This window comes from Ammospiza caudacuta, chromosome 29 (assembly GCF_027887145.1).
Source record: "Ammospiza caudacuta isolate bAmmCau1 chromosome 29, bAmmCau1.pri, whole genome shotgun sequence".
Lineage (NCBI taxonomy): Eukaryota > Metazoa > Chordata > Aves > Passeriformes > Passerellidae > Ammospiza > Ammospiza caudacuta.
In genome coordinates, this window is record NC_080621.1 from 2,031,104 (window position 1) to 2,082,191 (window position 51,088).

Below are 51,088 nucleotides of genomic sequence, written 5' to 3' on the forward strand. Positions count from 1 at the left end.
GAAAAAAGAGGAAAAAAGAAGAAAAAGGGGAAGGAGAAAAAGGAAAAGGGGAAAAAGGGAAAACCAGGAGCAAGGGGGAGAGAAAGGGGAAGGAAAATGAGAAAGGGAAAAAGGGGAAATGGAAACCGAAAGAAAAAGGGAAGGAGGACGAGGAGGAGAAGGGAGAAAAAAGGGAAAGGAAGAAAAGGGGGAAAATAAGAAAAAGAGAAAAGGAGAAAAGAGAAAAAAAGAGAAAAAAAGAAAAACGGGAGGAAAAGAGATGGAAAACGGGACGGGAAGGGAAAAAGAACGGGGGAAAGGGGAAAACAACGGGGGGAAAGGGAGCGGGGTCGGTAACGGGAAAAGCTCCGGTTCCACCCCCGGGACCGCCGGGGCCGCCTCAGAAACCGGCCCCGCTCCCTCCCGAACCCTTCGGGACCCCAAAATCCCCCCGGGACCCCAAATCCCCCCCGCGACCCCAAAATCCCGTCCGGGACCCCAAATCCCCCCCGGTACCCCAAAATCCCCCCGGGACCCCAAATCCTCCCCGCGACCCCAAAATCCCGTCCGGGACCCCAAATCCCCCCCGCGACCCCAAAATCCCGTCCGGGACCCCAAATCCCCCCCGGTACCTCCCGGGGGCCTCCTCGCTCCGCCACAGCCGAGCCGGAACCGGGGGTGACGTCACAGAGACGCGCCGGAAGTGGCGTCATTGCCCGCGCCCAAGATGGCGGCGGGGCCTGAGGGGAAGGGCTAGGAGGGAATTTGTTAAAGTTTATGAATTGAGAATGTTTGTAAATGTATTAAAGTTTATAAATTGATGATGTTTTTAAATTTATCAAAGTTTTCTCCCCAAAGTCGCCTTTTATTTCTTTCGCCGTTTGAGCAAAAGCGGCTTCAGAGCCTCATCCCGACCACACGGGGGGAATTTCCACCTCAAATCTGCGCTAAATGCCCCCAAATCCGCCCCAAATCCGCCCCAAATCCCCCAAAACACCCCCAAATCCTCCAAATCCTCCCCAATTCTACCCTAAAACTGCCCTAAATCCCCCCAATCCCCCCAAATCTTCCCTAAAACCGCCCTAGATCTCCCCAAACCCCCCAAATCCTCCCCAAATCCCCCCTAAATCCCCCAAATCCTCCCTAAATCCACCCAAAATCCCCCAAATCCTCCCTAAATCCACCCAAAATCCCCCAAATCCTCCCCATATCCGCCCGAAATCCCCCCAAAGACCCCCAATTCTCCCCAAATCTGCCCCAAATCTGCCCTAAATCCCCCCAAAATCCCCCAAATCTGCCCTAAATCTGCATTAAATCCGCCCTAAATTCCCCCAGAAACCTCCAAAACCGCCCTAGACCTCCCAAAATCCCCCAAATCCGCCTTAAATCTCCCCAAAATCCCCTAAATCTGCCCTAAATTCCCCCAAATCCCCCAGATCTTCCCCAAATCCGCCCTAAATTCGCCCCAAATCTGCCCAAAATCCAGCCCAAACACCCCTGTGAAAAATCTGTGTTTTATGACTGTTGTTTTGCAAATATTAAAATGAATATTGTCTGTGTTGTGTTAGAAAGTGATGCTGTGTTAATTCTCTTAAGAGAAATATTAATTCTCTGTCTTAAATATAGTTTTAGGTTATCAAAAATGTTTAAAATAGAAACGATGTTATATAAAATATTTTTTTTAAAAGAAAGGACTCGCAGCGAGAGCCACAACACACCCGAACCTTTCAGAGAAAGAGAATTTATTGCTCCATTTTCAGAAGAAATTAATTTCTTCCTGCCCCGAAGGCGATGACCAGCCAGAATCCCGTGTGTGAATGGAACTCATGAATAATTCATGAATAATTCATGAGGCGCATGAATATGCAACAGGCTGCTGCTGTTAAGGGTTAATCCTCTGTTCACGGGGGTTTATTTCGGGTTTATTTTGCCCAGAAAGAGGAACCCGAAATATCCCTAATTCTTTGTATTTATTGTTTCACACTGTCCTAATTCAATTCTATTATTTACTATTTAATTATTTAATGACTTAATTATTTAATTATTTATTATTCAAATTAGTATTACTCTAATTGTATTACTATTTTTAAAACCGTTTTATTACTATTAAACTTTTTACATATTAAAACCAAGGGATTGGCGTTTTTCCACATCCTGAACCGGGACCCCCAGTGCTCCCAGTGCTCCCAGTAACCATTCCCAGTGCTCCCAGTGCTCCCAGTAACCATTCCCAGTGCTCCCAGTGCTCCCAGTGCCCATTCCCAGTGCTCCCAGTGCTCCCAGTGCTCCCAGTGCCCATTCCCAGAGCTCCCAGTAACCATTCCCAGTGCTCCCAGTGCTCCCAGTGCTCCCAGTAACCATTCCCAGTGCTCCCAGTGCTCCCAGTAACCATTCCCAGTGCTCCCAGTGCTCCCAGTGCTCCCAGTAACCATTCCCAGAGCTCCCAGTACCCATTCCCAGAGCTCCCAGTGCTCCCAGTGCTCCCAGTGCCCATTCCCAGAGCTCCCAGTACCCATTCCCAGAGCTCCCAGTGCTCCCAGTGCTCCCAGTGCCCATTCCCAGTGCTCCCAGTAACCATTCCCAGTGCTCCCAGTGCTCCCAGTAACCATTCCCAGTGCTCCCAGTGCTCCCAGTGCTCCCAGTGCCCATTCTCAGTGCTCCCAGTGCTCCCAGTGCTACCAATATCCATTCCCAGTGCTCCCAGTACCCCGTGTGCCACTCCCAGTATCCCCAGTGTGACCAGTGCTCCCAGTACTCCCAGTATCCCTTCCCAGTGACCCCCCCCAATACCCCCCCAGTGCTCCCAGTTCGCCCCAGTATCCCCTCCCAGTGCTCCCAGTGCTCCCAATCACCCCCCTTCCAGTACTCCCAGTTCCCCCAGTGACCCCCAGTGCTCCCAGTGCCCACTCCCAGTGCTCCCAGTGCTCCCAGTGCCCACTCCCAGTGCTCCCAGTGCTCCCAGTGCTCCCAGTGCTCCCAGTATCCCCCCTGTCCCTCCCAGTCGCCCCCAGTGCCCCCAGTATCCCTTCCCAGTGCTCCCAGTACCCCCTGTGCCACTCCCAGTATCCCCAGTATGACCAGTTCCCCCCAGTGCTCCCAGTATCCCTTCGCAGTGACCCCCCCAATATCCCCACAACCCTCCCAGTTCCCCCCAGTGCTCTCAGTTCCCATTCCCAGTGCTCCCAGTTCCTATTCCCAGTGCTCCCAGTGACCCCCCCAGTGCTCCCAGTGCCCCCAGTGCCCATTCCCAGTGCTCCCAGTTCCTATTCCCAGTGCTCCCAGTGACCCCCCCAGTGCTCCCAGTTCCCCCCAGTGCTCCCAGTGCTCCCAGTGCCCATTCCCAGTGCTCCCAGTGCTCCCAGTGCTCCCAGTTTCGCTCTCCCCCCCCAGCACAGCTTTGCACCATCGGGACCATCGGTAACAGACATCGGCAGAACTTCTGATTAATTATTGATTAATTATTGATTAATTGATTAATTAATGAATAATTGATGTTTTATTAATGATTAATTAGTGATTAATTATCGATTAATTAATGAATAATTAATGAATTTCCAAGTTTGCTGCTCCTGCCCTGGCTGGGAACATGGCTGGGGTGTCCTGAGGAGAGAGAGTGACAGGGACAGGGACAGTGACAGTGACACAGTGACACAGTGACAGTGACAGGGAGAGGGAGAGGGACAGGGACAGTGACAGGGACAGTGACACAGTGACAGTGACACAGTGACAGTGACAGGGACAGTGACAGGGAGAGGGAGAGGGAGAGGGAGAGGGAGAGGGACAGTGACAGTGACAGGGACAGTGACAGTGACACAGTGACAGTGTCAGGGACAGTGACAGGGACAGTGACAGTGACACAGTGACAGTGACAGGGACAGTGACAGTGACACAGTGACAGTGTCAGGGACAGTGACAGGGACACAGTGACAGGGAGAGGGAGAGGGACAGTGACACAGTGACAGTGACACAGTGACAGACCCCCACCCCAGTACTCCCAGTTCCCTCTTCCAGTGCTCCCAGTATCCCCCACGTCCCTCCCAGTCCACCCCAGTGCTCCCAGTGCCCATTCCCAGTGCCCATTCCCAGTGCTCCCAGTGCTCCCAGTGCTCCCAATGCCCATTCCCAGTGCTCCCAGTGCTCCCAGTATCCATTTCCAGTGCTCCCAGTGCTCCCAGTACCCATTCCCAGTGCTCCCAGTGCTCCCAGTACCATTCCCAGTGCTCCCAGTACCCCCTGTGCCATTCCCAGTATCCCCAGTATGACCAGTCTCCTCAGTGCTCCCAGTATCCCTTCGCAGTGACCCCCCCAATATCCCCACATCCCTCCCAGCTCCCCCAGGTACTCCCAGCTCCCCCAAGATCCCCCCCAGTGCTCACAGTAACCATTCCCAGTACCCATTCCCAGTGCTCCCAGTGCTCCCAGTGCTCCCAATGCCCATTCCCAGTGTTCCCAGTGCTCCCAGTGCCCATTCCCAGTGCTCCCAGTGCTCCCAGTACCATTCCCAGTGCTCCCAGTGCTCCCAGTACCATTCCCAGTGCTCCCAGTGCTCCCAGTGCCCATTCCCAGTGTTCCCAGTGCTCCCAGTGCCCATTCCCAGTGCTCCCAGTGCTCCCAGTACCATTCCCAGTGCTCCCAGTGCTGCCAGTACCTGGCCCCTCCCGGGCTGGGGGGCAGCGCTGGGGCCGGGGGGGGCCCGGGGAGCTGCGGGGGGAGGGGCAGAGATCAGGGGGGGAGGGGGGCTGTGGAGGGGTCCCCAAACTGGGGGGAACTGGGAGGGACACGGGGGATACTGGGAGCACTGGGAGCACTGGGGTGACTGGGAATGGGCACTGGGAGGGACACGGGGGATACTGGGAGCACTGGGGGCACTGGGAATGGGCACTGGGAGCACTGGGTGGGATCTTGGGGGAACTGGGAGGGGTCACTGCGAAGGGATACTGGGAGCACTGGGGGGACTGGTCATACTGGGGATACTGGGAGTGGCACACGGGGCACTGGGGACACTGGGAAGGGATACTGGGAGTACTGGAAGGGGGAACTGGGAGCACTGGGAGGGCATACTGGGGGGAACCGGGAGGGACATGGGGATGTTGGGGGGGTCACTGGAAAGGGATACTGGGAGCACTGGGGGGAACTGGGAATGGTTCCTGGGAGTACTGGGAGTACTGGGAGCACTGGGAATGGGCACTGGGAGTACTGGGAGCACTGGGGGGAACTGGGAATGGGTACTGGGAGTACTGGGAGCACTGGGAATGGGTACTGGGAGCACTGGGGGGAACTGGGAATGGGTACTGGGAGCACTGGGGGGAACTGGGAATGGTTACTGGGAGCACTGGGAGCACTGGGAATGGGTACTGGGAGTACTGGGAGCACTGGGAATGGGTACTGGGAGTACTGGGAATGGGTACTGGGAGTACTGGGAGCACTGGGAATGGGTACTGGGAGCACTGGGGGGAACTGGGAATGGGTACTGGGAGCACTGGGGGGAACTGGGAGCAGTGGGAGGGGGAACTGGGGGATCTGAGGGTTTGGGGGGTCTCGGTTAAAGGGGAATTGGGGGGTGAATTTGGGGGGTCCTGGGGGGGCTTGGGGGGGGCAAAGGGGGAATTTTGAGGGGGGTCCCAGCCCTGGGGGTGTCTGGAGGAGGGGCTGGACCAGGGATGGGGTTCGGGGGGGGGGAATTTGGGGAGGGGTCATTTTGGGGGGGGATATTTTGGGGTGGGGATTATTTGGGATCGGGATTTGGGGGCATTGGGTTATTTTAGGGAGGGGGATATTTTGGGGTGGGGGATTTTTGGGGGGGTCTTTCGGGGGTTGAGGGTTATTTGGGGAGGGGGTTATTTTGGGGAGGGGGATTATTTGGGGGAGCTCTTTTGGATGAGGATTATTTTGGGATGGGGATTATTTTGTGGGGTATTTGGGGGCATTGGGTTATTTTAGGGAGGGGGATATTTTGGGGTGGGGGATTATTTGGGGTGGGGGTTTGTTGGGGGGATCTTTTGGGGGTTGGGGGTTATTTGGGGAGGGGGATTATATTGAGGGGATGGGGATTATTTGGGGGGAATTCTTTTGGGATGGGGATTATTTGGGGGATTTGGGGGTATTGGGTTATTTTAGGGAGGGGGGTTATTTTGTGGGGGTTATTTTGGGGAGAGGGATGATTTGAGGGAGGGGGGATAATTTGGGGATGGGGATTATTTTGGGTGATATTTGGAGGGGATTGGGTTATTTTGGGGAGGGGATTTTTTGGGGGGTTGGGGATTATTTTGGGGGAATTCTTTTGCGATGGGAATTATTTCAAAATGGGGATCATTTTGGGGATGGGGATTATTTGGGATGAGGATTTGGGGAGATTGGATTATTTTAGGGAGGGAGTTATTTTGGGGAGTGGGATTATTTCGGGATGGGGATTATTTTGGGCGATATTTGGGGGGGGTTGGGTTATTTTAGGGAGGGGGATATTTTGGGGAGGGGGATTATTTGGAGGAGTGGGGATCATTTTGGGGGAGTTCTTTTGGGATAGGAATTATTTTGGGATGGGGATTATTTGGGGGGATATTTGGGGGCATTGGGTTATTTTAGGGAGGGGATTCTTTCGGGGGTTATTTTGGGGAGAGGGATTATTTGGGGGAAATTCTTTGGGATGGGGATTATTTTGGGGGATCATTTTGGGATGGGGATTATTTGGGGGGATATTTAGTGGGATTGGGTTATTTTAGGGAGGGGGATTATTTGGGGAGGGGAATTATTTGGGGTGGGGGATTGTTGGGGGAGTTCAGGGGTTGTTTGGGGGGGGGATTACATTGAGGGGATTATTTTGGGGGCACAGGGATGATTTTGGGGGGGTCTCTCACCTGTCCGGCCGTGCACGAACCAGAGCCCCCCCGCCAGCGCCGCCCCCACCACGAAGGCACCGAAGGAAACGGCGGCCACGGCCCCGGGGGGCACGGGGGGGGCTGGGGGGCAGCGTCAGCGCCCCGAAATCGGGACCCCCAAATCTGGGGCTGGAACCCCCCAAATTCCCCCATAAACCCCCCAAATCTGGGGGACGAGACCCCACAAATTGCCCCCTAAACCCCCCAAATTCCCCCCTAAAGCCCCCAAATCTGGGGCCGAGACCCCCCAAATTCTCCTCTAACGCCCCCCAAAGGCTCCCCGGGGTCCGGGACCCCCCCAAAAGCGAGACCAGAGCCCCGAGACCCCGCCAGCCCCCCAAACTCCCCTTAGGACCCCCCCCCCCAAAGCCCCTCCCCCGAAAGGGACTGAGCAGTTCGGGATCCCCCAAAATCCCCCCCAAACCCCCCAAAAGGGACCCAGGAGTTCGGTACCCCCCCCCAAAAAAAAGCCGGAGGTCTCCTCCCCACCCCAATAAACCCCCCCAAAAGGACACTCGGGGCTCCGGGACCCCCCAAACTCCCCAGTCCCGGGGGTCCCGGTGCCCCCCCCCCCCCCATTGCTGTCACTCACCCGCGGGGGGGGCGCGGGGCCGCTCCCGGGGTGGGGGCGGGGGGCGCGGGAGGGGCGGGGGCGGCGGGAACGGCAGCGGGGGGAGCCCCGGGGGGGCACCTGGGGGGGGAGGGAGGGAGGGGCGGTGATTGGGGGGCACCGGGAGCGGGGGGGGGATTGGGGGGCCTGGTTGTAGGAGGGGTCCCGGTTTGAGGAAGGGTCTCTGTTTTGAGGGGTCCTCGGTTGTGGGGAGGGGTCCTGGTTTGGGGAGGGGTCCCCGGTTGTGGAGGCGTCCCAGATTTGGGGAGAGGTCCCGGTTTGGGAGGGTCCCGGTTGTGGGGGGGATCCCGGTTGGGCTGGGGGTGTCCCGCAGGATGGGGGGGTCTCTGTCAGGGGGTCCCGGTTGTGGAGGGGGGGGTCTCCGGTTGTGTGGGAAGGTCTCGGTTTTGGGGGGGTGGTCCCCAGTTTGGGGAGGGGTCCCTGTTGTGGGGGCGGTCCCGGTTGTGTGGGGGTCCCAGATTTGGGGAGGGGTCCCGGTTCGAGGGGGTCCCGGTTTGGGGGGGTCCCGGCTGTGGGAGGAGTCCCTGTTATAGGAGGTGGTCCCGGTTGGGCTGGGGGTGTCCCGGTTGTAGGGGGGGTCCCCGGTTGCGTAGGAGGGGTCCCTGGTTATGGGAGGGTCCCAGGTTTGGGGAGGGGTCCCGGTTGTGGGGAGGGTCTTTGTCAGAGGGTCCCGGTTGTGGGGGAGATCCCGGTTTGGGGGGGGCGGTCCCAGTGGGGGGGTCCCGGTCAGGGGGTCCCGGGGTTGGGGTGGAGTTTGGGGTCCGGGGGTCCCGAAGGGGGGTCCCGGGAGTGTCCCCGCCCGGGGGTCCCGTACCGGGCGCGGGGGTCGCGGGTGTCCCCAGGGTCACCACGATCGGGCGGGTCACGGTGCGCACGGGACCGATACGGGGCCGGGGGGCGGGGCCTGAACCGGAGGCTCCGCCCCTTCGGCGGGGACAAATCTCGGCCCGGCACTGGGGGAGGGGCGGGGTTAACGGAGGCGGGACCGGGGGGCGACACCTGCCGAGCCCCTCGGTGTCCCCGGTGCCACCCCCGTGTCCCTCTGTCCCTCTGTCCCTGTGCCACCCCCGTGTACCCCTGTCCCGGTGTCCCCCTGTCCCGGTGCTGCCATGGTCCCGCTCCCGCTGTCCCCTCTTCCCGGGGTGTGTCCCCAACGCGTCCCACTCCTGGTTCAGGGCTGTCCCCATTCCCGGTGTCCCCCATTCCCAATATTTCCCATCCCCCGTGTCCCCCGTTCCTGGTGTCCCCCATTTCCTTTGTACCCCCATTCCCGTTATCCCGTTGTTATCCCATTGTCTCCCCATTCCCATCATCCCCATTCCTGTTGTCCCATTCCCAGTGTCCTGCTATCCCGTTGTTATCCTGTTATCCCACTCCCGTTATCCCATCCCCATTACCCATTCCCATTGTCCCATTCCCCTTATCCCCATTCCCGCTGTCCTGCTATCTCACTCCCCTTATCCCACCTCTGCTATCCCATTATCTTCTGTTATCCCACCCCCGTTATCCCACTATCCCATCCCCGTTATCTCACTAACCCACTTCTCCTATCCCTGTTATCTCATTATCCCGTTTTCCCATCGCTGTCCTGCTGTTATCCCGTGCCCATTATCCCACTCCCATTATCCCTGTTATCCCACTCCCCTTATCCCCCTTATCCCATTCCCACTATCCCCATTATCCCATCTCTATCCGGCTGTTATCCTGTTATCCCATTCCCAATGTCCAGTTATCCCATCCAAGTTATCCCATTCCCATTATCCCATTATCCCATCACTATCCCACTCTTATCCCATCCCCATTATTCCCGTTATCCCATCCCCACTATCCCCATTATCCCACCCTGTTATCCCATGGCTATCCCGCTGTTATCCCATTCCCAATGTCCAGTTATCCCATCCAAGTTATCCCATTCCCATTATCCCATCATTATCCCACTCTTATCCCATCCCCATTATCCCCGTTATCCCATCCCCACTATCCCAACCCCACTGTCCCACCCCTGTTGTCCCACCACGGTCCTGCTGTTGTCCCATTCCCATTATCCCATCCTTGTTATCCCATTGCTATCCCGTTATCCCATTATCCCTGTTATCCCACTGCTGTCCTGCCGGTATCCCGCTGTTATCCCATCCCTGCTATCCCATCCCTGTCATCCCTGTTATCCCACTCCCGTTATCCCACCCCCGTCATCCCACCACAGTTCTGCTGTTATCCCATTCCCGTTATCCCATCCTCGTTATCCCATTGCTATCCCATTGTCCCATTACCCCATCCCTGTCCCGTTATCCCAGCCCCATTATCCCATCCCCGTTATCCTGTTATCCCTGTTATCCCATCCCCATTATCCCACCGCAGTCCCGCTGTTATCCCATCCCCATTATCCCGTTATCCCACTGCTCTCCCATTATCCCATCACTGTTCCATTATCCCATCGCTATCCTGTTGTTATCCAATTATCCCACACCCGTTTTTCCACTGCTATCCTGTTATTCCATCGCTGTCCCGTTATCCCATCCTCGTTATGCCATTGCTATCCTGTTATCCCATTATGCCATCACTGTCCCGTTATCCCATCCCCGTTATCCCATCCCTGTTATCCTGTTATCCCCGTTATCCCACCCCCATTATTCCACCACAGTCCTGCTGCTATCCCATCCCCATTATCCCGTTATCCCACTGCTATTCCCTTATCCCACTATCCCATCACTGTCCCGTTATCCCCCTGCGGTCCCGCTGTTATCCCATCCCCATTATCCCGTTATCCCATTGCTCTCCCATTATCCCATCGCTGTTCCGTTATCCCATCGCTATCCTGCCATTATCCCGCTATCCCACACCCGTTTTTCCACTGCTATCCTGTTATTCCATCACTGTCCCGTTATCCCATCCCCGTTATCCCATTATCCCCGTTAACCCACCACCATTATCCCACTCTCATTATCCCGTTATCCCACTGCTATCACGTTATCCCAGTCCCATTATCCCATCACTGTCCTGTTATCCCGTCCCCATTATCCCGTTATCCCCGTTATCCCACACCATTATCTCATTTTCGTTATCCTGTATCCCACTGCTATCCCATTATCCCAGTCCCATTATCCCGTTATTCCATCGCTGTCCCGTTATCCCACTCCTGCTATCCCACCCCCGCTATCCCACCCCCGTTATCCCACCCCCGTTATCCCACTCCAGTTATCCCAATTCTATCCCGTTATCCCCCTGCTATCCTGTTATCCCACTCCTGTTATCCCGTTATCTCACTGCTATTCCATTATCCCGTTATCCCATCACTGTCCCGTTATGCCATCTCCGTTATCCCAGCCCCATGATACCACCCCCGTTATCCCAACCCCGTTATCCCATTGCTGTCCCGTTATCCCATTCCCGTTATCCCATTCCCGTTATTCCAGTCCTGTTATACCGTTATTCCATTATCCTGTTATCCCATCCCTGTTATCCCATCCCCATTATCCCATTATCCCACCCCTGTTATCCCTTTATCCCACTCCCGTTATCCCACTCCCGTTATCCCACTGCTATCCCATGATCCCGTTATCCCGTTATCCCCATCCAGCGGCGCCGCTGCCGGGCCGGTACCGTGGGCAGCCCGGGCGGGGTCCCGGTGCTGGTGCCGGTGCCGGTGTCGGTGCCGCGGTGGCGGCAGAGGCTCAGGCGGCAGTGCAGGAACTGCAGCGGCTCCGGGAACCGCGCCGGGAGCACGAACGAGCCCCGGAGGCGCCGCCGCGCCCGCCCCGCGCCGCAGCCGCCCCGCAGCACCACGAGCGGCCGCGGCACCGGGGCCGGACCCCGCGGCGGGACCGGCGACGAGCGCGGGGACACGAAACAGCGGCGGAGCGAGAAACCGAGCCCGGGGGGAGCGCGGGACAGCGACACCTGCGGGGACACCGACACGGACAGGGGGTGACAGAGGGGACAGCGACACCTGCGGGGACATCGACACGGACAGGGGGTGACAGAGGGGACAGCGACACCTGCGGGGACACCGACACGGACAGGGGGTCATGGGGACAGCGACACCGGGACAGGGACACCTGCGGGGACACGGGACAGGGGGGTCACGGGGGGACAGTGACACCGGGACTGGGACAAAGGGGTGGTCACGGTGGGGGGGTGACACCTGGACAGGGACAGGGACGGAGGGACAGAGCGGGGGTCACAGGGGGGACACGGGGGGGGGACACCGTCACAGGGACGGGAGCGATGGGGATCGGGACACCCCCGTTCCCTCCTCACCTGCACAGACACGCCCCCGTGTCCCCGTGTTCCACTCTCGTGTCCCCTCACCTGTCCCTGTCCCTCACCTGCAGGAACACACGTCCCCTCACCTGCTCCCCGTGTCCCCTGTCCCTCTGCCCCCTCCCCTGTGTCCTTTCTGTCCCCTTCGTGTCTCACCTGTCCCCGTGTCCCCTCACCAGCAGGAAGTGGCGTCCCCTGTCCCTGTCCCCATTGTTCCCTCACCTGCAGGAACACGCGTCCCCTCCATGTCCCCATGTCCCCTCTGTGTCCCCTCACCTGCAGGAACACGCGTTCCCCCCCGGTGTCCCCATTGTCCCCCATGTCCCTCACCTGCAGGAACACGCGTCCCCCCGCGGGCACCGCTCTCGGTCCCGGGGCCGCTCCGAACTCGGGGGAGGCGGCGACGTCCAGGCGGAGCCGGGGGGGGCGGGGCGGGCACCGGGGCTGGGGGGCGGAGTCAGCGCGGGCCCCGCCCCCAGCGAGGCCAGTGACATCCCGGTGCCATCCCAGTGCCACCAACCAGTGACATCCCAGTGACCTCCCCCGTGACCTCCCAGTGACCCCCAGTGCCACCAATGACATCCCAGTGCCATCAGTGCCACCGACCAGTGACATCCCATGACCCCCAGTGAGACCAGTGCCACCAATGCCACCAACCAGTGACCCCCAGTAACCCCCATTGACCCCCAGTGCTCCCAGTTCCCTCCCAGTGCTGCTCCTCGACTCCTCCCAGTGCTCCCACTTTCAACCCAGCAACCTCCAGTGCTCCCCTGTGACCCTCCCAGTGCTCCCAGTCCCCCCCAGTACCCGCCAGTGCCCTCCCAGTCACCCTCAGTTCCAGTTTCCCCCCAGTGCTCCCCTGTGACCCTCCCAGTGCTCCCAGTCACCCCTAGTTGCCCCCCAGTGCTTCCAATTCCCCCCCAGTTCCCCCCCCCCAGTGCTCCCAGTGCCCTCCCAGTTCCCCCAGTCCCCCCAGTGCTCCCAGTGCCCTCCCAGTTCCCCCCAGTTCTCCCCCAGTTCCCCCAGTCCCCCCAGTGCTCCCAGTGCTCTCCCAGTCCCCCCAGTTCCCCCAGTCCCGCACTCACCCCGGGCCGGTTCCCGCTGCAGCGCGGCCTGGGGGGTCCCGGGGGTCCCGGGGGGCCCATTGGGGGTCCCGCGGTGGGGGCGGGGTCTCCCCACGGCCAGCCCGGGGGGGGCCCTGGGGGCGGGGACAGCTCTGGGGGTCCCCTCGAGGCCACCCGAGATCCTCCCCTGACACCCAGGAACCCCCGTGCCCTGGGTACCCCCAATGTCCCCCCGGGACACCCAATGTCCCCCAATGTCCCCCCCAATGTCCCCCCAGGACCCTCCTGTACCCCCCAGTGTCCCTCAGTGTCCCCTCCGGGTCCCCCAATGTCCCCCCCCGGACCCTCCTGTCCCCCCCAGTGTCCCCCCAGGACCCTCCTGTCCCCCACAATGTCCCCTCTTGTCCCTCTCTGTCTCCCCTGTCCCTCCCATGTCCCCTATGTCCCCTCTGTCCCCCCCTGTCCCCATCATCCCCCCAGGTCCCCTCCCTGTCCCCTCTGTCCCCCCCACCTGCGGGCCCTCCCTCGGGCAGGAGGAAGATGAGGATGAGGACGGGGAGGGCGCGGGGGGCGCCCGGTGGCGCTGCCATCCCGTCCCCGCTGTCCCCAAGGTGTCCCCGCTGTCCCGCCCACGCCGGGGGGATGTCCCCGCTGTCCCCGCGTCCCCTCCCCCCCCCCGTCGCCCTGGTGACACCCTTGGGCCGCGGCGACGTCACGGGGGCGGCACCCGAGTGCCCCCGCGTGTCCCTGAGGTGCCACCGGTGTCCCCGATGTGCCACCAGTGTCCCCGAGGTGCCACCAGTGTCCCCACCCCGATGTCCCCAGTGCCCTCCCTGGCCCCTCCCCGGTGTCACCTGGACCCTCCAGCTGTCCCTGCTGTCCCCCCGTGTCCCCAACCCCGTGGTCTCTGCCACCCTCCTGTGCCCGTGTCCCTGCCGTGTCACTGGTGTCCCCTGTGCCATCCCTTCCTGTGTCCCCAATGTCACTCGTGTCCCTCCCCTGTCCCCAGCCCTGATGTCCCCAGCCTCCACCTTCCTGTCCCTGTCCCCATCCTGATGTCCCCAAGGTCCACCTGTGCCACCTCCATCCGTGTCCCTGTCCCCTCTGTCCCCATCCCAATGTCACCCTGTCCCCAACACCCCACCTCTCGTGTCCCCAATGTCCCATCTTTCGTGTCCCCAATGTCCCCTCTCTCATGTCGCCAATGTCCCATCTCCTGTGTCCCCAATGTCCCATCTCCTGTTCCCAATGTCCCCACCCTCCACTTTCCTATTCCCGCCCTCAGTGTCCCCATGTCCATCTCAGTGTCCCCATCCCCTTTCCCAATGTCCCCCTGTGCTTCCCCATGTCCCTCCTCCCCATCCCAGTGTCCCCAATGTCCCCATCCCAGCGTTCCCAATGTCCAGTGTCCCCGTCTCCCAATGTCCCCTCATATTTCCCCATGTCCCCTCTCCCACGTCCATCCCAATGTCCCCATGTCCCCATCCCAGTGTCCCCAATGTCTCCAGTGTCCCTGTGTCCCCCAGTGTCCCCCTCCCCATCCCAATGTCCCCATGTCCCCCCTCCCCACCCCAGTGTCCCCATCTCCCAATGTCCCCCCATATTTCCCCATGTCCTCACTGTCCCATGTCCATCCCAATGTCACCGTGTCCCCATCCCAGTGTCCCCAATGTCCGCCAGTGTCCCTCCTCCCCATCCCAATGTCCCCAATGTCCCCCCTCCCCATCGCAATGTCCCCATCTCCCAATGTCCCTCGTATTTCCCCATGTCCCCACTGTCCCATGTCCATCCTAGTGTCCCCAATGTCCCCCAGTGTCCCCCTCTCCCATCCCAGTGTCCCCAATGTCCCCATCTCCCAATGTCCCCAGTGTCCTCAATGTCCCATGTCCATCCCAATGTCCCCAGTGTCCCCAATGTCATCTCCCAATGTCTCCCCATATTTCCCCGTGTCCCCACTGTCTCATGTCCATCCCAGTGTCCCCATCGTCCCCCAGTGTCCCCAGAGCCTGACGCCAACGCAGCCCCTCGGGTTCCACATGCGCATTTATAATAATAATAATTAATAATAATAATTAATAATAATAATTAATGAGGGTGAGGGGGGGCGGCGCCGCCCGCGCCCCCAATGCACTAAAACTGCACCTGCTGGCCTTGGGGACAGCGGGGACACGGCGGGGACACGGCCCGGCCCTGATTGTCACCGTGCCACCACCACGGCCCCGCCACCGGGGCCACCCCGGGCCGTGTCCCCAGGGTCACATCCCTGGGCTGTGTCCCCAGGGTCACATCCTTGGTGTCACATCTCCGGTGTCACAGCCCAGTGTCACATCACGGTGTCACAGTCCTGGACCGTGTCCCCAGTGTCACATCATGGTGTCACATTGTGGTGTCCCCAATGTCACACCCTTGGTGTCACATCGCGGTGTCACATCGTGGTGTCACATCTCTGGACCGTGTCCCTGGTGTCACATCCTTGGTGTCACATCCTGGTGTCACATCCCGGGACTGGGCCCTGTGATGTCATGTCAGTGACATGTCCGTGTCCCCAGGCCACCACTCCGTGTCCTTCAGTGCCGTGTCCCCATTGTCACAGCCCGGGGACATCTCTGTCCTGTGCCATCCCCCTGTCACAGCCCGGGGACATCTCTGTCCTGTGTCACTTCCCGGTGCCAACCTGGTGCCACCTCTGTCCCTGTGTCACTTCCTGATGCCATCCCTGTGCTACATCCTGGTGCCATCTCTGTCTTGTGTCCTGTGTCACTTCCTGGTGCCATCTCTGTCCTGTGTCACTTCCCAGTGCCATCCTGGTGCCACTCCTGTGTCCCAGTGTCACTTGCTGGTGCCACCTCCGTCCTGTGCCATCCTGGTGCCATTCCTGTGTCCATTCCCAGTGCCACTTCTGTCCTGTGCCATCCTGATGCCATCTCTGTTCTGTGTCCCCATGTCACGTTCCAGTGCCATGCCCATGTCACGTGCTGGTGCCATCCCTGTGTCATGTTCCAGTGCCATCCTCGTGTCACATCCCGGTGCCATCTCTGTGCCATCCTTCCGTGTCCCCTCGCTGTCCCTCGCTGTCACATCCCCGTGCTGGCTCTCCACGCTGTCCCCTATGCCACATTCCTGCGCCATCTCCGTGTCCCCGAGTGCCATCTCCGTGCCACGTCCCCACATGCTGGTGCCACCTCCGTGTCCCCTCAATGTCCCCTTGGGGCCGAGTGTCACATCCCCAGGCCCCGGCGTCACACCCGTGTCACATCCCCTGGCCGTGTCCGTGTCCCTGGGCCACCTCCCAGAGTGTCACCTCCAAGTGCCACCTCCGAGTGCCACATCCCAGAGTGTCACCTCTGAGTGTCACCTCCGAGTGTCACATCCCAGAGTGTCACACCCTCAGTGCCACCTCCCCGTCCTGTCCCCAGCCCTGTCCCCACACGGGACCCTGTGGGAAACTGAGGCACGGCCAGGGGGACACAGAGGGGACAGGGCTGTCCCCTGGTCTCGGGGAGGTGGGGACAGTGGGAGGGGACAGCTGGCATGGCAGGGACACGCTGGGGACACTCCGGGATAGTCCAGGACTGTGGTGGCTGTGGAAGTGTCACTGTCACGCTGAGGGTCACAGGGGGGTGACACATGGGAGTGACACAGGTGTCACCACCCCCAGTGGGTGTCACAGGTGTCCCTGTCCCAAGGCTGTCCCTGGTGTGTCACAGGGAATGTCCCGGCTGTCTCTGATGTCCCAAGGGTGTCCCCGGTGTCCCCTTCTGGGTGTGGTGGCACCAGGCAGTGTCCCAGGGGATGTTCCGGTGTCCCAGGGCTGTCCCCGGTGTCCCTGGTGCTCCCTGCCAGGCGTGGCGGCACCAGGCAGTGTCCCAGGGCTGTCCCTGTCCTTGGAGGTGTCCCGGCTGTCCCCGGTGTCCCAGGGGATGTCCCGGTGTCCCCGGTGTCCCCTGCCGGGCGTGGCGGCGCCGGGCGGGCGCTACCTGGTGAAGAAGGGCAGGTGGTGGCCCAGGCCACCCCCCGGGCGCGGGGACTCTGTCCGGGCCATCACGTCCTTGAACCAGGTGGCCACGTCCACCTCGAGCGTCTCGTAGCGCTTGATGAAGGTGTGCTCCTGTGGGGACAGCAGGGACATGGGGACATCGGGGACACCAGGGACAGCGGGGACACCAGGGGACATTGGTAACATTAGGGACATGGGAGCATGGGGGACAGCAGGGGACACAGGGATGTCAGGGATAGCAGAGGACATCAGGACACTGGGGACATTGGGGACAGCAGGACCATGGGGGGCATAGGGACAGCAGGGATGACATCAGGAGACATCAGGGACATGGGGGACAGCAGGGATGTGGGGACATTGGGGACAGCAGGGGACATTGGGGACATGGGGACATCAGGAGACAGTGGGGACAGCAGAGACATTTGGGACATGGGGACATTTGGGACAGCAGAGATATAGGGACATAGGGCATAGCAGAGGACATCAGGGACAGTGGGGACACAGGGGACACAGGGGACATCGGGGACAGCAGGGGACATTGGGAACATTAGGGACATGGGGGCATTGGGGACAGCAGGACCATGGGGGACACAGGGACAGTGGGGATGACATCAGGAGACATCAGGGACATGGGGGACAGCAGGGATGTGGGGACATCAGGGATAGCAGGGACAGTGGGGGACATTGGGGACAGCAGGGATGTAGGGACATGGGGACATGAGGACACTGAGGATATGAGCACAAGGGGACCACGCTGGACATGGAGGACAAAGCTTGGGGACACGGGGACAGAGCACCGAGGGTGAGGGCTTGGGGACAAAGTGGGGACAGGGACATGGATGTGGCCTTGGGGACACAGGGACACAGGGACACGAGACAGACACAGGGACACAGCTGCAGACACACAGGGGAGGTGACAGGGACTTGGGGACCCCCAGGGACGGTGACATCGTGCAAATGCCCCCACAGGTGACACACAGGGCCCTTGGGGACACAGGGGATGGGGAGGGGGTGGCTGTGGCTCTGGTGACAGCTGTGATGGGGAGGTGGCCCCGGGGATACGAGTGACAGGGGACAGGTGCGATAAGGGACAGGGGTGATAACGGACAGGTGTGGCAGGGGACAGGGGAAGAGATGGATGTGATGGGACAGGTGACAGGTATGGCAGGTGAGGCACTGACAATGACGGGTAACAGCTGTGACAGGTGTGACACTGACAGGTGGGACAGGTGACAGTGACAGACTGCAGGTGTGACAGTGACAACTGACAGATAACAGGTGTGACAGTGACAGGTGTGACAGGTGATGGTGAGAGTGACAGATGACAAGTGTGACAGTGACAAGCAAAGAGGCAACAAGTGTGACAATGACAGGTGTGACAATGCCAGGTGACACTGACAGGTGTCAGGTGTGACAATGACAGGTGACAGTGACAGGTGTGACAATGACAGTGCCAGGTGACAATGACAGGTGCCACTCACCAGTAACTTGTTGTACTTTGGTCTCTTCCTGTGGTCCTTGGTGAGGCTGGGGGAGGGGACAGGGGGTGAGCACCTTTGGGGACCCTTGGGACACGTCCCCATGTCCCCCCATGTCCCCCTGTCCCCAGTGTCCCCCACCTGTCCCAGACAAAGGCCTGGAGCCCCCCAGAGAAGTGGGGGTGGCACCCTGGGGACTCCTGGGGCTCTGTCCCTCCCATGTTCCCGTGTCCCCATGTCCAACCCACGTCCCCATGTCCCCCATGTGTCCCTATGTCCCCCCATGTCCCCTGTGGCCACCCGTGTCCCCATGTGCCCCCATGTCCCCGTGTCCCCAACAGCCACGGACAAACACCTGGAAGTCCCTGGAGCATCTTGGGGACCCTCCTTGCCCCCAGTGTGTCCCCATGTCCCTATGTGTCCCCTTGTCCCCCATGTCCCTGTGTCCCCCATGTCCTCTGTGTGTCCCCACATGTCCCCATGGTATCCCCCATATCCCCATGTCCCTCATGTCTCCAGGTCACCTGTGTCACTCATGTCCCTTGTGTCCCCACATCCCATGTCCCTGTGTCCCATGTCCCTCTGTGCCCCCCATGTCTCTGCATCCCCCCCATGTCCTCTGTGTGTCCCCATGTCCCCCATGCCCCCCCATGTCCCTGTGTGTCCCCATGTCCCGTGTCCCCCATGTCCCCACGTCCCCCCCATGTCCTCTGTGTGTCCCCATGTTCCCTGTGTCCTCCTGTGTCCCCCATGTCCGCATGTCCTCTGTGTTCCGTGTGTGTCCCCATGTTCCCTGTGTGTCCCCACATGTCCCTCATGACCCCAGTGTGTCCCCATGTCCCCTATCTCCCCCCATGTCCCCCTGTGCCCATGTCTTCACATCCCCCCCATGTCCTCTGTGTCCCCTGTGTGTCCCCCCCATGTCCCCTGTGTCCCTCATGTCTCAATGTCCCCCATGTCCCCTGTGTGTTCCCATGTCCCCACTGTCCCACATGTCACCCATGTCCCTGTGCATGTCCATGTCCCCCATGTCCCCATGTCCTCCCTGTCCCCTGTATCCCCATGGTATCCCCCATGTCCTCATGTCCCTGTGTGTCCCCATGTCCTGTGTCCCCACCCTGTCCCCCTATGCCCCCCATGTCTGTGTCCCCCCATGTCCGCCCTGTTCCCCATGTCCCTGTATGTCCCCCATGTCCTGTGTCCCCCCCCATGTGCCCATGTCCCCCATGTCCCGTGTCCCCACCATATCCCTGTGTGTCCCCATGTCCCCCCCGATGTCCCCGCTGTCCCCACCAGTCTCGGACGAAGGCCTGGAAGTCCCCGGAGAATCCCATGGCCGGGGGCAGCAGGGGGGGATCCTCCTGCAGCACCTTGGTCAGCACCTCGAAATCCGTCTTGCAGTTCTGGTACGGGAACTGCCCCGTGGCCAGCTCCACCTGGGGACAGGTGTGACACAGGTGTGACAGGTGTGACACAGGTGTGACACACAGGGACAGCAGTTCTGGTATGGGAACTGCCCCGTGGCCAACTCCACCTGCGTGGGGACAGGTGTGACAGGTGTGACACAGGTGTGACAGGTGTGACACACACACACACAGGTGTCACAGGTATGACAGGGACAGGTGCCAGGTGTGATACACACACACACAGGTGTCACAGGTATGACAGGTGTGACAGGGACAGGTGCCAGGTGTGACACACACACACAGAGGTGTCACAGGTATGACAGGTGTGACAGGGACAGGTGCCAGGTGTGACACACACGCACATACAGGTGTGACAGGTGTGACACACTCACAGGTGTGACAGGTGTGCCAGGGACAGGTGCCAGGTGTGACACACACACACAGGTGTCACAGGTATGACAGGTGTGCCAGGGACAGGTCACAGATGTGGCACTGCAGGGCTGAGGTGGCACCGTGGGGACACACTGGGGACCCAGAGGTGGTCGGGGCCAGCCTGGGGACACTGGGGGGGTCAGGGACACTTTGGGGACAGCTGGGTGATGTTTAGGGACCCTGGGGGGCATTTGGGGACACTTTAGGGACCCTGGGTGACACTAGGGACACTCTAGGGGCCCTGAGTGACATTGGGGGATGCTAGGGACACTCCGGGTGATGTTTGGGGCACTTTAGGGACGCTGGGTGACATTTGGGGACACTCTGGGGACCCTGGATGACATTTGGGGACGCTTTAGGGACCCTGTGTGACACTGGGGACACCCCAGTGACACTCTGGTGACCCTTTGGGGCCAGCACTCACCAGGGAGATGCCGAGGGACGCTGGGTGACCCTGGGGGATGTTGGGTGACACTGGGGACACTCTGGGTGGCCCTGGGGACACTCTGGTGACCCTTTGGGGCCAGCACTCACCAGGGAGATGCCAAGGGACGCTGGGTGACCCTGTGTGACATTGGGGACACTGTGGGGACACGGTGGGGACAGTGACTCACCAGGGAGATGCCGAGGCTCCAGACGTCGGCGCGGATGTCGTAGTCGGGCTTGGTGGGGTCGGGGGGGTCGATGCGCTCGGGCTGGGGGAGGGGCAGCGTTGGGGGCACGGGGGGAGGGGCAGGGCCCCAGAACCCAAAACCCAAACAGGGGAGCCCCCAAAGACCCAAAACTGGGAACCCCAAAACCCCAAACATGGGAATGCCCAAAGACCCAAAACCCCAAACCCAAACATGGGAACTCCCAAAGATCCAAAACTGGGAACCCCCAAACACCCACAACCCCCAAACCCCAAACATGGGAACCCCCAAACCCTAAACCTGGGAACCCCTGAAACCCCAAACCCCAAACTTGGGAACCCCCAAACCTGGAAACCTGCAAACCCCAAACCTGAGGAACCCCAAAAACACCCAGAACCCCAAACCTGGGAACCCCAAACCTGAGAACACAGAACCTCAAACCTGGGAACCCCCAAACACCCAGAACCCCAAACCTCAAATCTGGGAACCCCCAAACCCGGGGAAGCCCCAAACCCCCAGAACCCCAAACCTGGGAACCCCAAACCTGGAAACCTGCAACCCCCCAACCTGGGGAACCCCTAAACACTGAGAACCCCAAACCTGGGAACTCCCAAAGACCCAAACCTGGTAACACCAAAACCCCAAACATGGGAACCCCCAAGCACCCAGAACCCCAGACCTGGGGGGATCCCCAAATCCCAAACCCGAGGGGATCCCCCACAGCCCCATCCCCGGGATGGGGTGCAGCCCCCCACCAATCCTGCAGACCCAACACCCCCTGATCCCCCCCAAAGGCCACTCTGGGGATGGGGCATGTCCCCAGTGTCCCCAATGTCCCCAACATTCCCCCAATGTCCCCAGTGTTCCTAATGTCCCCCCAGTGCTGCCCCACAATGTCCCCATGTCTCCCACATCCCCAATGTCTCCATTGTCTCCAGTGTCCCCATGCCCCCTATCTTCCCCACGTGCCCAATGTCCCAAAGGATGTCCCAGGGGATGTCCCCAATGTCCCCGTGTCCCCTCACCGCCATGTAGGCCACACAGCCCGTGCTCTGTGGGATGTCCCCAGTGTCCCCTCACCGCCATGTAGGCCGCACATCTCGCACTCTGAGGGCTGTCCCCTATGTCCCAGGGGATGTCCCTAACCCTGTCCCCATGTCCCCAATGTCCCAGGGGATGTCCCCATGTCCTCTCACTGCCATGTAGGCCGCACAGCCCACACTCTGGGTCATGTCCCCATGTCCCAGGGGATGTCCCCAGTGTCCCTAACCTTGTCCCCATGTCCAGTCACCACTATGTAGGCCGCACAGCCCGCGCTCCAGGGGCTGTCCCTATGTCCCCAGTGTCCCCAGTGTCCCCGAGGATGTCCCCAGTGTCCTCTCACAGCCATGTAGGCCGCGCAGCCCGCGCTCCAGGGCTGTCCCCATGTCCCCAATGTCCCAAAGGATGTCCCAAGGGCTGTCCCCATGTCCCCAATGTCCCCTCACCGCCATGTAGGCCGCACAGCCCGCGCTCCAGGGCTGTCCCCATGTCCCCAATGTCCCAAAGGATGTCCCAGGGTTGTCCCCATGTCCCCAATGTCCCAAAGGATGTCCCCAATGTCCCCTCACCGCCATGTAGGCTGCGCAGCCCGCGCTCCGGGTCTTGGCCTTGGAGTCCACCAGGCGGCCGCTGATGCCGAAGTCGCAGAGTTTGATCTGGCCCCGCTCGTCCAGCAGGATGTTGGAGGGTTTGACATCCCTGTGGATCACACCGTGCTTCTCCTTCAGGTACAGCAGCGCCTTCACGATCTGCAGGGACGGTGTCACCTCTGTGTCACCCTGTGTCACCTCTGTGCCACCGTCACCCTGCCCAGAACACCCTGACTGTCCCCAATGTCCCCTGTGGATCACCCCGTGCTTCTCCTTCAGGTACAGCAGCGCCTTCACCATCTGTGGGACAGGGATTGTCCCCAGTGTCACCTCTGTGTCATCTCTGTGCCACCGTCACTCTGCTGTCACTGTCACCTCTGTGCCACCATCACCCTGCTCACTGTCACCCTGCCCACTCGGGATGAGGGTGCTGAATCCTGGGGACGCCCTGCCTGCCCCCAATGTCCCTCACCATCACCACCATCTTGCCCAGCATGCCAGGACCCCTCTGCCTGTCCCCAGTGTCCCCAACGTCCCAACTGTCCCCAGTGCCACTCACTGTCACTGTCATCCTCCCCAGAATCCCAGAGCCACCCTGTGTGTCCTCCATGTCCCCAGTGTCCCCAAGGTTCCACATGTCCCCAGTGTCCTTGGTTTCCCAATGTCCCCAGCGTCCCCATTGTCCCAAATCTCACCAATGTCCCCAATGCTCCAGGTGTCCCCAGTGTCCCCCTGTCCCCAGTGTCTCTAATCCCCCCCGATGTCCCCAATGTCCCCAGTGTCCCTGCTGTCACTCACTGCCACTGTCATCTTGCCCAGAACCCCAGAGCCACCCTGTGTGTCCCCCCTGTCCTCAGTGTCCCCAATCTCCCCACATGTCCCCGCTGTCCCCCACTGTCCCCAGTGTCACTCACTGCGACTGTCATCTTGCCCAGAGCCACCCTGCATGTTCCCAGTGTCCCCATGTCCCCTCTGTCCCCCAGTGTCCCCAGTGTCACTCACTGCCACCGTCATCTTGCCCAGGATGCGCTCGGGGATGGGGCCCTGGATTCTCTTCTTGAGTTTCTCGGCGCAGGTGCCCATGAGCTCCATGGCGATGAACACGTCGGTCTGGGGGAGCGGAAACGGGGAATGGGGGGGACTGGGGGGACTGGGAGGGCACTGAGATGGACTGGGAGCACTGGGAGGGCACTGGGAGTGAACTGGGGGCACCGGGAGGGACTGGGGGGCACTGGGTGTGCTGGGAGCACTGGGGGCACTGGGGGGCACTGGGTGTACTGGGAGGGACCGGCTGTACTGAGGGCACTGGGTGTACTGGGAGCACTGGGAGGCACTGGGAGCATTGAGTGTACTGGGAGGGACTGGGCGTACTGGGGGGCACTCCAGCCCCCCCCAGCCCTCCAGGTGCCCCCAGGTGCCCCAGGTGATCACGGTGGTGATGAAGGTGCCGAAGCACTGCACGATGTAGGGGATGCAGGGGTACCCAGGTGCCCCAGGTGTGCCCAGGTGCCCCCAGGTGTGCCCAGGTGTGCTCATGTTGGTGATGAAAGTGCCAAAGCACTGCACGATGTAGGGGATGCAGGGGTACCCAGGTGCCCCAGGTGCCCCCAGGTGTGCCTAGGTGCCCCAGGTGTGCTCACGTTGGTGATGAAGGTGCCGAAGCACTGCACGATGTAGGGGATGCAGGGGATGTAGGGGTACCCAGGTGTGCCCAGGTGCCCCAGGTGTGCCCAGGTGTGTTCAGGACCCCCCAGGTGTGCTCATGTTGGTGATGAAGTCGCCGAAGCACTGCACGATGTAGGGGACGCAGGGGATGTAGGGGTACCCAGGTGCCCCAGGTGTGCCCAGGTGCCCCAGGTGTGCCCAGGTGTGTTCAGGACCCCCCAGGTGTGCTCACGTTGGTGATGAAGGTGACGAAGCACTGCATGATGTAGGGGGTGTAGGGGTACCCATGTGCCCCCAGGTGTGCCCAGGTGCCCCAGGTGTGCCCAGGTGCCCCAGGTACCCACGTTGGTGATGAAGGTGCCGAAGCACTGCACAATGTAGGGGCAGTCGTGGCTCTTGAGCACCACGTCCAGGTCCATCAGGATGCGCTTGTTCTCCTCGCGGTTCCCCGAGCGCCGCATTTGCTGCAGGGGGGACGGGGGGACAGGGGTCACCAGGGGTCCCAGGTGTCCCCCAGATGTCCCCACAGTGTCCCTAGGTGTCCCAAGCGTTGTCCCCAGTTGTCCCCCAAGTGTCCCCAGGTGTCCCCCAGGTGTCACAGAAGGGTCCCAGGTGTGTCCCATGTGTCCCAGGTGTCCCCCACATATTCCAGGTGTCCCAGATATCCCCAGGTGTCCCTCAGCTGTCCCAGGTGTCCCCGCAGTGTCCCCAGGTGTGTCCCAAATGTGTCCCAGATCTCCCCCAGCTGTCCCCAGGTGTCCCCCAGCTGTCCCCAGGTGTTCCCTAGGTGTCCCCAAGTATGTCCCCAGGTGTCCCTGCAGTGTCCCAGAAGGGTCCCAGGTGTCACAGGTGTTACGGGGGGTCACAGGTAACACTGAGGGAGGTCCCAGGTGTCCCCCAGGCATCCCCATAGTGTCCCAGGTATCCCCAGGTCTCCCAGGTGTCCCCCAGATGTCCTCAGGTGTCCCCCGCGGTGTCCCCGCAGTGTCCTGAGGTGTCCCAGGTGTCCACGCAGTGTCCCAGGTATGTCTCAGGTGTCCCCATGCTGTCCCAGGTGTGTCCCCAGGTGTCCCTGCAGTGTCCCAGGTCTCTCCCAGGTGTCCCCCAGGTATCCCAGGTCCCCCAAGTGTCCCCGTGCACACCTTGACGGCGATGACGTGCCCAGTCTTGCGGAATCGCATCTTCCACACCTGCCCGCAGGTGCCGCTGCCGATCTCGCCCAGGTTCTCCAGGTCATTGATCTCGGCCTGGTACCGCTGAGGGGGGCAGGGGGGCTTAGGGGGCACCTGGGACAGCCCCGACCTCACCTGGGGCCCACGGACAGGTGAACCCCCCTCAAACCTCACCTGGGGCCCACGGACAGGTGAACCCCCCTCAAACCTCACCTGGGCCCCACGGCCAGGTAACCCCTCCAATGGACAGGAAACCCCCCTCAATCCTCACCTGTGCTCCCCAGAGCCAGGTAACCCCTCCCACAGCCAGGTAACCCCTCCATCCTCACCTGTGTCCCCCAAAGTCAGGTAAACTCCTCCCATCTTTACCTGGGCCCCTAGAGCCAGGTAACCCTGCCAGTCCTCAGCTGTGCCCCCTCATGGCCAGGTAACCCTTCCACAGCCAGGTAACCCCTGGCATGGACAGGTAAACCCCCTGCATCCTCACCTGGGGCCCCACAGCCACGCAACCCCTCCCACCAGCCAGGTAATCCCCTGTCAAACCTCACCTGGGCTCCCATGGCCAGGTAACCGCCCTTGACCCTCACCTGGGGCCCCATGGCCAGGTAACCCCACCCAGAGCCAGGAAACTCCTCCCCATCATCACCTGGGCCCCCACAGTCAGGTAACCCCACCCATCCTCACCTGGGCCCCTCACCACACCCACATGACCCCACCATCCTCACCTGTCACCCCCTCATTCTCACCTGGTCCCCCACAGCCAGGTACCCCCTGACTCGCCTGGGCCTCCATGGCCAGGTAACCCCTCCCATGGCCAGGTAACCCCCCTCAATCCATACCTGCGTCCCCCAGAGCAAGGTAACCACTCCCATCCTCACCTGTGCGCCCCATGGCCAGGTAACCCCCCAAAGTCAGGTAACGCCCCCTCCCCATCCTCACCTGGGCCCCTCACCATGCCCACCTGTCCCCCCCATACTCACCTGTTCCCCCCATAGTCTCACCTGTCCCCCCACATCCAGGTACCCCCTGACTCACCTGTCTTCCTATGGACAGGTAACCCCCTCACTCTCATCTGTCCCCCAATAGTCAGGTACCCCCCTGACTCACCTGTCCCCCCTCACTCTCACCTATTCCCCCCTCACTCTCACCTGGCCCCCACATCCAGGTACCCCCATTCTCACCTGTCCCCCCACGGTCAGGTACCCCGTCTGTTTCATGATCTCCTGCAGCTTCTGGTCGATCTCAATGCTGTGGAGGCAATGGGAGAGTTCAGCCAATCAGCTTAGGGCACTTGGAAAGCCTAGCCAATCAGGTCAGGGCATGGGGAGAGCCTGGCCAATCAGCACACACAGAATCATAGCTCTGGCCAATCGCAGGACAGGAAATCCCGCCTGCCAAGCCAATCAGCACCCAGTGGGCTCTCACACTCCTGGCCAATGGGCACACAGCTCTCCTGCCCACCAGGCCAATCAGCAACTGGGATCCTCTGAACCATCAACCAATCAGCAACTGCAAACCCTGCTCCAGCCAATCACTGCTCAAAATCACTCTGAAGCTCTGGCCAATGAGAACATGCCACTCCCCAGGCTCTGACCAATCAGGGCCTACACGCCCTCAGAGCAGCAGCCAATCAGCACCACAGGCTCCTGAACGTCCAACCAATCACTGCGCGAATCCTCCTGCCCAGCCAATCAGAACACACGGCCCCTTGGATCTCTGGCCAATCAGAGCGCAGGATCTCCCTGGAATCTCTGGCCAATCACCACCTGCAGACTCCTGCCCACCCAACCAATCAGCACAAGCCTCCTGCTCAGCCAATCAGCTCACGTTATAAGCCTAGAATTCTATCCAATCAGAGCATGCAAAACTCCCTGATCTCTGGCCAATCATGGCACAGGATCTCTCAGAATCTCTGGCCAATCAGACCACAGGATCCCCCAAAGCCTCTGGCCAATGAGGACACATGACACACTCCTTGCCAATCAGAGTACATGATCCTCTGTCGCCCAATCAGAGCACAGGATATCTCCAGAACTCTGGCCAATCAGAGCACAGGATCTCCACAGACCTCTAGCCAATCAGGATGCGCGACCCTCCTCTGGCGATTGTGAGCCTGCTGGCCAATCATGGCACAGGACTCCCCTGGACTTCTGTTCAATCAAGCTTTGATTCTGTTGGACTACTGGCCAATCAGAACAGGGGACCTCCACTAACCTCTGACCAATCACAGCACAGGACCTCCCTACACCTCTGGCCAATCAGAGCACAGGACCTCCCCCAATCTGTAACCAATCAGAGCATAGGATCTCCCAGTGCCTCTGGCCAATCAGCACCCAGGCTCTCCCCAATGGGCCAATCAGCACCCAGGCTCTGGCCAGTCAGCACCTAGGCTCTGGCCAATCAGCCAATCAGCTTCCAGGCACTTCTCCATTGCCCAAGCAGCTTCCAGGCTCTCCCCAATCAGCCAATCAGCTTCCAGGCTCTCCCCCACTGGCCAATCAGCATCCAGATTCTCCCCAACCAGCCAATCAGCTTCCAGGCTCTCCCCAATCACCTCCCAGGCTCTCCCCCATTGGCCAATCAGCACCCAAGCTCTCCCCAAGGGGCGAATCAGCATCCAGGCTCTCCCCAAGCTCCCCAATCAGCCAATCAGCACCCAAGGTCTCCCAAATCAGCCAATCAGCTTCCAGTCTCTCCCCCATCAGCTTCCAGGCTCTCCTCAACCAGCCAATCAGCTCCCAGGCTGTCCCGGTCAGCCAATGAGGGCCCGGGGTCGTGTCCTCACCTCTCGAGGCTGCGCGGCACCAGGAACGGGGGCGGGGGCAGCCCCAGCATCTGCCGGGGCCGGGGGGGGGGGCGCGGGCTGGGGGCTCTCGGGGGGACCCCCCCGGCCCCCCTCGCTCACCAGGGGCAGCTGCAGGGCTGGGGGGGAGAGCAGAGAGTCAGGGACCCCAAAATGGGGGGAGAAACCCAAAACAGGGGGGAAAAACCCCAAAACGGGGAGAGAACCCAAAAATGGGGGGAGAAACCCAAAATGGGGAGAGAACCCCAAAAATCAGGGGAGAAACCCCAGAAATGAGGAGAGAATCCTAAAAACGGGGAGAGAAACCCAAAACAGGGAGAGAAACCAAAAATGGGGGGAGAACCCTAAAAACGGGGGGAGAAACACAAAAACGATGAGACCCAAAAATGGGGAGAGAAACCCCAAAAATGGGGGGAAAATCCCAAAAATGGGGAAAGAAACAAAAAAAACCAGGGAGGGAACAACAGAAATGGGGGGAGAAACCCAAAAATGGTGAAACCTCAGAAACGGGGAGAGAACTCAAAAACCGGGAGAATACTCCAAAAACAGGGAGAACCCCAGAAATGGGAGAGAACCCCAAAAACGGGGAGGGAACACCAGAAATGGGGGGAGAACCCCAAAAATGGACAGGGGATGCAAAAAATGGGGAGAGAACCCCAAAAATGTGGAGAACGCCAGAAATGGGGGGAGAACCCAAAAAAAGGGGAGAGAAACCTGAAAATGGGGAGAGACAGAACCCCAAAACGGGGCACAGAACCCCAAAAATTGAGAGTCAAAAAAAGGGGAATAAACTTCAAAAATGGGGAGAGAGAGCTCCAAAACAGAGAATCCAAACAAAGGGGAAATAATATCAAAAATGGAGAGGGAACACCATAAATGGAGAACCCAAAAGAGGGAAGAGAATCTAAACATGGACAAGAACCTCAAAAATGGAAAACTCAAAAAAGGAACAGACACCTAAAAAACCTCCAAACAGAACCCCAAAAATGGAGAACCCTAAAAATGGGGAGAGAACTCCAAAGATGGGGAGACACAGAACCCCAAAATTCAGACAGAAAACTCAAAAAATGCAGGGGAGGACCCAATAATAGGGAGAAAGATCCAAACGTGGGGAGAGAACCCCAAAAATGGGGAGAGAACTCCATAAATATGGGGAGACACAGCAGGGGCCCCAAAAATCCATGTGAGTGGAGAGAGAATGTGGTCAGGGACCCCAAAATTGGAATGGGGCAGACAAAAAAAACCCATCAGGAACCCCAAAACTTGGAAGAAAAAAACACCAGGACCCCAAAATAGGGGGAGAAAATTGTCAAAACCCAAAAACTGGAGAGGGGGAAAGGTCAGAACCCTAAAAACTTGGGGGGCACAGAGAGCCCAAAATTTTCCCCTTTTTCTCCTCTTTTTGCAGTTTCCTGCCCCATTTCCCAAGCTCTTGCCCCATTTTCCCCTCCCATCCCCATTTTCCTACAATTCCCCCCAATTTTTCCTCATTTCCCCCATTCCTGCCCCATTTTCCTTATTTTTTCCCTTCATTTTTTCCCATTTCCCCCAATTTTCCCCATTCTTGCCTCATTTTTCCCATTCCCATCCCATCTCCCTCTTCCCACCATTTCCTCCGTTCCCAGCTCCCCCTCCTGCCCCATTTTTCCCAATTCCCATTTTTCCCCATTTCCCCTCAATTTCCTCCCCATTTTCCCCCATTTTTACCCATTCTCATATTTTTTTCTCTCCATTTTCCCCCATTCCCACCAAATTTTCCCAGTTTTCCCCAATTTTCCCACCCATTTTTCTCAATTTTTCCCCATTTCCCCCCACTTCTCCCAATTTTCCATTTCCCCATTTTACCCCATTTCCCCCCATTTTCCCCTGGTTTTCCCCATTTTCCCCCATTTCCCCATTTTTTCCCAATTTCCTCCCTACTTTTTTCAAATTCCCCCGTTTTTCCCCATTTCCTCCTGACTTCCCCACATTTTCCCCCAATTTCCCCTAGTGTTTACCATTTCCCCCTATTTCCCACTGTTTTCCCATATTTCCCCCCAGTTTTTCCCAATTTCCTCCCCATTTCTGTCTTTTCCCCATTCCCACCACATTTGCCCCCCAATTGTCCTCAAGTTTTTTCCAGAATTTTTCCATATTTTCCCCCAATTTCCCCCTTGTTTTTCTTCCCATTTTTTCATATTTTTCCCCATTTTCTCCCATTTCCCCCAATTTTCCACCCACTTTCTCCCATCTCCCTGACTTTTCTGCAATTTTTTCCTCATGTCCCCATTTTAACCCATTGCCCCTCACTTTCCCCATTCTTCCCCATTTTTCCCCATTTCCCACTCTCTTCCCCAATTTCCCCCCACTTCCCCCCCAGTTTTTCCAAATTTTCCCCCATTTCCCACCCATTTTCTCCCATTTCCCCAATTTTCCCCCATTTTCTCAATTTGCCCCAATTTTCCCCCATGTCCCCATTTTACCCCATTGCCCCCTGCTTTCCCCATTGTTCCCCATTTTCCCCCAATTTTCCCCTATTTTTCCAATTTTTTCAGATTTCCCCCTCATTTTTCCTCATTTTCCCCATTTCCCCCCAGTTTTCCCATCTTCCCCCCATTTTTTCCATTTCCCCCACAGTTTTTCCAAATTTTCCCCCATTTTCTCCCCCATTTTTCCCATTTCCCCCCGATTCCCCCTGGTTTTCTCCGAATTCCCCCCCAGTTTTTCCAAATTTTCCCCCATTTTCTCCCAAATTCTTCCCATTTTCCCATTTCCTCCCCAATTTTCGCCCATTTCCCCCCCATTTTCTCCCATTTTCCCCCCAGCTTTCCCATTTCCCCCCCAATTTCCCCCCAGGTTTTCCCAATTTCCCCCCATTTTCCCATTTTCCCCCAGTTTTCCTGTTTCCCCCCCCATTTTCTCCAAATTTTTCCCCATTTGCTCCCCAATTTTTCCCACTCCCCCCCTGTTTCCCCCAATTTTCCCATTTCCCCCCCATTTTCCAATTTCCCACCCAATTTTCCCATTTCTCCTCAATTTTCTCAATCTCCTCCCCAATTTTCCCCCATTCCTCCCCCCCATTTTTCCTGGTTCTCCCATTTCCCCCCAATTTTTCCCACTTTCCCCCCAGTTTTTCCAAATTTTTCCCCATTTGCTCCCAAATTTTTCCCATTTCCTCCCCAATTTTCCCATTTCTCCTCAATTTTCTCAATTTCCTCCCCAATTTTCCCCCATTTCCAGCCCCCCCAATTTTTCCTTATTTTCCCATTTCCCCCCCACTTTATCCCATTTTTCCCAATTTCCCCCCAATTCCCTCTGGCTTTCCCCCCATTTCCCCCCCATTCTTTCCCCAAATTTCCTTCGCAATTCCCCCCAATTTTTCCCCATTTTTCCAAATTTTTCTCCATTTTCTCCCCAATTTTTCCCATTTTCCCCCATTTCCCTGCAATTTTCCCATTTTCCCCAATCCCCCCCCACAGTTTTCTTGTTTCCCCCCCATTCCCCCACATTTTTCCCATTTCCCCCCACTTCCCCCTGTTTTTCCCCCCATTTTCCCCCCAATTCCCCCTGGTTTTCCACCCCTTTTTCCCATTTCCCCCCCGTTTTACCCCAGTTTTCTCCCAATTTCTCCCCATTTTCTTCCAATTTCCCCCATTTTCCTCCCAGGTTTTCCATTTTTTTCCACCCAGTTCTCCCTGGTTTCCCCCCCCATTTCCCGCTGGTTTTCCCCCCAATTTCCCTGTTTTTTCCCCCATTTTTCTTGGTTTTCCCCATTTCCCCCAATTTCCCCCCATTTTCCCTATTTTCTCCCCCCCCCCCAATTTTCCATCATTTTCCTCAAAGTTTGTCTAAATTTTTCTCAGTTTCTCCCCAATTTTTCCCATTTCCACCCCCATTTTTCCCATTTCCCCCATTCCCTGGTTTTTCCCCATTTCCCCCCTGGTTTTTCCCCCATTTCCCCCCCATTTTCCATATTTATCCCCATTTTCCCCGTTCCCCCCCAATTGTGCAATGGTCCGTTCCGGCCGCATGCTGCAGGGGCCGGGGGGGTCACTCCATGCCACAGCCGGGAGGGGGGGGAGGGGACACAGGCGGACATTCCGGCGGGGGAGGGGCAAAGAAAATGCTGGGGGGGGAGGGGTTAAATGGGGGGAGGGGTCAAGATGCTGCAAGGGGGAAACTGAGGCACAGGAGGGGTTAAATGGGGAGGGGTCCCCATTTTGGGAAGGGGTAAAGCTGCCACAAAGGGGAAACTGAGGCACGGGAGGGAAGGGGTTAAAAGGGGAGGGGCCAAGATGCTCCAAAGGGGAAACTGAGGCACGGGGGGAGGGGTTAAAAAGGGGAGGGGTTAAATGGGGGAGGGGCCAAGATGCTCCAATGGGGAAACTGAGGCACAGGGGGAGGGGTTAAAAGGGGGAGGGGTTAAATGGGGGAGGGGCCAAGATGCTCCAAAAGGGAAACTGAGGCACGGGGGGAGGGGTTAAAAGGGGGAGGGGCGGTACCTGCTCGCTGGGACGGAGCGGGGGCGGGGCTAAGGGTGATGACGATGACTGGAGATGGGGGAGGGGCAGCGGGGGGAAAATAATAAAGAAATAATAAAAAATAATAATAAAAAAAAATTTAAAAAAAAAAAGAAATCAAAAACAAAACAGAAGAAAAAAAGAGAAAAAATTAAAAAGGGAGGGATTGGGGTGGGGTAATTAAACTGGGGCAGGAATGAATTAAATTGGGGGAAATAAATAAAATTTGGGGCAAAAATGAATTCAAATTGGGGGAAAATAAAGTTAAATTGGAGGGGAAAATTCATTTTAATTGGGGGGAATTAATTTAAATTGAAAAGCAGGAATTCATTTAAATTGGGGAAATAAATTGGGACAGAAATTAATTTAAATGGGGGGAATTAAGTGAATTGGAGGAGAAAATAAATTTAAATTGAGGGAATTAATTTCAATTGGATAGAAGAAATTATTTTAAATTAGGGGGAATAAATTTGGGGCAGAAATGGATTTAAATTGGGGAGATAAATTTCGTGGCAAAAATGAATTTAAATTGGGAGAATTAAGTTAAATTGGGGAGGAAAAATGAATTTAAAATAGAAATAAACTTAAATTGAGAGGGAGGAATTAATTTAAATTGGGGGAAATAAATTGGGGGCAGAAATTAAATCAAATTGGGGGAAAATAAAGTTAAATTGGAGGGGAAAATTAATTTTAATTGGGGGGAATTAATTTAAATTAAAAGCAGGAAGTCATTTAAATTGGGGAAATAAATTTGGAGCAGAAATGAAGTTAAATTGGGGGAAATTAATTTAAATTGGGTGCTAAAAATTGATTTAAATTGGGGGAAATAAATAAAATTTGGGGCAAGAACGAATTTAAATTGGGGGGGAAATGAAGTTAAATTGTGGGGGAAAATTAACTTAAATTGGGGAAATAATTTAAATTGGAGAGCAAAAATGAATTTAAATTAGGGGAAATAAATTGGGGCAGAAATGAATTTAAATTGGGGACATGAAGTTAAATTGGTGAGCAAAAATTAAATTGAGGAAATTAATTTAAATTGGAGAGAAGAAAATGTAAATTGGGGAAATAAATTGGGGCAGAAATCAATTTAAATTGGGGGAAATGAAGTTAAATTGGATGGGAAAACAAATTTAAATTGGGGGAATTAAGTTAAATTGTAGAGCAGAAATGAATTTAAATTGGAGAAAATAAATTAACTTAAATTGGGGGAATAAATTGGGGGCAGAAATGGATTTAAATTGGGGAAATTAATTTAAATAAATGAATTAAAATGGGGGGGAATAAACTTAAAATGGGGGCAGAAATAAAGTAAAATTGGGGAGAAGAAAATAATTTAAATTGGGAGAAAAAAACTTAAATTGAAACTTAAGCAAATATTAATTTAAATTGGGGGGAAATTAAATTAAATGGGGGCAGAACAACTTGAATTGAGGGCAGAAATATAAATGGATTTAAATTGGAATAAAATTAATTTAAATAAATTTAAAATGGATTTAAATTGGGAAAATGTATTAAATTGGGGGAATTCATTAAATTGGGGGGATGAGCTTTAACTGAAATGAATTTAAATTGGAGGGAATTTATTAAATTGGGGGAATTCATTAAATTGGGGGATGAGCTTTAACTGAAATGAATTTAAATTGGGGGAAAATGAAATTGAGCTGAAGTTGGAGGTACAGGAATGAAAATGAATTTGAATTGGGGAAGACAGAAATATAAATGAAATTTAAATGAAATTTAAATGGAATTTAAATGGAATTTAAATGGAATTAAATTGGGGAGGGGACAGAGACGAAACTGGGGGGGACAGGAGCGAAATTGAGAGGGAAAATCAATTTGGGGGTGAAGAAATGGATTCAAATTGGGGAAAATCAAATTAAATTGGGGAAAAAATCCCTTTAAATTGGAGAAAAAAACAAATTAAATTGGGGAAAATAATCAAATTAAATTGGGGCGTTCAGAGATGAATTTCGGGAGAGAAATTTAAATTTTGGGATAAAAATGAGCTTCAATTTGGAAAGGGGGAGGGGAAAGGGAATGGGGGGGGAGCTGCCCCCCCCCGGCCTGGGAAATACCAAAAAATTCCCAAAAATTCCCCAAAAAATTCCCCAAAATTCCCCAAAAAATCCCCAAAATTCCCCCAAATTCCCCAAAATCTGCAGGGAATGGTCCTGGGGGGTCCTACCTGCAGGGGGATCCTCGAGGTGACAATGGGGGGAAACCCCAAAACCCCAAAAATCCCATTCCAAACATCCCCCCCACAGAGAACCCCAAACCCCACTGGGAACCCCCAAAAACCCCCCAAAAACCCCAAAACCCTTCCCAACCCCCTAAACCAGCCAGGACCGCCCCAAAATGTCCCTAAACTGGTCCCAAACTGCCCCCAAATACCCCTAAACTGCCCCAAACATCCCAAAATGTCCCTAAACTTCCCCAAAATGTCCCAAATACCCCAAAATATCCCTAAATTGCCCCCAAATACACCAAAACTGGCTCAAAATGTCCCCAAACTGTCCTTAAAGTGCCCCAAACATCCCCAAATGTCCCTAAACTGGACCAAAATGTCCCTAAAGTGCCCTAAAAGGACCCTAAATGGCCCCAAACATCCCAAAATGGCCCCAAATTTTCCCTAAACAGCCCCAAAACTGCCCCAAATACCCCTGAACTGCCCCAAAGTGTGTCTAAAGTGCCCTAAACTGTCCCTAAAGTGCCCCAAAGATCCCAAAATGTCCCTAAACTGCCCTAAAACGGCATTAAATTGTCCCCTAAAACTCCAAAACTGCCACAAACGACCCTAAACTGTTCCTAAAGTTCCCCAACCATCCCAAAATGGCACCAAAATGTCCCAAAACTGCCCCAAATACCCCTAGGGTGGCCCAAAATGTCCCTAAATTGCCCCAAACATCCCAAAATGTCCCTAAACTGCCTTAAATTGCCCCAAAATGGCCCTAAAGAGCCCCAAACATCCCAAAACGGCCCTAAAATGGCCCTAAACTGCCCCAAAATGTCCCCAAATACCCCAAAACGTCCCTAAAGTGCCACCAAACGAACCTGAACTGTCCCTAAAGAGCCCCAAACATCCCCAAATGTCCCTAAACTGCCCCAAAATGTCCCTAAAGTGCCCCAAACACCCCAAAAATGAACCCAGGCACCCCAAAACAGCCTCCAACTCCCCCAACCTGCCCTAAAATGACCCTAAACTGCTCTGGAATGTCCCTAAACTGCCCCAAATACCCCAAAACTGCCCCAAAATACCCCTAAAGTGGCCCCAAAATCCCCAAACCTGCCCCAAACATCCCAAATCGACCCCAAAACCCCAGAACTACCCCCAAAATGCTCCTAAACTGCCCCAAACACCCCAAAACTGCCCCTGAGGAGCCAGAACTGCCCCAAAATGCCCCAGACCTGCCCCAACCACCCCAAATTTGCCCCCAAACCTCCAAACTCGCCCTAAACACCCAAAGTTTGCCCCAAACACCTCAAATCTATCCCCAAACCCCCCCAAAACAGAGAACTACCCCAAAATGCTCCCAAACACCCCAAAATTGTCCCTGGGGAGCCAGAACTGCCCCAAAATGTCCCAAACCTGCCCCGGACTCCCCAAAATGTCCCAAAACTGCCCCAAACACCTCAAATCTACCCCAAAATCCCCAAACTACCCCAAAATGCTCCTAAACTGCCTCAAACACCCCAAAACTGCCCCAAAAGTCCCAAACCTGCCCCAAACACCCCAAATTTACCCCAAGCACCCCAAATTTACCCCAAGCACCCCAAAATGTCCCAAACCTGCCTCAACCGCCCCAAAACTGCCCCAGTACCCCAGAACTACCCCAAAATGCTCCCAAACTGCCCCAAACATCCCAAATTCGCCCCAAACCTGCCCCGGACACCCCAAAATGTCCCAAACTTGCCCCAAACATCCCAAATTTGTCCCAAACACCCCAAACCTACCCCAGACTCCCCAGAATGTCCCAGACTTGCCCCAAACACCCCAAATCTACCCCAAAACCCCAGAACTGTCCCAAAATGCTCCCAAACACCCCAAAATGCCCCGAACTCCCCAAATTTACCCCAAGCACCCCAAACCTGCCCCGGCCCCCCCATCCCCGCTCCCCTCCCCCCCCCCCCCCAGCCCCGCTCTCCCCTCACGGCCCCGCTCCCCCCCCCCCCCCCTCAGCGCGGCCTCCGCCCCGCCCCCCCCGCGCCGCTCCCGCCGCCCCCCCCGGCCCCGCTCACTGGGGCGGGCGCGGGCGGGGCCGATGTCGAGGTTGAGGTCGATTCTCCGCCGCGCCTCGCGGTTCTCCTGCTTCAGCTTCGCCTCCAGCCGCGACAGCTTCTGCTCCAGCGAGGACGCCGCCATCTTCCCCCCCCCGCGTGGCGCATGCGCGGGGCCGCGGGGGGCGGGGCTTGGAGCCGCCGCCGTACGGAGGGAGGGAGCGGAGGGCGCCGCCATCTTCCCGTTGGGATGGGTAATGCGCATGCGCAAAGCGCCGTGTTGTGAATTCTGGGTCACACCGGTTGCCGTACGGAGAAACCGCGGGCTGGGCGCCTCCATATACGCCCCTGTGAGCGTTATTGCGCATGCGCGGAGTGACCGGAGGTCGTTATGTGCCTCAGCAGCTGCTGTAGATGAGAGAGAGCTGAAGGGAGGACAAGGAGGGTTTTGGGTTCCTTTGGCCGCTGTGGAAACGCGGGATGAGGGGCTGGAGCGAGGGCACGGCGGCTTTTTCGCCACTCTGGCCGCCGTACGGAAATAGGGAACACGGATGCCGCCTTCACCGGGGAACTACTCTCGCGCATGCGCCCAGCAGATGAAGTTTGGGCCTCTCCCGCCGCCGTAGAGAGGCGGCATACGGACTTTGATTGGCCCGGCCGGTCACCGTAGGGGAGCATGGAGGGGAGCGATCCCAGATAAACGTTTATGGGGCCTCCCGGGCATGTGGGAGGAGCTGGGGCCTGTTTGGGGGTCCTGTGGGTCGGAAGAGCCGTGGGGAGCCCGAGGATGTTTCAGAGCGGCCCGAAGCATATTGGGAGCATTGGGCCATTTGTGGCTTTGGCGGCGTCTGAGGCAGTTTAAGCTGGTTTTGCGGCAGTTACTGCTCCTTAGCGAAGCCTGAGGCTGTTCTGGGGCTGTTTGAGGGCATTTTAGGGGAGCTGAGGCCGCTCGGGGCAGTTTAGGGGAGCTGAAGGTTTTCTGGGAATGTTAGAGGGCATTTTAGGGGATCTGGACCTGTTCTGGGGCTGTTTGGGGCAGTTTAGGGGAGCTGAGGCCGTATTTGCGGCTTGTTTATGGAGCGCGGCTTTTGGGCCCTGCCGGCCGCCGTACGGGGCGTGGTAGCTCCAGCTGCTGGAGAGCGCATGCGTAGATGAGGGCGATAGAGAGTACAGGTGGGGCCCCAGGGCCCCCCTGGCGGGCGGGAGGACCCGCGCATGCGCAGTACCCTCCCCTCACTGGGGGTCCCCGAGACCCCCAACTGCCCCCCCATTCCCTTTTTGGGGGGGCTCAAAGGCGGGAGCACCCTCCGAAGTAGGGGTACCCCCCCAAAAAGCCCCAAACCCCGAGATTTTGTATTGATTTTATTTCATTTTTCCGTTTTTATTTAAAAAAACCCAAAACGAGCCAGGCCCGAGGAAGGGGGGGGGGGCACAGACTGCGGGGGGGTTTGGGGGGGCTCCCCCCCCTCGTGGCCAAGGGCTGGGGGGGCCGCACCCCAATTTGGGGGGGGAGCTGGGGAAGGTTAAAACATCTCCGGGCAGAGCCCCCCAACCCCCTCCCCCCGCGGTAAAAACCCCCCCGAGAAATGGGGGATCCCCTAAAAAGGGGGCTCCCTCAAGGAGGGCTGACCCCGCCCCCAGAGGGACCCCCAAAAACAGGGGTGACCCCACAAGGAGCGGGGTGTCCCCACCCCCACTGTGCCCCAGAGAGAGGGGACCCCCAAAAGATAGGGGTGACCCCCCCCCCAAAAGAGAGGAGACCCCCAAAAGAGAGAGGTGACCCCCTCTAAAAGAGGGGTGACCCCTTCAGAGTGTGGGATTCCCCCCTAAAGAGGGGAACCCCCCCAAAAGAGAAGGGAGGACCCCTCTAAAGAGAAGTGACCCCCCCAGAAGAGGGGTCCCCAAGGAGAAGCCCCCCAAAAGAGGGGGTGGACCCCCCCAAAGGAGAAATGACCCCCTAAAGAGAAGCTCCCCCAATCACAGGTGAGCCCTCCCAAAGAAGGGTGCCCCCCAAAAGAGAGACCCCACAAAGAGGGGTGGGACCCCCCAAAACAGAGATGAGATTCCCTCAGAGCAAGGTGGGACCCCTCAAATGAGAGCAGGACCCCCCAGATTAGAGGTGGGACCCTAAAGAGAGGCAAGGCCACCCTAAATAGGGATGGGACCCCCCCCAAAGAGCAGTGGGACCCCCCAGAAAGGTGTGGGAGCCCCCAAAGAGAGGTGGGCACCCCAAAGACAAGTGGGGCTCCCCAAAAACGGGGTGAGACCCCCCCGAGGCTCACCCACTCCCCAAAGTCTCAGTGTGCAGCAGCGGGGGAGGGAGGAGCCCTCCCGGATCCCGGGGTGTCCCCGCGGGTCTGGGGGTGTCCCCCCGGTTTGGGGGTGTCCCTGGGGGTCCCCCCGTGTCCCCGGGGGTCTCTCAGGCCGGGAAGGGCTCCGGGGGGGGCTCCTCGTCCTGGAAGTGGCTGCGCTGCAGCAACTTCACGTGGTACTCGTAGATCTTGAGCGCGGGGCCCAGGCGGATGGAGAGGCCGGTGAGCACATCGGCCCTCTGCATCAGCAGCAGCGACTTGCCATCGATCTCCTGGGGACATGGGGACAGTGAGGGACAGTGAGGGACAGTGAGGGACATGGGGACCTTGGGGACAATCACAGGGACAGGGCACACCCAGGGACACAGAGCCCCGTGAGCACATCAGCCCTCTGCATGAGCAGCAGGGACTTGCCATCGATCTCCTGGGGACATGGGGACAGTGAGGGACAGTGAGGGACATGTGGACATTGGGGACAGTCACAGGGACAGCCATGGGGACAGGGGCAGCCAGGGTACAGCCAGGGGACAGGGACAGCTATGGGGACAGGGGACAGCCATGAGGACAGGGAGGGACAGCCATGGGGACAGGGACAGCCATGGGGACAGCCATGGGGACAGGGACAGCCATGGGGACAGGGACAGCCATGAGGACAGGGAGGGACAGCCATGGGGACAGGGACAGCCATGGGGACAGCCAGGGGGACAGGGAGGGACAGCCATGGGGACAGGGACAGCCATGGGGACAGCCAGGGGGACAGGGACAGCCATGGGAACAGAAGCTGGAGCAGCCCCAGGCAATGGAGGAGGGTGGGGTGAGGATCTGTGGGGGAAATGGGGTTTGGGGACACCTGCAGGGACATGGGGACACCCGGGGGACAGGGGGGATGGACCCTGGGGTGACACTGGGGAGGGTGCAGGGAGGAGGTGCGGTCAGGGGGACGGGGGGGACACCCCAGGGACACCCCAGGGACAGGGGGGACATCTCAGGGAGAAGGGGGACACAGGGACAGCGGGGATACCCAGGGTTGACCCTGGGGGACAGGGATGGACAGGGACCTATGGGGAGGGGGGGGGACCAATGGGGAAATACAGCGGACACCTTGGGGACACCCCCAGGGACAGAGGGGACACCCCTAGGGACAGCCCCAGGGATAGAGGGGACACCCCTAGGGACAGAGGGGACACACTGGGGACAGTGCCAGGGACAGAGGGGACACCGCAAGGGCAGCAGGAGGGGGCAGAGTGGTCACAGAGAGGGGGGACCGTTCTTGGGGACGCTGTGGTGATGAGGGAGCCCTGGGGACACTGAGGGGACACTGTGGGGACAGAGGGGACACTGTGGAGACAGAGGGGACAGGGGTGGCCCCACCTGCTCCTGGAAGGCCCCGGCCTGCTCGGGGAACCCGGCCTCGGTGAAATACTCGACCACGTCCCGCACCGACCACTCCACCGGGTCCACGGCCTTGTCCTTGCGCCCGGGCCTGGGGACAGGGACAGCGTCAGGGACAGTGGGGACAGTGTGGGGACACATGGACATGGGGACAGCGTCAGGGGACAGTGGGGACAGTGTGGGGACACATGGACACAGGGACAGCGTGGGGACACACAGACATGGTCACTGGGACACAGGGACAGTGTCACGGGGACAGCATGGGGACACACAGACATGGTAACTGGGACATGGGGACAGTGTCACAGGGACAGTGTCATGGGGACATGCAGGGGGACACACAAACATGGTCACCACGATGGGGACACCGTGGGGACATGGTCACTGGGATGGGGACACTGTGGGGATACACAGAGTCACCAGGATGGGGACACTATGGGGACACACAGACATGGTCACTGGGACATGGGGACAGTGTCACGGGGACAGTGTGGGGACACCCAGATACAGTCACTGGGACACAGGGACAGCGGGACACCATGGGGACACACAGACATGGACACTGGGATGGGGACACACAGACATGGTCACTAGGATGGGGACACCATGGGGACATGGTCACTGGGACACTGGCAGGGACAAGGGGACACTGTGGGGACAGGGTCACAGCAACAGGGGGGCAACACAGGGACATGGTGACAGGGACAGGGGACATCCAGGGGGACATGGGGACAGCAGGACACTGGGTGGGACATGGGTGACACAGAGGGACACAAGGGACACAGGGTGGCACACAGTGACACCGAGGGACACAAGGGACACTGGGTGGCACTCAGTGACACCGAGGGACAAGGGCACGCCGTCCCTGACTCACGTGCAGCTGAACGGGGCTCCCTCGGCAGCCTGGGGGCCCGGCCGGCCTGGGGACAGCGGCACCGAGGGCTCGGCCCCTGCCAGCGCTGGGGACACTGCGGGGACACCAACGGGGACACCAACGGTCACCAAGGGACAGCCAGAGGGACCCCAGTGACCCCCAGGACTGACTGACCCCAGAGTGACCCCAGCACTGCCTGACCACCCACCCTCTGCCCTGACCCCACAGCCCAGAGGGACCCCATGCCTGAACTGCCCCCAGCACCCCCCAACTGACACACCCGTACCCCCAAACTGCCCCAAACCTGCCCTCAGCACCCCCAAAACTGCCCCCATTGCCCCCAAACTGCCCCCATCGCCCCCAAACCTGCCCTCAGCACCCCCAAAACTGCAACCCAAAACTCCCAAAACTTACCCCTATCCCCAAACTGCCCCATTGCCCCCAAACCTGGCCTCAATACCCCCAAAACTTACACACCCCTACCCCCAAACAAGCCCTCAGCACCCCCAAAATTAAACTACCATTGCCCCCAAACTGCCCCATCACCCCCAAAACTGCGCCCATCACCCCCAAAACTGCCCTCATCCCCCCAAACTGCCCCTATCACCCCCAAACTGCCCCCATTGCCCCAAACTTACACACCCCTACCCCCAGCACCCCCAACCCCCGTGCCCCCCAAACCCCCCCAGCACCTGCTCTGTCGGGCTGCCCGAAGGCCCCCTCCTTTTTCAGGGGGGCCATGTGCTGGCAGCCGCCCTCCCCCGGGGCGCAGGCCTTGGCCTGGGGGGGGCGCTCGGGGGGCGGCTGCCCCGGGGGGCGCAGGGGGGGCCCCCCCCGGCCCTCCCCGTTCAGCTGCCGGGGCGGCCCCGCGTCCTCCGAGGCCTCCGAGGCCGTCCCGTCCTCGTCGTCTTCGTCCTCATCCTCCTCCTCCTCCTCCTCCTCCCGCGCCGAGGCCTCGCTGCTGCTGCAGGGGGGCTGGGGGTCCCCAAAACCATGAGCATCACCCCAAAGGGAACCCCAGGAGCTGAGAACCCCCCCGAAAATCTACAGCCCCCCAAAAAATGTACAGCCCTGACACCAAAATCCACAGCCCCCACCACAACAGGGGCTCCAAAGCTGCTCCTGACTCCCCCACAGTGTGACACTGTACCCCCAAAAATTCAGAATACCCTCAGTCCTGAAAGTCACCCTCCCAATCCAGGACACCCCCAAAAATGAACCCCCAAGTCCTGCAGGTTTCCCCTCACTCAAACCCAGGATCCATCAATTCCACACCCCACCCCCAGAACTGTCACCCCAGCATTGTCATTGCCCCCCTGGGGTTCCCCCAACATCCCAGTCCCCATCCTCATCCAATCCTGGCTCTTGGTGACCCCAAAACCCCCTTAGGTCCCCACTGTTACCTCAGGTCCCCTAAATCCCCCCTGTCCCCGTCCCCCAAGTCCTCTTGGGGGTCCACAACATCCCCTTGAGATCTCTGCTGTCTCCTCAGGCCCCCAATCCCCTCAGAGGTCCCCTAAAGGGTGTTCCCAACCCCCTCAGGCCACCAAGTCCCCTCAGCTAACCCAGTTCCCTCAGGGGACCCCTAAATCTCCTCAGGCTCCCTCCCCAAGTCCCTTTCTCTGTGTCCTGTGTCTCCTCCCCACCAGGTCCCCTCCACCTTGTGTCCCCCCTCTGTCCCCACCAACCCTCCAGGGGTCCCCAGTGCCTCCTCACCACCCCTTCCCCCAGAGCCCCCTGCCCCCTCAGGGCCACCCCCCCAGAGCACCCCAGTCCCCTCCATGCCCTCAGGGTCCCCTCAGCCCTCCCGGCTCCCCGTCACGACCCTCGAACCTCTCACGGCCCCTTCCCCAGTGTCCCCTCAGGGCCCCCCTCACAGAGCCCCCCGTTCCCCCCTCACGACCCCCGGGCCCCACATGTCCCCCACCTTTTCTGCTCTCCCCTCACGACCCTCACACCCTCAGGATCCCCTCAGGCCTCCCGGGTGCTCCCTCACGACCCCCGGGCCCCCCGCTCCTCTGAGCCCCCCGAGCCCCCCGGCCCTTCCCGCGTTCCCCCTCACGGCCCTCGCACCCCTCAGGGTCCCCCCAGACCATCCCCCGTCCCCGGACCCTCCTCTTCCCCTCATCGCTCCCCCCCATTCCCGCGCTCCCCCTCACGACCCCCGGGCCCCTCCCCAGTGTCCCCTCTGGGCCCCCCGCTCCCTTCGGCCCCTCACGGGCAGCAACTCCCGGTGCCCCCTCACGACCCCCGCACCCCTCACTCCCTCAGCGCTCCCCTCCCTCCGATGCCCCCTCAGCCCCCCGGTGCCCCCTCACGAGCCCGGCACCCCTCAGTCCTGCATCACTCCCCTCCCTCCGATGCCCCCTCAGGGTCCCCTCAGCCCCCGGTGCCCCCTCACGTCTCCCGCACCCCCATTCCCCTCAGCCCCTCACCGCTCCCCCCTTCCCGCGCTCCTCCTCACGACTCCCGCTTCCCTCCCCGCCAGTGCCCCCTCACGACCCCCGCCCCGCCAGCCCCTCATGACTCCCTTGGATGCCCCCTCGGGGTCCCCTCAGCCCCCGGTGCCCCCTCACGACCCCCATTCCTGCCAGCCCCCCACGGCTCCCCCCCGCTTCCCGCGTTCCCCCTCACAATGCGCGGGTCCCCGCTCCCCTCAGCCTCCCGCCGCTCCCCTCACGCCCCCTCCTCACCTTCCGCGCCCTCCCCGCGGCCGCTCTCCCGCGCTCCCCGCGGGCCGTGGCGATGGCGCCCAGCCGGGTGCGCTCGGGCCGGGCCCCGCCGCCCGCTCCGCCGCCGCCGCCCGCCCCGGGGGCCGCCCCGGCCGCCCCCCCGCCGCCGCCGGGCGCGGCCGAGCCCTGGAGGCGGCCGCGGGTGAGGCGGCCGTCGCCGCCGAGCAGCCGCGCGGTGTCGCGGAGGCTGACGGGCGGCGGGCGGCGGGCGGGCGGCGGCGGGCGGCGCGGCGGCTGCACGCGGGCGGCGTTGCGGTACGAGATGCTGCCCTTGTAGGAGACGCGGAGCACGGCGCGCTGCTGGATCAGCTTCTCCAGCTCGGCACGGGTGCGCTCGGGCTCGGGGCCGTGCCGCCGCCGCACCATGCGGCAGATGCGCTCCAGGTCCGGCCGCGCCTTGCGCGAACGCAGCGAGTCGATGGTGTCCAGGATCCACTCCTGGTACCGCGGGGCCTGCTCGGGGCCCGGCGGCGGCGGCGGCGGCACCGCCATGGCCCCCCCCGCGGCACCGCCGGCCCCCCCCCCCTCCCGCGCCCCTTCCTCCTCCTCCTCCTCCTCCTCCTCCGCCCCCGCCCCGCCCGCGCGCGCCCGCTCGGAGGAGGAGCCGCGGCCGCCGCGCGCGCGCGCCTCGGGGTGGAGCCGCCCCGCGCGGCCGCGCCCCCGGAAAGCCACGCCCATAACGGCGCCCAAACCACGCCCATCAGAGCTAAGCCACGCCCACCTCAGGGGAAACATCGCCCATGTCCAGAGCCCCGCCCCCTCTGGCATTAAGCCACGCCCATCAATTTAAGACACGCCCAGGTAGGAAAGACCACGCCCCTTCCGGAGAGGCCACGCCCATAGCTGGGGCCACGCCCACCGCTGGGACCCCCCGGGCCCCGAAAATGGGGACCCCCAATTGCAAGGACCCCGGAACCCATGGAGCTCCCCCCAAACCAATGGGGTCACCCCAAATCCATGAGGCCACCCAAAACCAATGGGGTCACCCCAAATCCATGAGGTAATCGCGATCCCATAGGGTCACCCCAAACCCATGGAGCCCCCTCAAACCCATGGGGTCACCCCAAACTCATGGAGCTCCCTCAAACCCATGGGGTCACCCCGATCCCATGGGGTCCCCCCCAAACTCATGGGGTCACCCCAAACCAATGGGGTCACCCCAAACCCATGGGGTCCCCCCCCAGACCCACTGGGGTCACCCCCAAACCCATGGTGGCCCCCAAACCCACGTGTCACCGCAATTCCAGGCTCCCCCAACGTCATGGACACCCCAAAACCATGGGGTCACCCCCAAACTCATGAGGTCACTCCAAACTCATGGAGCCCCCCAAAATCCATTGGGGTCACCCACAAACCCACGGAGTCACCCCAAAACCATGGAGCCCCCCCAAACCCACAGGGTCACCCCAAACCCACGGAACCCTCCCCCAATTCATGGACACCCCAAAACCATGGGGTCCCCCACATACCCATGGGGTCACCCCAAACCTGTGGAGCCCCCCCCAAACACACGGGTCACCCCAATTCCAGGGCCCCCCAAAGTCAAGGACCCCCCAAACCCATGGAGCCCCCCCAAGCCCATGGGAACCCCCACTTTGGGAGCACCCCAAAATTCCCAAACCCTTTGGATTTTCCCCCAAACTTTATTGATTTGTCCCAAACTCGTTTACAACGAAGCCTTGGGGGGTTGGGGCCCCCTCAGGGGATTTTGGGGAACCCCCCCCCGGTTTTGGGGACCCCCATTTGGGGACAAAGGAGGGGGCTTCCATCTGGGGGGGTTAAAACAGGGGAGTCACTGCCCTGGGACACCCCAAAACCCCAAAAGGAGGGGTCACAGCCCTGGGGACCCCAAACACCACCCAGGGACACCCTAAAACCCCATAAATGGGGGGTCACAGCTCTGGGGACCCCAAAACCCCTAAAACAGGGGGTGACAGCCCTGGGAGAACCCCAAAAGTGGGGGTCACGACCCAGGGACACCCCAAAACCCCAAACACGGGGGTCCCAAACCCCCTTGGGTTCAGGTGCACTTTGGGTATCTCCAGGTTTGGGGGTTCAGGCTTTATGGGGTGTTTTATAGGATTTTGGGGTCCAGCTGTGCATTTTTGGGGTCCAGGTGTGCATTTTGGGGTCCAGCTGTGCAGTTTTGGGGTCCAGATGTGCATTTCAGGGTCCAGCTGTGCATTTTGGGGTCCAGCTGCGCAGTTTTGGGGTCCAGGTGCGCATTTGGGGCCCAGCTGTGCATTTTGGGGTCCAGCTGTGCATTCTGGGGTCCAGCTGTGCATTTTGGGGTCCAGGTGCACATTTTGGGGTCCAGCTGTGGATTTTGGGGTCCAGGTGTGCATATTGGGGTTCAGGTGTGCAGTTTTGGGGTCCAGCTGTGCAGTTTTGGGGTCCAGCTGTGCATTTTGGGGTTCAGCTGTGCAGTTTTGGGGTCCAGCTGTGCATTTTGGTGCTCTGGGGTCAGGTCCTGGCAGGTCCTTGAAGCTCAGCACGATCTGGGGGGGGCAGAAAAATCCTCAAAATCTCCCAAAACCTCCCCAAATCCCCCCTGGGAACCCCCCCAAAAAAACCCAGAGACCCCAAAACACCTCAGGGACCCCAAAATCCCCATAGAGCCCAAACCCCCCCCCCCAGGGACCCCAAAAACCCCTCAGGGACCCCAAAAACCCCTCAGGGACCCCAAAACCCTCAGAGTTCCCAAATCCCCATAGACACCAACACCCATCAGGGACCCCCAAAATTCCCCAAGGAACCCCCAGGACCCCTGGGGACACCCCTAGGGGGGCAGGGGACACCTCAGGGACCCCCAAGGGGACAAGGGACACATTGGGGACAGCCCAGGTAGGGGGAGGTGACACACTGGGGGAACACGGATGGCCCTGGGGACAATGGGGACACCTGGGGACAATGGGGACAATGGGGACACCTGAGGGCAATGGGGACACCTGGGGACAATGGGGACAATGGGGACAATGGGGACACCTGGGGGCAATGGGGACACCTGGGGACAGGGACACCTGTGTGACACCTGTGTGACAACGGGACAGAGACACCTGTGTGACACCTGTGACACCTGTGGACAGGGATATTGTCACACCTGGGGACACTGCCACCATCCTGGGGACATCCCGGTCCCCTCCCTGTGCCTGGGGACAACGAGGTGCCACCAGAGCCCCCCGTGCTGGGGACAGCAGCGTCCCCTCGAGGCCAAGGACACCAACACGTGTCCCCCCCTGCTGGGGACACCTGGGGACACCAATGTCCCCAGACCCGATGCCACCAGTGTCCCCTCCCAGCCCTGCATTCCCAGTCCCCTCCTCTGTCACTCTGTCACCTCCCCGTGCTGCGGTTGTCCCCCCATGTCCCCCCCGTGTGTCCCTGATGTCCCCTCCTGTGTCCCTGATGTCTCCCCTGTGTGTCCCTGATGTCACTCCCGTGTCCCCAATGTCCCCTCCTGTGTCTTTGATGTCCCCATGTGTCCCCGTTTCACCTTCTGCCTGTCCAGCACCCTCATGGCAAAGTGTCCCCTCTGTCCCTTCTGTCCCTGTGTCCCCCTGTCCCCACTGTCCCCTCTGTCCCCTATGTCCCTGTCCCATTGTCCCCTGTCCCCCTGTCTCCTGTGTCCCCTCCTGTCCCTGTGTCCTCTCTGTCCCTTCTGTCCCTGTCCCTCTGTCCCTCTGTTCCCTCTGTCCCTGTGTCCCCTCTGTCCCTGTGTCCTCCTGTCCCTGTGTCCCCATGTCCCCATCCCTGTCCCCTGTCCCCATGTCCCTGTCCCCGTGTCCTCCGTGTCCCCTCCTGTCCCCATGTCCCCCGTCCCTGTGTCCCCTGTCCTTGTGTCCCCTGTGTCCGTCCGTCCCTGTCCCCCTGTCCCCCTGTCTCTGTGTCCCCCTGTCCCTGTGTCCCTCCATCCCCTGTCCCCAGCTGAGTCACCCCGTGCCCCGAGCTGGCCCCGCTTTGGGGACCCCAAAACCACCGGGGGGACCCCAAAACCACCGGGAGGGACAAGGACAGTACCGGACAGGTGTCCTTGGGGACATCGAGGGGACAGGGGGACGTGGGAGTGTCCCCAAGGGACATGGGACACCCCAAAGGGACAGGGGACACCTCAAAGGAACAGGCGACACCCTGAAGGGGGCAAGGGACACCCCAAAAGGGGACAAGGGACACCTTAAAGGGGACAGGGGATCCCCCAAATGGACAGGGGACACCCCAAAGTGACAGGGGACACGCCAAAGGAACAGGGACACCTGAAAGGGGACAGGGGACACCTCAAAAGAGGGCAGGGGATACCCCAAAGAGACAGAGGACGCTCCAAAGGGGACAGGGACACCGCAAAGGGACAGGGGACACCGCAAGTGGACACGCACCCGCTCCAGGGGACGTGGGACACCCCAAAACACAGAGACCCCCCAGGGCAGACTGGGGATCCCCCAGAGGGACCCCGAGGAACGGGAGGGGACAGGGGGGACCCCGAAAGGGCCCGAGGCCACCCCACATCCCCCGGCCGCCCCTCACCGTGTCCGGAGCTGCCGCCGGCCGCTGTCCCCGGGGCTCCCAGTCGGACCAGTGGGACCACCGAGCCCGGATCGGGGAAACTGAGGCAGGAGCAACCCCCTCCCCCCCTCAGGGACCCCAAAAGGGACTCGGGGGGACAAGGAGGGACCTTGGAGGTGTCCCTGTGCGCCCCCCCCCCAATCAGGGCGCACTCCTGGGGGTCTCTCCTCGGTTTTGGGTCGCCCCCGGGCTGGGCTGGTCCCGCAGGGGCTCCCCCCGGGCCTGGCCCCCCCCGTAGCGGAGGAGGCGCCCCAAAAGCAGCGCCCAGAGCAGCGCCTGCACCCACAGCTGGAACGGGGGGTCCCAGCCCCAGCCGGGCCCCCCGGGGCACATCGCTGTCCCCGAGTGTCCCCCCCGGTGTCCCGGTACCGTCCGTGCCCCCGGCTTTGTCCCCGAACCCCCGGGAACGGGGAAGGGCGGGGCCGGGCCCGGCCACGCCCCCCGCCCCCCCAATCCATCCTGGGGGCACCGGGAGCGCCCCCCCTTCCCTCCCCCGGGACCACGCCCTGCCGGGCCACGCCCCTTTCCTCAAACCACGCCCACATCACCATGACAACAGCTCGTTGGCACCGCCCCTATATTCAGTCGCGCCCCCATCACCATGGCAACTGACCACGCCCCCTTCCCGGGGCCGTGCTCGATCCCATGGCAACCCCGCGCGCCCTCTGTCGCTATGGCAACGCCAGCGCCGCGCCCTTACCGTGGCCACGCCCACTAACGGGACACGCCCCTTATTTCATATTGCACAACCATGCCACGCCCCTCCTAAGGTCACGCCCCCAACCAGTGCCATAGCAACGCCCCCTCCCTTCCCAGGACCCGCCCACTGGGGAGGGGTGATACCCTCGGGGGGGAACGAGGGGACCCCCAGACCCTGCCCAGCCCCCCCCGCTGCCCAGCGCCCCCCGGTTCGCACAGCGGGGCACGGGACCCCCGGTGCCGGTGCCTCCGGAGCCCCCGGGCCCGCTCCCGCCGCTCACCGCTCTCTCTGCCTCCCGGTGCCCCTTGGTCTCCGCCGCTCTGTTCCCCGCTGGCCCTGGTCTCCCCCTCCCGCTCTGTTTTCCTGCCGACCCCCGATCCCGCTCCCGCCGCTCATCGCTCTCAGGCTCCCCCGGGGCCCAAGCCCCGGTGCCCCGGTACCCCGCTCACCCTCTCCAGCCCCATTCCCTGCACTCCGCTACCCCGATGTCCCGATATCCGGGAGTTCTGCTCTCCGGCTTTCCCCGGTACCCGCTCTCCCGATATCCCGCTGTCTATCCCGGTGCCTATCCCGGTATCTATCCCGGTGCCTGTCCCGATATTCCGGAGTGCATGGCGCTGTGTATCCCGGTCTCTATCCCGATATCCCGCTGTCCATCGCGGTCTCTATCACGACATCCCGGTACTCCCTCACCTTTCTCTCGCTCCCTCCGCCTTCCCCCTCACGGGTCCGGCGCTCCCGCGGGCCGCGCCCACCTCCCGCTCCCGCCGCTCATCGGCACCGCCCGGCTCTCGCTTCCCATTGGCCAGCGTGCCCCCGAGACCCACCCACCGGCGTCCCATTGGCCAGCGCCCCCCCGAGTCCCACTCCTTCTGCTCCCCATTGGTCGGCGCTGCCGTCAGTCCGGAGATCGCCCCGGCCCTGCCCCGTTCATTAAACTCGAGTCCGCCGAGAGGCGGGGCGTCGGGCAGGGGGCGGGGCCTAGCGGGATTGACATGTCATGGACTAGGTTTGTTCGGAGGGGCGGGACATCCGTGATTGACAAGGGATGGGCGGGGCTTGTTCAGAGGGGCGGGAAACCTGTGATTGACAGGGGAAGGGCGGGGCTGGGCTGGCCAAGGGCGCGGCTTTCACTCTCAGCCTCGTGCCCTGCACGAGGCCTCATTTATTAACCTCTTAATTAAACTAATGAGGCCCCCAATAAACACTACTCTGTCCTTCGTGTCAATTAATGCACCTTCCTTTCCTATCCCTGCCCAATTAACATGCTCCAGTTTAATTACCCCAGCTCATTAGCATATGCTAATATATGGCTGATGACAGCGATTAGCAGGGCTCCTGCTGCTCTTAATTATTCATTAGCTGGGATGGGCCTGCCTGTTAATTGACTTAAAGAGCCTCACGTCATAACCCCCAGCTCATTAACCTTCCTCATTAATGCTTCTTCATTAACATTTCCATTAATGATCCCTCTTATTAAGACTCCTCCCTAAAGCTCACCCCACTGACATCTCCTTTATTAACACCCCTTATTAGCACCCTCCCTCATTAACTCCCCAATCATTGAAGCTCTGGCTCACTCCTGCCCCGCCCATCTTCATTAATACCCCTAATTAGCAGCGCTGCTCATTAACACTCATCCCTTATCAAGCCCATTTACCGCATTAGCTTGCCCTGCCCTCATTAACACCCCTCATTAACGCTCCTCATTGCTGCCCCTCATTAATACCCCTCATTAATGCTCCTAATAAATACCTCTCACTACTGCCTCTCATTCAT

General features: G+C 59.3%; 2 protein-coding genes across 2 annotated transcripts; both read right to left on the bottom strand.

Annotated features, from left to right (window-relative positions):
• Positions 1-14,834: 14,834 nt before the first annotated feature.
• MAP2K7 (mitogen-activated protein kinase kinase 7) lies at positions 14,835-36,887 on the bottom strand. The gene is given in 13 exon segments (XM_058821413.1): positions 14,835-16,917; positions 18,288-18,333; positions 19,578-19,720; positions 20,737-20,817; positions 22,365-22,544; positions 23,388-23,495; positions 24,395-24,514; positions 25,193-25,306; positions 26,404-26,470; positions 28,008-28,085; positions 28,087-28,144; positions 32,507-32,554; positions 36,764-36,887. Coding segments are annotated over 13 exon segments (1,302 nt in total). The 3' UTR covers positions 14,835-16,782.
• Positions 36,888-38,329: 1,442 nt separating this feature from the next.
• Positions 38,330-44,544, bottom strand: SAMD1 (sterile alpha motif domain containing 1). Its single transcript, XM_058821384.1, has 6 exons — positions 44,146-44,544; positions 44,014-44,112; positions 42,013-42,295; positions 41,321-41,414; positions 40,426-40,537; positions 38,330-39,326 (listed from the first exon to the last, which is right to left on the bottom strand). The coding sequence occupies exons 1-6, from the start codon at positions 44,542-44,544 to the stop codon at positions 39,162-39,164; spliced, it is 1,152 nt and encodes a 383-aa protein (XP_058677367.1). The 3' UTR covers positions 38,330-39,161.
• Positions 44,545-51,088: the final 6,544 nt, after the last annotated feature.

Bases quoted from the DNA above. Each gene is read 5' to 3' on its own strand.
- SAMD1 (XM_058821384.1), bottom strand. From the start codon at position 44,544: ATGGCGGTGCCGCCGCCGCCGCCGCCGGGCCCCGAGCAGGCCCCGCGG. The intron at 44,113-44,145 runs GCCGGGGCGGCC...GGCGGCGGCGGC, and splicing joins CCGGCGGCGGCGGGGGGGCG to GGAGCGGGCGGCGGGGCCCG. The intron at 39,327-40,425 runs GTGGGGCCACCC...CCATGTCCCCAG, and splicing joins CCGGGGCCTTCCAGGAGCAG to GAGATCGATGGCAAGTCGCT.